Source organism: Peromyscus maniculatus, chromosome 2 (genome assembly GCF_049852395.1).
Source record: "Peromyscus maniculatus bairdii isolate BWxNUB_F1_BW_parent chromosome 2, HU_Pman_BW_mat_3.1, whole genome shotgun sequence".
NCBI classification, from domain to species: domain Eukaryota; kingdom Metazoa; phylum Chordata; class Mammalia; order Rodentia; family Cricetidae; genus Peromyscus; species Peromyscus maniculatus.
The window spans coordinates 37,033,650-37,105,738 of NC_134853.1; the positions used below are offsets into that span (position 1 = coordinate 37,033,650).

At 40.2% G+C, this 72,089-nt stretch overlaps 1 long non-coding RNA gene across 1 annotated transcript; it reads left to right on the forward strand.

Annotated features, from left to right (window-relative positions):
* Positions 1–10,582: 10,582 nt before the first annotated feature.
* Positions 10,583–32,925, forward strand: LOC143271814 (uncharacterized). Its single transcript, XR_013049002.1, has 3 exons — positions 10,583–10,954; positions 26,654–26,800; positions 32,811–32,925. It is a non-coding gene; the product is annotated as an uncharacterized LOC143271814 (long non-coding RNA).
* Positions 32,926–72,089: the final 39,164 nt, after the last annotated feature.

Here is a 72,089-nt window from a genome sequence, read left to right on the forward strand (position 1 = left end):
AAGTTGACAAATTGTCCCCAAATAATTTCATCATGCATGTGTTGTAGGTCTGTCTCTGGACTTTATTTTTTCAATTGATCTGTGCCAATCCTTTTACCATTACCACACCTCCTTGCATACATGTAATTCCACACACTGGAGTCAAAGCTTCAGATGTCATCTTAACTGACACATTGGTGCATCTTTAAAATTTTTTGACATAGGTCTTTCTGTGTTGCCAAGACTGCCCTTAAATTTATGGCTCAAGCAATCCTCCTTCCTCAGCCTCCTGAGTCTGCTACTTTTATTATTGTGATATTAATATGCCTGTAGATATTAATTCCTCCTCTCCTCTATCAGCTGTCATACAGTATTAATAGTAGTTCAATTTTGTGTCTCAGCATTACTGTTGACAATTGTGACTTAGAAGAAAGAGCTTCATCTAAAGAAAGAACATGGATATCTCATCTTTTTGTGTTGGGGGTGCGGAGGGGATTGTTATAGCATGCTCTTTCTTTTTTAACATGAAATAACCATAACATGTTAGATGAAAATTTTTTGTTACTCTTTTGGATATAAGTATGGTTGGAGGGTCTGGGAGACAGCCTAGTTAACATAATATTTACAATAAAAGCATGAGCAGCCATGTTTAATCCCCAGTACCCATTCAAAAATGCTGGGCATGCTGGGCGGTCGTGGCACACACCTTTAAATTCCAGCACTTGGGAGGCAGAGCCAGGTGGATCTCTGTGACTTCAAGGCCAGGATGATCTACAGAGTGAGATCCAGGATAGGCACCAAAACTACACAGAGAAACCCTGTCTCGAAAAACTAAAAAGAAAAAAAAATGCTGGGTATGCAGGGCATGTCTCCAATCCCAGCAACAGAGAAACACTCAACCCATATCAAGGAACTCCAGAATTGATGAGGAGGAAAGCATTAATAACAGATACTCAGTGTTACCCTCTGGAATCTACTTACCATCATACATGTGCACATAAATAAAGAGTATTTATTGGTGTCAAGGTTGAAAAATATGGAGTGTGGTAGCCTTGTAATGTTTCCACTTGTCCAGATGGAGCATGGTGTCTAGAGTTCCCTTTCCAGAATCCTTCTCATGAGGTAGATTGGAAAACCTCTCTCGAAAAGGCAGAAATGAAGCAGCAGCCATGTGTGCACCAGGTGCTTTTCCAAGTCTTGTCCATGTTTATGTTGTACTTCTAGAAGTATTATTTCTCCTGCAGGCCATTCATGCAGTTAGACGTGCTGGAAGCCTAACCCACGGTCCAGGCCATTCTGGAGGGTTCCAGTTGATATGTATGGGTCACATTTGTATTTCCTTTCCCATTATTCTCATCTGGTCCTCCCAGTTACTGTCCCTTGAAAAGCCAAGGCCTTATAGATAATACTTAATTAGGTCTCATATGTTCTGTGATAAATCCCTTGTACTTTACATCATATGGTGAGTACCCCATACATAATTCACATGTCACATGTAATCTACTATGATATTTAACATAATATATATCATAAATATCTTAACGATTCTGCCCCTCTAACTGAACTCTGTCATACTACATTACATAAAACAAAAAATTACAACTACATAAAACATAACTTACAGAAAGGGCTCAGAGAAACACAAACTGATACTCATGTACAAACAAGACAATATAATAGTTTTCCACTTGTTCTTAAAACTGGTCCTAAGTCATTATTTCCACTTTAGTTTATATTCCCATTTGTGGAGTTGTTCTTTTTTTTTTTTTTTTTTTTTTTTCTTTTTTTTTTTTTTTTGGTTTTTCAAGACAGGGTTTCTCTGTGTAGCTTTGCGCCTTTCCTGGAACTCACTTGGTAGCCCAGGCTGGCCTCGAACTCACAAAGATCCGCCTGCCTCTGCCTCCCGAGTGCTGGGATTAAAGGCGTGCGCCACCACCGCCCGGCGTGGAGTTGTTCTTAAAGTGTTTTCTAAACTGGGAGATGCTCATTTCACATTACTGTTAATGCTGCCAACTGGCTTTTATATTTGACTGTTTGCTACCAGGTTCCAGTGGGTAACCAAAAACAATTGCAATTGTTTGTATTGTTTGGGGAGAAGGTTTTACAGGACATCTCTGATCATCAACTCAAAGAGGGCAATCCACACCTCCTGTTGGGCTTTTTATTTGACAACTTGTGGCTTAGGAGAGGAGCATAGAGAGGAGCATAGTCCAGTTAAATGCTTTCATATGAATTTTGTGTTTGTGTGAATAAACACACACACAGTTTAGGGAGCCTTTGTGAGCTGTTGATCCATTTTAACAGATAAAGTCATGTATTTTAGATGTGAAATTGTGGGTTTTTAGGCATGAACCCCTGATGTGCCCTATCTTTTTACCTTCGTGCTTCAACAAGCATACTTTGTCAAAGGCACACCACAATCAGATGCAAACCACCTCATAAGATACCCTTCAAACAAAACATACTAGGATCCCGCTGCTAACCAACTGCTATCCTCCACGTGAATTCAGACCACTGTGCAGAAAACCATACACATTTAAAGGGTTCTGCATGATCAGCACAAAAGCCATTTGAAAACAAACTGCTCCACTATTGACAGGGGGGCTTGGCAGTGCCTGCTGCTATTGGCCCCTTCACCACGCTGCGTGTGCTGTGCCTCACTGATTTTGTTTCCTCATAGTGGGGTACAAAATCACAGCTAGAATGAAGGAGAGAGGTTTGACAAGTCTATTACACACATGCCCACACCCAGAAAGTCATCAGACAACAAGGCTCCTCCACCACAGCATCTACAGACACGCTTCTTCTGTACTAAGGGTGGGTTCAATGGGCTGTGTAGAGTGATTTTATAAACTGCATTAACTGACGCTGCTTTTAGAGAGTGCTTAAATGAGCTATATTAAGATGACTGCTATAAGTGCTTCAGATGAACAGTCAATTACCAAAATGAATCTACATTTTGCCACCCAATTGTGCAAATATACTGTTGTGAAGTAGGTTTTTAATAATGTCAAGTATATTCTCTACATGAAAAAGAAAAATAGGATGTGTAATTGGTAAATGTGAAAGGGGTATGAACATGTGCGATATTTCACCCATGTCAGATTATCTAATATATCTTTCTGCATATTAGTTAATCTTTGGTGTCTCCTATACACCTGCTAAGGTTGTGGATTTCTTCTTCTACAGCCAACATTCCATAGGAACTTCACGGTAGCCTGGGCAGTGGTTAATTTCAATTGTTGACTTAACTGTTTTAATGAATGCCTGGGGTATTATAATGAGGCACAGCTTTGGGTGTACATGTGAAGGTATTTCCAGAGAGACATAACTGGCACCATTCCATCCAATAGGCGTGGATCCTGAACTCATAAGAAGAGGAAAAGGAGAAAAGCAGCTAAACACTAGCATTCTGTTTCTCTGTTTCCTGGTTGGCCTCACAGATTAAACTACTCCTGCAGTCATGCCTTCTTCCCAGCAATGAACTGTAAGCCAGAAGGAGCCCCTTCTCCCCACCAAACACTTCCTTCAAGTGTCTGCCCCAGCAGTGAGAAGTGTGCTAAGAAAAGATGATAAATTTGATACTTTCCTGAACCTTCTCATTCTCAAGCTTTAACATTGTTTCTCAGAATCCCAAGCTCAGACTCTAAGAAGTGCTCCCCCACTGTGCCTCTCCCTCCTGCTCACACTCAAGGCCAAGATGTAGTTCAAGGGCTCCATGTGAGGACAGATGCTCTCATATCCACAGGACCTGCTGGTGTTGCCATTTCCTCTGTGTCCCTAATGCTTTTCTCTGGCCATATTTACAGACAGTTCTGTTGGTCTGGGGATGTAGATCAGTGGTAGAGAGTGTGCCTAACATGCTGATGCCTATAATCTGATCATGATCATTAAAAGTTAGTGATGTTACATAAAATATCACCCCTATCCAAATGGCTTTGGAGATGTTATTATGAACAGATAGTATTCCAGCAGTCTTTTCATTTTAAGTGTTTATAACCTATCAAGAGAGTTACATATGCATTAAAAAAAAAAAACAACTTCACCAAAACCCAGACCTATGTGTTTAAAAACAAGATCTCTGTAAAGTCATTCTATGCTCCTTTATATCAATTTCTCTCCATGGCTTTCCATTTCTCCCACTTTGTCAAAGCCAAATCAACTTACAATTACCTAATAAATTTTGCGTTAAATATTTTTTTGCCCAAATGACTTAAATATTCATTTTGCCTTGTTACTTCATCTACAATTATCCTTCCAAAAGAAACTGGTCTCAAAATAACTTTATGGATTGGGAACTAACTGTATGGGATGGGGTTCAGGGGTGATGACTGAAAGAAGACAAAGAACAGAGCTCCATCCTTGGCATGAGTATTGTTGAATATGTGTGTTCTGATTATGAAAACCAGTTCACATGTTTGAACATAAGTAATTTACATCATTTGCACAAATTTAACATTAAGCTTTTAGAAAGAAAATCAATCCACTTAAATCATCTTTGAATCTCTATTTACTTATTTTTTTCTGTTAGCTTATCTTTCCATTCTTCTTATAAATGTAACAAGTAGAAAATACACTGAGTGCATTATGAAAGACCTGAGGCAGTGATTGTTTTCACCATTGATTTGTTGATTTCTCCAGTAACAACTATACCTACAGGCAGGTAGACAATATGCATATTCTTTGAGCAGAGCTGACTTATGCTGAGGCTCTCATTGATCAGATTTTTGACCGGCTACCAGGTCAAATGGTGTAATTAGATGGTCCTAGAGGAGTATCTGATGAGGCTGCATTTGATTGTGTGTTGTCAGCAGCAAAATTTTCAAGCACTGTGCTGAAGCCTGGTAATGACTCTGTAATTAATACAACTCAAAGGACTCACGTAGGGAGTATGCTGTCCTTCCTACCAAACACGGTTAATAGTCTACAATTACCAAAGCTGATGCTTCTTTATATCAGAAAGAAATGAAAATTAAAAGTAGAACTTTGCTAGGAGGTCATTTGCCAATCTGTGTCTGTTTTCTGTACCATCTGCATGTGCATGAATTATGGTGTATGCTTGCACACTAATTCATGCACGTGCATTTACATCTATACCATGTATACATAGGCACATACTGTCACATTTTGGAAAGAATCATAATCTTATAAGAAATTAAAACTATGTATGTAAAAAACCCAAGAGCAGTGGATACAATGAGAATGAGTCTAGCTAATAGATAATTAACCCCTAGATAATTAACTTTGGTATGTCCTGTTCTACTACTTCAGTTGAGTAAGAAGAAATATCCAAGGAAAGAATAGCAGTTCCCTCAGAATAAGTGTAAACTGAATAAAAGGCTGTCAGGAAAGGAGCCCATCATATATCTGCCATAGTGCAAGTGGATTTAGCAAGGATAAGTGTTTATTCAGCATTTCTGCTGCATCTGGTGCAAAGGAAACAACAGCAAAATGTGGATCATGCCCTTAATGACTAAACAGACTATAAACACAGGGCTATGACATTACACTCAGCAAAGAACGTGTAATATCTATTGGACAGTTACTTTTACCCTAATTTTAGAATAGTGAGCCTTGGTACTTTCCTTAAGAGAGCAAGTTGTACTATTTATTGTGATCTTAGAGAGCAAAGCTAAGAGATAATTTTTGTTTCTTTCCATTTGTTGAAGTATAAATACTCATTTCTCAGTAACACCAAGAGATGACTTCCAGGCTCCCACTCAACCCCTCAGTCACTTGTGGGTACAAAATCCACAGATTCCCCATGACCCTAAAAAAATTACATTTTACTTGTATTTCCTTAAGTATATTTTGGTCATTTCTAGATTATTTATAATACCTAACAGAATATCAATTATATATAATAGTTGTATTTAAAAATAGTACCAAGGATGTATTTATTTGGCATAAACAACACTTTATTTATTTATTTATTTATTTATTTATTTATTTATTTATCAATTTCTTTACTAGCACTCAGCCTGAGTCTTGTTGAACACAGAGAAGCAGACCCCACAGGTAAAGAAGCACATCTGTTGAAAAGAATTCTCAAAGGAAACTTATGGGCTTCACAGATCAAATAGATAACATTATGAGACCCAGTGGATCTCCTAACAGCAGTTTCTGGCTACACTCTAATCCTAATCAACCAGCAGCCACCGTACCACACAGCCAATGAATTGAAGTGGAGATGGAAAATAATCCTATCTTCCCAGCCTGTGGCACAGAACAACTGCTCGGTGTCTGAAGATACCATGCCTCTGATTTGGAATTCTTTCAGTATCTCTGGGGCTGAAAACATCCAAGCTTTACCTCTAAATGAAATGTGGGCACAGTAGTCAAAGCAACTATATACATGCCCCTTCTGTTACCCTACCAGGATCAATTGATGCAGACTGAAAATGTACAGAATGAAACATGATAACCAGGCTATTTGGGGGACTCTCTAAGCATGGAGAGATCTGGGAAAGGAAATAAAGGCAGTGAATGGGGATAAGAAACAGATTAGACTGGGAGACTTGTTGAGGAATGATTGGCAATTGTCATAGACTGAATCCAAAATGATGGTACCTTTAGAAGGCAATTAAGCCACAAAATATCTCACAATCCAATGAAACGATGAGATTAGGACCCTTATGGGAGAAAACACTAAATTTGTATTCTTTCTCTTTCTGCACACCTCATGAGGACACCACAAGAAGGTGCTAATCCACAATTCAAGAGGTAGGCCAACACCCAACACCAGATCCCCAGCACTTTAGCTTTGGACTTCTCACTTTCTCCAGTAACAGGAGTAAAAGTTTATTGCTAAGCCAACGAGGCTGTTTAAATATTGCATGGTGATCTGAGAGCTTGTCTTAGAGCTTGGCTATTTATGAGAGTATGTTAGACAGAGATAGTAACCGATAATGAGGTTCAGGAACAAATCTGCTTGTAGGAAAGATGATCACTTTATATTCAGATATACCAAATGTGATGATGGAACTGTGAGATGCATAGGGAATATAGTTCAGGACCTGGGTCTCAAACATACTTGGAAAATCATTCATGAGGAATTATTAAGGATGAGTGTTATTTCTATGAGTATGGACACAGGACTACTCATTTCAAACTTTGACAAATAAGTAGGCTCAAGATAGAAAGTCAGAAGGCAAGTTAAGGGAATCCCAGAAGACTGTGAGTTTGGGTTAGGAAGAGAAGAAGTGAGCTGCTAATAGCAGCTGGTGATGTTCAGAAGAGTTTTGATCTTCATACCCTCTCCTGACCTTCTTGAACCTGGTTGGTGCTGAAGAAAACAGAAAGGACAGATTAATCTCTGACTTTGTCACCAAAATCCAAATACATGCGATGACACACCTGATATCCCTGTCACAGGAAATAGGACTTTTGAATGTTCTTTTTATACTAAGTTCAGCAACAGAAGTTTCCAGATAATTGGAAATTAAATCAGCATCAGTGTGGAATATAGAACAAACAGCCCCCAGAGCTGTACTGAGAAGACAGGGTATTGGGTGTTCTTGGGCTCCAATATGAATCACTTGATAAAGAGGAGGATGAAGCTAAAAATGAATCAGGAAACGAAAGTTCTCATGGCTCACTTTTCCGTTCTGAAACATGAGTGTTGATTACTGATGTCAGTTCATCAAGGACTGAAACTAACCCTTGAGGATTACATTACTCAGAATTGTCCAGACGAATATAATCAACATGACTTAGAGTATTAGATAAGACTTAGAGAATAGGACCATTTGCTTACATTGCTACTTATTCTAGTACTTCCCATTTTTTCATCCTGAAATCCCTCTTCACCAGCTTCTTCACATATTTAAAGTCATCATTTATCTTTTCTTCTGTTTTTTTGTGAGTTTAGGAAATGTAACCAAGGGTTTTTCAAATGCTAGGCAAGCATTACACCACTGAGCTATATCCATCCCTAATGCCTCTTTCATTTATTTAGTTACTTATTACATACACACATATACATGCATATGTATATATATATACATATATATATGTATATATGTATATATATATGTATACACACACACACACACACACACACATTTTTTTGACACAGTTTCTCTGTGTAGCACTGACAGTCCTGGAATTTACTCTGTGGACCAGGCTGGCTTTGAGCTCAGAATTCCACCTGCCTCTGCCTCATGAGTGCTGAGATTAAAGGCATGTGGCACCACCACCCAGCTAGTTTTTGTATTTTATAATTTTTATAATTCATTTATTTTATATATTTTATAATTTTTATTTTGCCATGTAACCTGAAGTGACCTAAAACTGACAGTCTTGCTGCCTCAGCCTTCAGAGTGCTGGAATTATAGGTTGCATCACCATGACCTGCAAATGTTTACCTTTTAAAAAATATACATTTAATTTATTAGTACTAGTCATAACAAAAGAAGCTTAGTATGATAAAATATAAAAATAATGAGACTACTCTATTTCCTTAATAATATAAGCATCCTTGGAATGCTTACTTACAAAATTGAAGGGTATACATTTACAATTTGTTAGAGTAACAATTTACAGTAAGTCAGAAATAACTAAATAAGCCCAAGAAAAAATAATTCAAAGTATACATATTTTCTCATAAATTGTGTTAACATAGTTGAAATAAATTATATGATGTGGAAAATTAAAAGCTACTGGTGATTTGATTTATGAATGTATTCAATAGTAAATTATTAAACAATTTCATATAGTGATTTTGTTTATAGTCAAATTATTTTTCTGGAACTTGTCCATTACTAGTTGGCCAAGCAAAGAAGGGGTGAGACCACTTAGATTATTTTTCTGTTTTTTAATGTTGATTGCTATACTATTTGAACCATATGGATATTAACATGGTGACTCCTTACTCGGGAGCATTTTTTAAGCATATGGGAACAGATGCAGAGACCCATAGACAGACATTAAGGAGAGAGTGTCTAAATTACAGGTCTTCATCAAAATCCTCCCCTCAGAGTTCAGGGATCCCCACAGAAGAGGAAACATAAAGACTGTAAGAGCCAAAGGGGATGGAGGACTCCAAGAGAACAAGGCCCTCTAAATCAACTAAGCAAGGCTCATATGAACCCACAGAGACTGAAGTAGTAAGCACAGGGCCTACATGGTCTGCACCAGGTCTTCTGTGTGTATATTATAGCTCTTAGCTTAGTATTTTTATGGGACTCCTGACTGGGGAATGAGTGGGTCTCTGACTCTTGTGCCTGCTCTTGGGGGTCTTTTCCTCCTGTTGGGTTGCATTGTCCAATTTCAATATGACAGTTTTTGCTTCATCTTATTTTATTTTGTCGTGCTTGTTTGCTGTCTCTTGGAAGCCTGTTCTTTTCTAATGAGAGAAAGAAAGGGAGTGGATCCAGAGGGGAAAGGAGAGGAGGGAAAAAGGAACTGGGAGGAGTGGAGGGAAGATAAGCTATAATCAGTATATGTTGAGTTAGAAAAGAATCTATTTCTAATAAGTGGGGGAAGAGCAAATGTTTACCTTTAAAGCAGTGGTTCTCAGCTTCCCTAATGCTGCTATGGTGTTTTGCATTACATTTAGACTCACTATGCTTGAGAGACAAAAAAAAAAAAAAAAAAAGCAAACCATGCTTCTAACATGTAGGTCCCCTGAATTGTACAGACTGTACCTTAGCAGCTCACTTCCCCTTTTCCTAGACTTAGTTAAAGACCACTCTTAAATTGACCAATCTTGTAAAAATCTGTTGTTCTAGCAAGATAATAGGTCATAAGACTAACTGTTATTTCTGCTTTTGTAATCAAACTTGCTTACTCTGTTCAATGACTGGGATAACTCTCAGACATGTATGTTAAAATGAGATCCTGTCTACTGGTAGACAGAATACATGCAATCTTGTGGGTTTTGACTTTATAAGCCCTAGACTGACATGACTAGATGCTGCATTTAGGGAGCACCCTTGGTTGCAGTCCTGGTGCCATGGGTATCTAACACCAATATTTAATAAAGCCTCTGATTTGCTAAAACCAAAACTTGAGTTAGACTGGTAAATCTCCAAATGACCCCAGACCCACAAAACTGCAACCCTTTAATATAGTTCCTCATGTTGTGGTGACCCCCAATCATAAAATTATCTCATTTCTATTTCAGAACTGTAATTTTGCTACTATTATGAATCATAATGTAAATATGTTTTCCGATGGTCTTAGGTGACCCTTGTGAAAAGTTTGTTTGACCCAAAGGGGGTCATGACCACAGATTGGGAACCATTGTTTTACAGGGTTAGTTCAGATGCTTCTTCTTTCAGGAAGTAACCCCAATTCCTTGTAACTGCACAACATGTTGCTTGCCACTAAGCTCCACAGCCATTTTGTTACATCTTTGTGGAACCCACTTCTTTACCCATCCAATGTGCCTCCATAAACTCGTCCTAAGTGGATTGTAATATAAGGAATTTTCTTCACAGAATTTACTTGTGTCCTATTCACTGACTATTTTACTATCCCATACCCAGGAATAGCATCTTTAGTTGGGTTTCCTAGCAACAGGATGTTGCCACACTCTGGAGAGAGGTGGAAACATTGATTATAGAATCTAGAATCATAATCGGGCAGAATCCTAGCACTATGGCAGATGTGTTCACCTCACACACCCACATGCTAGACTTCTATGGTTGCTACCACTCAACACCAGAAAGAGGAAGAGTTATTCCTAAGCAGAATGAAAAACAGTGGACACAGACACATGGGAATGGAAACAGCAGCAGAGCATGGGGACATTGGTGGTGGCCTGTCCAGTGGGGCTTCTGCTCAAAAGAACGGTGAAAACTCCAGACTCAGAAGCTTCAAACTCAAGGTTTACAAAACTGCAGTGACTCACTACTGACACAAACACTTCAGAGGCATCTCAGACTGAAGCCCTCTGCCCTCCTGAGTCATAGTGTGAGGATGTCCATTCACTCAGACAGCCCTCTTACACTACAGTCTGTTTGGCTTTCAGGTAAGTAAAATAAAAAGCTTCTCTATGTGGCCCAGAAATCTACACTTGTGACAATCTTCCATAGAATCATAATGAAAAACAACAGCTAAGCATCAATAATCACTTCTTTAGAGTAAGGACAGATGGCAGCCTGAGTTTTATAGCCCTCAAGCTCAGCATGGCTCTACAAATGAACATTCAATTTGAGAGGAATCACTAACTTTGAAAGCCAATTAAGTGAAATTTTATAGCATGAAAAAATGATTCCACTCATCTTACTAATAGATATGTATTGTAAAGTTTTCTATTCAGCTAGTTACATATTCTGAAGTTCTTCTGTAAGGTAACAGTAGACCTTGTCTTACTATGGTGCCTTGATTTTGCCTCTTTCCTGCAAAGCCAAAGACATCTATAATTAGTCACTTAGAATCAAGTTTCTCAGCTCCTTCTTCAGTGCACAATGACACAAAAGTCTGCAACACTCAACACTGGGAAATAAGATAGTTTTTAGTATGATTACCAAATTGTATGAGTCTGTGACCTTGCATGCATGGCTCTCCATCCACCTTAAAGGAAACAAACAAACAAAAAAGCAGTAAAAATGAAAACAAAGCAACTGTCATTGTTCTTTCCCTGTGTCTATGCTTGATGGTTAGGCCTTCTGGCTTAATACACAAAAGGAGAAAAACTAATTCAAACTATGCTCACCCAACATATAAATGAAATTTAGGGCCAAAATACCTAATGGTTCTAATAACTTGGGTGTTTAAAGTCAATATCTATATAAACAATTTGAAGAGAGATTTAAAGGATATATTTGTTACTTATTTTATTATTAATTAAATGTGTTACTTGACAATTTTAGAAATACATGTGATCCTTCAAACTGGTCTTCTAAAAATTTATCACTTCACAGACATTGAATATAATGATGGGTTTCATAAGGACATTTTTATTCGAGTATATAATGTATTTTATCCCCATTTTTTCTCCCACTCAATCTAGTCCCACTTATATGCCCCATAAAATCTCCCATCCACCTTCACCTCACATATATGGGAGACAGAGTCTTCTACAGATGAAATCTCAAAAGTATGGTTGCCTAAACCAAACCTGAAACATTACATCACCAAGTGATATACAAACACAGATGGGGGAAAGCTCGCAAGACTCCATCCCTAGATGAACAGGTGTAGGCAATTAATGGTTGCTGGGGAAGGGAGAACAAGTCTTCTCCAGGGGTGAGACCTGATAGGTTGTCCAATCCCAGGAGAGCAGCCCTAAATACCCATGAGCCACATTGAGTGGAGTTTTATATGTGTCGTGTGTGTGTGTGTGTGTGTGTGTGTGTGTGTGTGTGTGATTAGTTTTGAATTGATTTGTACATAGGATGAGACAGAAGTCTAGTTTTATTCTTTGTGTTTTTCATGGTACTTTTGTTGAAAAGTTGTCTTTTAGCCAATGTGTGTTTTTTTGCGTCTTTGTTAAATATCAGGTGGTTATAGCTGTGCAATTATATTCCTGGATCTCCCAGTCTATTCTATTGATCAACATTTTGCTTCTGTGCTAGTACCATGCTGTTATTGTTACCATGGCTATGTAGTATAACTTGACATCAGATAATATAACACCTCCTGCATTTTACCATTTGTTTGTTGACTCCCATCCAGTGTTGAAAGTGAAAGTCATTATTTTTATTCAATGACATTTATATCTTATTTTTTCTTTGCTAATATTACTTACAATTACAAACTATTTACCACAGCTTTCCCTGTTAATGGCAGAAAAGAGAAATAATAAGTTGTGTTGCTAGGCAATAACACCACAAGAATAGGTCATAGATAAGAAGGAGACACTATTTGAAAGGACATTCAGCAGTATGAAGCCCTGAGATCCATTTAAGGAGGAACCCTTGCCTCAAAAGGCCGTGTGGAGATTCTTACAAAACACTTGATATCCAGGAGGCATCCAGAAGTTTGGCAAGATATTAGAGTATTCTTTTCAAAGAGCAGACGCATGAACTTCAAAACACAGAAAGATTGTTGTAAAAATTTACAAAGATGGTTTTAATATTCCAAGTGGTATGCTTCAGTTCTCTGTAATGAGAAGAGTTTGTCCAACTCAGCAAGATGTTCTCTAGATCAATGAGTAAACAGGAAAGATAGCAACCTCCTCTTCACTGTGCTCCTGATAATCTATTCATGGGTAAGAAAAATGTAAAGGCCCCCACTAATCTTACATTTTATCAGTCTTCTTCATTCTGTATTTCTACATTTTATAATGTAGAAAATTATGTGTGTAAGTGAAAAGCATAGCAATGTACTAACACTTGTGTCTTCCTTTGGGTTTCCATTGCTGTGAAGAGGCATCATGAGCACCACAATTCTTATACAGAAAAACATTTAATTGAGGTGGAGATTTATAATTCAGAGTTTCAGTCCATTATCATCATGGTGGCAGCATGGCAGCCTGAAGACAGACATGGTGCTGGCTACATCTTGATCAAAAGACAACAGGAAGTAGTCTGTGACACACTGTGAGTTGCTTAATCAGAAAAGAACTCAAAGTCCACCTTCACAGTGACACACTTCCTCCAACAAGACCACACCTACTCCAACAAGGCCATACCTCCAAATGGTGCCACTCTTCTTTGTGAGTAAATTGGTTGCAACTCTGTGGATTTGGTCCTGGGTTTCAGCAGCAACAATGTAAGTAAATTTAATGCAACAGCTCTGGGGAAAGGTGTCCTGACTACCTGGGGAGTCAAGCAACACCTTGAGCTGCTTAGGACAGCACTGATGGCTGAACTGCAAGGAGACAGTTTGGCCCTGGAGGGTGAGGTGCCCTGGACACCTTGAGCTGCTCAGAACAGGTCTGCCCTGAAAGTGTCCTGGACACCTGGAACTGTTTAACACAGCTCTGACTGCGGGAACTGCCAAGAAGCCGCCCAAGCCTGGAAGGAAAATTTTTCTGACTTCTTGGGAAAATGAGGCCAGGAACTGCTTCAGCAGGGAAGGGTATCTTGACTGTTCGGGAATGTCACGGGGTATACCTGGTGTGATGGGGGATGGTCTCCCTGCAGGATATAACAATCCTGGTCATCTCCTAGAGAGCCGCTACAGCTGAGCTTTGCTCAGCCCCCACTTAAGGTGGCTTCCTAGCAGAGTTCTGCTTCTCTAGCCTAAGATGTTGCTTCTTTTGCTTCACTCCACAACAGGGAAAACCCCTGCTGAAATGTAGCAATCTCCTCTGGCTCCAGAGAAAAGTGTCACTTTTTCAGCTCTCTCTTGCTCTGTCCACTGAGAGACATCTCAGCAAAGATCTTCTGTTCAGCTCCTCCTTGCTCTGCTCTTTCCACTCTTCCTTGTTTTGTCCACTGAGGGACATCTCAGCAAGGATCTTCTCTACGCCAGTGAATGAAGATCTTCACACCCAAAACTCTTTTGAGAAAGAGATTTATTTGGGAAGGAGGAGTCCAGGAGAGTAACTGCTTTTACCAGAGTGGAGAGAACAGCCTTTTCTTAACTGACTAGGCAGGGCAATTTACACAGGATGTCTTGGGGTTGGACTCAACCAGCGGTTGACTTGGGGCCCAGGGTTCTACTGTCCTGCTCTGTGATTGGTTGGTTTCACAAGTTAGTTGGCCAGGAGCAGAGATGGTTCTGATATGACTGAGCCAAACTGGCCTTATCTGAGCCATCTTTCCCTAGTTCTGGGCTCCAGGGTCAGGGAGGGTTTCTTTAGCTAGTCCCTTTTCCCTACACTTTTGGGGGACATTTTCTTTCAAACCACCACAACTCAAGTACAAATTGCTTTAAAAATTGACTGTGGAACATGATCATCAAAAAAGTATGTAAACCTCTGCCATACACACATAACTTGTGCAAATAATTATTAAGTATTATTTCCCTTGCCATTGTAAAATGTGAAGCTGCAAATGAGGTCATAGCCACTAATTTCCTTCACTCCTGAATAGTGGCACACTATTGACATAAAAATAAGGAAATACATAATAATGTGCAAAAGAAACATGTAAATTATTAACTGGGTTATTTAAGATTTTCCTATCAAATCAACATAAGCAGTAATACCAATGCCAAACCCTTATGTTATATGTGTGAGTCACAGAAAAAGTGATGAATGATTTTTTGTGTATTGATAACTAAAGGGTATAAATTCAAAATTAGCATGCGTGTACCCTTGTTTTATAAATTTTATGACTATACTTAGACAGTTGTTTGGTCCAATGGAAGGTACAATACTACTGAACTAGTATTTATTTTAGTATTAGTATTATTTAGTATTAGTATTTAGCATTTATTTATTTACTTATTATTTACTGTTTGACATTTAAGTCGATAGAGAAACTGGTGACTCAGCAGGTAAAGACAGTGTTCTCTTAAGTCTCATGACCTAAATTTATTTCCTGGGACACACATAATAGAAGGAGAGAACTGACTCCAGAAAGTTGTCTTCTGACATTCTCTCTTGGCTGTGACACATTTGCACAAGTGTGCGCTCACGCGCGCGCACACACACACACACACACACACATGCACACACAAGCACACACACACACATATAAATGCAATATAATTTTTAAAAGTCAGTCAACAAATTATTTCCATTTTACATATAATAAATAGATCTTTCAAATGTGAACTATATGTATGTTCATATAACAAGTAAATAGAGAATAAGTCAAGTGGGATATAGCTTTCATTTACTTTAGTTTGTAGAAGAGGAATTTGGTAAGCAGAAATGTAACATCACTTACTCAGTCTTCAATCCAACATATCAATGCTCTCAATACCACATGTCATCCTAGAACTCTGTTGTGGTCTTACACTATGGCCTCAAGTCTTCTTTGAACATCTTTGAATCTGAAATGCTTCTTCTTGGCATAGTGTATTTCCACCAAGTTAGTGCAACCTCCTCAACACAGTTACTTTCAAAGTTGCCTGATGGTCAGAGTCCCAGTATCCATTGGGATCTCTGGTGTTTCTCTGTTTGGTCTTTACCAGCTCTGAGCCTTCTGTGGAGAAAGCACATCCACCCACAGTGGGGTCAAGGTGGGACCTGCACCTGGCAATGGTATTTGGTATACTACGAATACCACCTGTTTTCTCAGTTTATCCAAATGTGGAGAAAAAGATTCTGCTTTGAATTCCATCAAAGATATGCCTTCTGGATTCCTATTGGGAACAGATGAGGCTAATAAACACACTGACACCAACCGTAAGACCTGTGACAACCTACATCTTCATTTTCACTTTCCTTATAATTAAAATGCAAATTAAGATGCTTCTTTGATTTCCTCTGAATGATTATGACAAAATGTGATGATAATGTATGTAAAAGACATTTAACTATAAAAAGTTGTGCCAACATATTCTTCACCCTACTGCTCATTTTTTTCTCTTAATAGGTATTCCCAGATCCTACTCCATCATCATATTTATCTCTGAGATACCATGTTATTATAGCAAATGCTATATGTTTGCCACCAGTATTTTGCACATTGGTCAATAGATTACTGGTGCCCAATGAATAATGTATCTAACCTAATCCTCACTGTTTTTACTGAAAAATCATGAAAATTAACTATTATTTATTGAATTAGGTTTTCTGGAAATTTTAAACTATTGTTAATATAAATGATGTTTTAATGCAGTGCAAATTCTTACCAAACAGATTTGTTTTGAGATGTATGTAAATCCAGTGTATACATTTTTAAGTAGTAGATGTAATGTGTTTTGTAGGAATTTTTATCTAAATATATTGGGGGAAGGTTCCTTATGAGTAACAAATCAAATCTTTAATCACTTATTCCCCTTAGGACTGAAATTCTAAAAGAATAAACTCTTCCTTACCTTTCCCAAATAATGAAACACTGTTAAGGGAGCAATGTGAGCAAATACCTACTCATCCTAGACAGAGAACCAATGTCAAACCAAACCATGGTAACACTACCACTGAAGTCCATAGCAGTGAACCAAGGAGTTTACTGGTGCTGTTTATAAGAGAAAAGCTTAAGGGTACTTACAGGAAAATGGAGGACCCAAAGGCAGGTGCTTCACTGAAAAGCTCACCTCAGCATAATAATGACTTACAAAGTAATGACTTAGAACCATGGAGTTCTTTGCATGACTTGCAGGCAATTCAACAGGCTGAAGGGACTCTTCCTGTCAGTCCTTACCATTAATCTAACCATGGGGAGAGAAGAAATCTTGTGAATCTGTTAAGTTTCAGGGACTTCTCAAGACTTGTGAGGTGTTTACTTCCTGAGTCTTAATGAACCTATCTTTAGAATTTCCTTAGAGTTGAATGAGCTTCTTAAGTGTTAACATGTTGCCCTGTAGGATGGAATGTTCCAAGTCAACTCAAGAAAATTCCTTACAACTTTATGTCAGAAGGAATCTATAGCTGTTGGTATCTTGGACCTTAGTAGCTTTTCTTCATGAGCATAGCTTTTTGTGAGAGGTTGGCCAAATTGCCTCTTAATGCTGAAGAACTGAATGGGGAAACCAGAGGACTAAAGGTAATTGAGCACATTGCTGCAAACGACATTCTAAGGCTCTTTTTTGTTGTTACAGCTCCTTTGATAGCTGAGTTACAAGTTTACAGTTCAGCTAGGAAGCCTGATTCATAGGCCAGCATTTTCATGGTTATGCAAAGCACACCACTGTTAGTTTTCTTCAGAAAAACATCTGAAATTTGGGGACATTGTTTGTCTTGGCTATTCTCCAGACGTTGAGAAAGGTCCCAGGCATTCCTGTGTTCCTTCTTACTACATCTGCTGGCATTCCAAATTCTCTTCTAGAGAAACACTGACATTAGATGTTCCCATGCCCAGGCCACAAATTTGTTTTATCTCCACATAACCCTAATTCAAACCCCAACAGCTTTTGTCTTATTTGACTTAATGGTAACCAAAAATGTTCACTCTAACCATGTACCATGTAATAAAATATTGTCTGCTTTATTCCCTTTTCTTAATTAAGTACAAAAGTAGGATGACATGTAATTCCAATCAATATGTTTATTTTGCCAGACCAAAAAAAGGTAACCCTAGGTAGCAAAATATTTTCAATATTTTAAAAATAAATTTATCATTATGTAAATATATAACATATATATCTGTTAATAATATTTTGGTGGCATCTGAGAGAGATCCAAAGATTTTTGCATGATAAGTAAGAGCTCAACTACTGACATGTATCTACATCTTACATTTTTCACAAATATTTATTTTTGTATTTCCAAAAATGAGTTGCAATAACTATTACACTTTTAAAGTTCCCTACAAGTAAATAATCCATTTAAAAATAACTTATTATGAAAAACCTGAGTCTAGATGTTGCTCTATCTCTCTATATACCTGGAAAGGTAATTGTTTTAATAACAAATTTAAAATAAAAGCACATTTATAAAGTTTCACCAACATGACTGCCTAAACATGAGCTGAACAGCAGCAGCAATAATAGACATGCTGTGTACTAGGGAAAGCCTACCACAAGCCTCAACCCCACACAAAGAATTACAGGCAGCTAAGAATTTCTAAGTGATACAAATAGTCTTTCCCATGGAGAACACACCAACTACTTATCCAGTGCCAAACGGTCATCCCTGAAAACATACATACAGGTATTATTGTACAGACTGAGCAAGTTGTATTCATATATTTCAGAACATATGTATATACAGGCACACATGCACACACTAATATGTGTGTGTGTGTGTGTGTGTGTGTGTGTGTGTGTGTGTGTGTAACAACAATTAATGAGAAAAGAGGCCATGAATTTGAAAGAGACCAAGGAAGGGCACATGGGAGGGTTAGAAAGGAAGAAAGGAAATGAGAAACCATATAATTATACTATAACTTAAAAAAATAAAAAATAAAATTAATAAAAAATATTGGTAGAAAACTAGAAGTTAGATTTATCTGTAAAATGACAAAGTTTTGCTGAAATATCAGTCTTTGTTAAAAGGATTTTCTTTTTTTTCTTTTTTTTTCTTTTTTTTTTTTTGGTTTTTCGAGACAGGGTTTCTCTGTGTAGCTTTGCGCCTTTCCTGGAGCTCACTTGGTAGCCCAGGCTGGCCTCGAACTCACCTGGCTCTGCCTCCCGAGTGCTGGGATTAAAGGCATGCGCCACCACCGCCCGGCAAAAGGATTTTCTTGTTCTGATGTGGCCTTCCTCAATACAAGCACATTTTCGTCTTCTCAAATCAGTTTCCTTCATGATGTCTTCTGTGTTCTAAGGTCTTTGGTTGCTTAACTTAGTTATCTCAATTTCAAGAGCTAAGTATTTTCCTATAATGATGCCACTTTCCTATTTGCCTTTAAAGTAGTTTAATTATAACTCTTATTAAGGGTATATTGTTTCACAGTGACTTGTTATACTATTTGATTAAACGATTTAAGTGTATTTTGACAAACTCCCGAAATCAAATTTTAAATTAAGTCTTTTTGACCTTTAACTAACTCTGTGTTCTGGAGCATTCCTCACCTAGCGCTATAAATCTGTAACTAACCCTGTGTTCTGGAGCATTCCTCACCTAGTGTTGTAAATCTGCAGCTAATCCTGTGTTCTGGAACATTCCACACCTAGTGCTATAAATCTGGCCAAGAATCCACGGCTGTAAGCTCATTGGCTCCATGAGTGAGGTTATTAGTAATATTTTGTTAAATATGCATCGTGTCAAACTCTCCCTAAATTTGTGTTTCTACCCATAGATAAGTGCAGCTTTTAGAGCTCAGCAGAGATCTTTCTTTCTGAAATAGACAACAGTTAGTGTAGAAACATACAACTGGTCATAGAGTACATAGAGTAAGTATACGTGGCAAACTCAACCACAAATGAGACATCTGCATCTCACTCCTTTCTCCAAGTCTCTGGGACCACTGGGGGAAGATGGGTAGGGAAGATTGTAAGATACAGAGATTGGGGATGAGTGGAGAGGAGCAATGTTTTCTAAACATGACAGGACCTCTGCACTCATGAACTCACAATAGTCATGGTTGCTTGCACAAGACCTACCTATACAAGATCAAGCCAGTAAACATTCAAGCTTGGGGTAGGGAGAACTCATGAGCCCATACCCTTAACTGAAGAGATACTGACTTAATTTGCTTCTGAGTAATGAGAGTCTGTTTCCCTTAAGGGTGTTGTTTCTATCTAATAGGACATGTATGCTCCAGTGAATGACCCTGGGCCTAAGACTTGGACTCAATGGGCTGTAAAAAAAAAAATTAAAAATAAAAATATCCCAGCTGGAGGCAAGAAGGGAAGATCTCTGTGAATTCAGGGCCAGTCTGTCTATGTGCTGAGACTCTGTTTCAAATTTTTTTAAAAAAATACCAGAGAGAAAGAAAGAAAGAAAGAAAGAAAGAAAGAAAGAAAGAAAGAAAGAAAGAAAGAAAGAAAGAAAAAAGAAAAGAAAAGAAAAGAAAAGAAAAGAAAAGAAAAGAAAAGGGAAGGGAAGGGAAGGGAAGGGAAGGAAAGGAAAGGAAAGGAAAGGAAAGGAAAGGAAAGGAAAGGAAAGGAAAGGAAAGGAAAGGAAAGGAAAGGAAAGGAAAGGAAAGGAAAGGAAAGGAAAGGAAAGGAAAGGAAAGGAAAGGAAAGGAAAAAGGAAAGGAAAGGAAAGGAAAGGAAAGGAAAGGAAAGGAAAAAGAAACTCAAAAAAGGTAATAAAGAAGACATGAAGTTGAGAGGGTATGGAAGTGGACGTGGGTCTAGGAGGGGATGGGGGAAAAGGAGGACATGCATATGAAGATTAATATACATTTTATATACGTATGAAATTCTCAGAGAATTAATAAAAAGACTACAGTTTTGTTGTTTGTTTGTGTGGTTTGTTTTTTGTTTTTTGAGACGGTTTCTCTGTGTAGCTTTGCGCCTTTCCTGGAACTCACTTGGTAGCCCAGGCTGGCCTCGAATTCACAGAGATCTGCCTGGCTCTGCCTCCCAAGTGCTGGGATTAAAGGCGTGAGCCACCACTGCCCGGCAAGACTACAGTTTTTTAAGTCCCAAAGAATTAGCTTCCTGCCTTATATGAGAGAGCTATTAAATCAAACTTTTAGGTTTATCTGGCATGTTGAATTATATGTAATGTATTGTTAAATAATAAGTATACTTTATAAATATATACTTAATTACACTTAATAAGTATAATATGTACATCATACTTAATAATATACAACATTATAAAATAATAAACACATTACACACACATATGCATATATACATATTCCCACACAGGTCCATGCTTTGAATGTTTGGTAACCAGCTGTGACACTGTTTTGAGAGATTCTTGAAACTAAGAAATAGGTCAGAATGAGCAGGTCCTTGGGGTCATGTTATTCTTGGCCACTTTCTAATAATTGGGGAGAGAGATTCAATGAATTCTCAGGCAATACTCTTCCCTCTACATTCTTGTTCAGACCATTTAAAAATCCCCTGAAAATGACAAAAGATACTGGTCAATTTATTTCATAGTTAGGTAAAAATGTACATAAAATTCTGAAAACATCATATTCAGTCCCTTGTAGCTCATATGGATTCTCCATTTCATCCTGAATTGAAAGAATGATTGTTTCAGTAAAGGGAATGTTTCAAATGATAAACAAAAATACCTGTGACAACCTTTCACTGCAAGGAAAACACAATTTTCATTTTGTCCTTTTGTAAAAATTTGAGACAATGAATTAAACAGCAGATTAAAAGCCTGCCATTTTTAATTTACTCAAAATTAAGCTGTGAAGTCACTTATATCTGCTACAATAACATCCAACACAAGAAAAAACATGCCAATTTTGATTGATTACAGCTAGTTACTATAAAACCTTAAAAACAGACTTTGCATTTATCTCAGCTTATTTTAGCTACTAAAATTTCATTAGTTCCCTGAGAAGATGAAACTCATGAAATTATATTGGTTGAATGCCATTTATACAAACTGATAATCACTTGTTCTAGAATAAATTAATTTGAAAATGAATGCATGAGCAATGTGTATATTTTTAAAATTTATATGGGTAAATATGCATTAAGGCATTTTGTCAAATTATAATTTTAATCACAAAGAAACAATGTGAGAGACAAATTTACATTTTAAGTTTTAATTACTATGCCTAAGAGATCCATGAAACAAAAATGTCTCTGATCTGCAAGCCCCCTGTCTAAGGACATAGTTTCTGAAATGCTGGAGGCTGTTGTTTATGGGAAATAACATGTTACATGTTTTCACTACCCTAAACAAGTTTGTTTGACCCAACTGCACCTGACATGTTTGATCACATATGGGTGGAGATTCACAGGCAGAAAATATATCAGGATGTATGCTTGCCCCTGATGGACCTGATGGGAAATACTTTAAGCCCCTGCAAATCATAACTCAGGGCCATTTTCTGGAAACCCAGAGGTTGACCTGGCCAGAGCCTTCATCAACCTGGCCAATATTTAATTAAAGCTTGCTCCAAATTTTGCTTTAAACTATGGTAGTGGTCTTATTCTCAACTGGTGGGATTAACACTATATTAGATTATTTTTATAGAATAAAGGCCCTGTCATTTGTCATGAGTATTCAGATGTTTAAAGAACAAATAAAAATGTATTTCAATTGTTTTATAAACAAAGCCACAGAACATTTACTCATTATGATTTTTAGTATATTGTTTAAGAGAGAAAATTGGAAATAAACTTTTATATTCTTCAAGTATTTGAATTATTTGTGAATTTCCAAATCTTTTAAGTGATGTTGGATTTGGAATATAGATAAATTATTCTAACAATGGTAACAGCTAATGGAGCTGAGATCATATATTTCATCAATGCTTATAGTCATTCTATGTTAACCCATCCTGTAAAATTATTTTATCTATATAAATGAATAATTCCTGAATTCCACATAAGCAAATTAAATTTGGTCAATACTAAATGACAATTTCAAATGCATTAGTAACTCAAAATTTAACTAAAGGACAACTACCAGAATACCAGACATAGTTCATAATTGGATAAGAAACACACAAATAAGTAGTCACTACAGTTAAGTCAAAATCGTGCCTTACAGAAATAGAAGGATTGACAGCTCCATCTCTAGTTCAGGTTCACAGGAACTTAAATAATATTAGACAGGATTCCAAAGGCTTTTAGACACAGCTAGCCTTCAATGCATATCAATTATAACTGTGTACTTAGGACTGTAGAACACTGGGGGAAATAAAAAGGTCTGGGCTCTTCTGTGATGAACTCTAATAAAAGTACAATGTGTAAGAAATGGAATATGAAAAGTCAATTCTATTAAAACTGATCTCCTACAAGATGTGCTGGGGTAAAGATGGTACAGAAATTGTGGGAGTGGCCAACTAATGACCAGCCCAGATAAAGACACATACCCTGAGAAGGAGCTCACCTCTGAGGGCCAGGACTCAGAGGCAGGATACCCCAGAGTCCTAGGATAGAGCCAAACATGACTGGCAAAAACAATTTTAAAAGCCAGAGACATTATTCCTAATGATATCCTCATAAATTGATGCCTAGCCCAATCCAGCAACTGATGGAAACACATGCAGCCAAACATTAGGCAGAAATCAAGGAATCCTGTGGAAGTGGGGGATGGAATGATTCTAAGACCCAGAAAGTCAAGGACATCACAAGAAAATCTATAGAAACAACTAACCTGGGCTCACAGGGACTGAAGTGACAACCAGGGAGCCTTCACGGTACTGACTCTCTGCATATATGTTACAGTTGTGTAGCTTTGTCTTTGTGTGAAGTTCCTAACAAAGGGAGCAGGGGCTGCCTCTGACACCTTTGCCTGCTTTTGGAACCCTTTCCTCCTACCAGATTGCCTCATCCAGCCTTAATAGAAGAGGAGGTGCCTAGTCTCACTGTAACTTGATATACCATGGCTGGCTGATATCCAGGGGAGACCTGCCTGTATCTGAAGAGAAACAGTTGGAAGAGGAGTGGATAGGTTTACAGGGAGGGGATGGGAAAGAGACTGGAAATAGGGGAGGGAGAAGAAACTTTGGTTGAGATGTAAAATGAATGGATGGATGGATGGATGGATGGATGGATGGATGGATGGATGGATGGATGGATGGTTGGATGGATGGATGGATGGATACATATATAGATAAGCAAACAAAAATTTTTAATGATTCCAGGTTGGGACTTTGTGGCATTACACTTCTTACCTCATACCTCCCACAAATTAGCAATATTTGTACCCACAAATAATTGGATTCTTCATAGAACTAAGGATAGTAGAATTGGAAGGGAAGTGGGATAAGGATAAAGAGGTAAGGATGATTTCTGAGTGGCCAACCTCTTGTTTACTAAATTGTGAATGCAGTCACATTACACTCGAGCCCCTAATATCTCAAGATGCAACTGCATTTGGGGATGGAGCCCTTACAGAAATGAATCAGCTAGAGCAGGCCTGGCAGGTAGACCCTGATCTAATATGACAGGACCCTTCCAGGTAAAGGAAACTTGGGGGTACAGAGGGACATACCAACGTTATGTGCAGAGAAAAGGCCCTGTGAGGACACAGAAAGACAGAGACCTCTGGAGGAAGTACAGCTGCCAGGCATCTTCATCTTAGACATTCAGGCTCCAGAGCTATGAGGACACATGACTATAATGGAGTATTAACAGACTATTACAATCAGACTACTTTTAGATCTTTATATCTGTAATGGTTTATTTGCATAATATCCCTTACAGATCATCGTCCAAAAAGGTAGCAAGGTCTTTTCTTTCAGAGATGTGGGCTTAATGACTATTTTTCTGGAAATTAGAGACCTTAGCCTCTTTTTTACTTTATTAAGTATTTTAAATATACTGCGTATGCTTTGGAGTAATATATGGCTATAGGTAAAATGAACATTTTCCACAGCACATGAATGATGCTAATAAATATATGATACTACAGGTGTTTAGTGTGCAGTTTCAGCATGTCACAGATCTCAATGGAAATGAGACCCAGAAAATGTGCAGGCTTGGAGAGGAGCACTCATCTACAGCCAGTATCTGATATCTTGTCCTCTCTTCATCCAGCAGCACATCTGTGCATATTTTTGACCCTTTGGCTATAAATGCCTTAGGGATGACATTAAGTGAGCCCTTATCTCCTGATGTAGGAAAGCGTGGAGCTAAAGATAAGCAATTACATGAGAAGAATAAAATATACTTTACCCCCATTATACTTGAAACAATCTGAGGGTATTCATAGCATCAGCAGTTGGGTGTAACTATTAATATAAAGGTTCCAAACTAACAAACCAAATAATGAATACTCAAACGGTCCATATCCTGTAAGGGTCTGAGGAAACACTGAAGAAGACCCCAGACTCAAATAGTATGTAACAGCAAAGAGTATGTATTATACCAACATACGCAGGGTCGTTCACCTGTACAAAAACGGTGATGACCATGAGAGGCGCATGCAGGCTCCTTTTAAGCATAACTAAGAGGAGTTTCAGGGACAGTGAGGTCACCTCAAATACAATTGGTGAAGCAGGCTGAAGCTACATTAGTACATTTTAGTTGGCTGTGGTTATAGTGGCTGTGATTATCATTTTATCCTTTTGGGGCATACTTGGGCAAGGCGTGGTATGCTTTAGGGAGATTACAGGAACTGTCCTTTTTGGTCACTGCCTTGAGGTGCTGTGGGGACTGGCCCAGGCCTGGTACATGTTATCTCCTCATCTCTGTGTACCTGCTATCATTCTGTTTGTCCTTTTAGGAAACTGAAACTCAGGCCCAGGTGTAAAATGGGGAAAGCTCAAACCTTTCAATCCCACCTGCACAAAATCATGTAGGAAGTTCAATAAAAGGTCAACACTGTCAGGAAAACTAAGTATCAACAGAAGAGATACCAACATGAACTATTAAAAGTTTAAATATATTCTTATGCGACCATGTTTAAATATAATACACTAAATCTTTACAAACACTGACATAACTTCAAGGTCATGTCTCTATTCAATTTATTTTTTGCTTTGCTTTGTTTTCATTTCTACAATTATTTCACAGGCAATAAATTATGACATTTGTACAAAATAAAGAGCTCAGGCACCAGAGAAATAAAAATGATGATCCATAAAAGTTTCCAACCAATATGTATTATGTATCATTTGAGATTTTCTGGTGAAGATACTACAGGGAACACTGATGTCACTATCCCACAGGGAACACTGACGTCACTATCCCACAGCCTTTTACTAAAATGTAACAAAAAGAAATAAATTGACTCTAACTATAGTCATTGCCCCAGCTTCATACTGATCTGTCCTTCATTTCCTAAGCATTTACCTGGAACCAATGTTTGCACCATGCTTTGATGATGCTCTGTGGAGTGCTAGAGCGGATTCCACGGCTGCATACTTATGACACTCTGGGGCCTAGGATTCTGCTCACTGGAACAGTGGACCTGACACAGCAGCTGCATATTTGGAAACCACAGCTGGAAATTCTGTGGAGAATGAATTTAAGCTGAGAACTGTCGGCAAACCATTTCATGCTCTTCCAAAAACGAAATTATATTCATTTATTATCTCAAAAACTTTGACTATTTATTGAAATACATAACAAAAGTAGTTTTCTTTAGTGTCTTGGTACTTGATGATAGTTCAGCTATATTTTTAGGAAAAGTAAAGATGAACTTGCTATTTTTGCTAACAAACCAACACCAATTTTTATTGTGCAGTGGGCATCATGTGACACAATGTGAAGAAATGAATATGATTGCATCCAGCCCTAGTCGGTGGCACCGGAAAGAGGGCGGAACCACGGAGAAGGGAACCGGAAGACCCGGTTTAAGTATTCATGGAGGATAAGCATAGGGAAGCGCTAGGTAAGTTTTAAGTAGGAAATGTTTCCACAGGGGTTGCTCTCCAGCTACCGGTGCTCTTTTGGGAAGTGCTGGAAACCTTAGTGGATGGGGTTCAATCGGAGGAGAGCCATAGGGCACAGACCTTTGAAGAGACGTTGCTGTGGCCTTTCCTTTCCTTTCTCTTTGATTCTGGCTTTGAGGTGAACATCTCTTCTCCGGCGTGCCGTCCGCCATGAAGACCTGCTTTTCCACTTGCGCAGGCACAACGGAGCCAGCTTGCTAGGGGCTGAATGCTTCTGAACCTTGAGTTGGAACAGATCTTCCATCCTAGAAACTATTTCTCTTAGGTATCACATCATGCAACACAATTCCACTCACCTCTGGGTCCCCCATATCCTCCCCTCAGCCCTGCAGCACCCCCCCCCGCGAAGAAAACAAAACAAAGTAAGAAACAAACAAATACAAGAACAAAACAAGACCAAAAACGTCTTCGCTTCTCCTTCTTTCCCCCCTCTCCAACACCTCTCGACACGTCCCGGTGTCACTGGGGGCCTCGGTGTGTCACACAGTGCACCCTTTTGTCCAGTCAGGTTTACTAGCAAACATTCACTGCAATGAGTCACTTGTCTGATTCAAGGCCTCTGGTTCCTGGCATACCATCATCCCTGGATCCTCACCGGAACTCCTCTGGGATATCCCGTGGCCACTCTGAATCACAGAGATCTTGAGGGTTTCCTTCCATAGAACCAATCCCTTCACGAGCTCCAGCAGGTCCTACATAGGGTAGATGTTAGGGTGGGCCAACCCAAGGCCCTACTGTGGGTCTGGGTGGTAGCTGAGCTGGTTAGTCCAGGCCACTGGGGCTACCTACCTCAGACAAGGGGACAAGGGGACGGAGTCAGCTCCTTACGCTGGCCTGTGGTGAGGGGTGGCACAGCTCTCCCGAGTGCAGGGGCCAGCTATCCAGTGAGCGTCCAGACCAACTCTTGCTGAGTGTCCTGTGAGAGGCAAGGCCAGCTTTTCCTGGGCTGGTGAAGGGCTGGGCTGGCTCAGCATAGTCTTCTGATTTCATCTCTCATGGTTCCTAAGGCCTTCTGAGGTGACATGGGCCACAGACATCAACACAGTCCCCAGCTGCAGTTGGACCACTGACCTAGACACAGCCCTCGGTAGCAACTTGGGCCCTGACCTGGATAGAAGCACTGGTCACTCAGGTCAAGATGGTTCTGGTGGCGGCAGGGCTGCAGGACACCACCAACCCTGAGCTTCTATTTAACCTTTGGTGGCAATTCGGGACTCGGACTTCAGCACAGGCCCCGACCGTGGTGGGATCACAGACCCGGACATGGTCAGAAGCAGCTGGGTCTGGATTTCACCATGGTCCCAGGTGGCAGTGCAGGCCACTAAGATAGGCACAGGCTCCAGTGGCAGCCACACTGATTTTTTTTTTTTAAATACACCTCCCGTGTTCCCACTAGGATGTGAATTCATAAGTTTCCCTAGGGGATCTGGATGAATAACTTCAGATTCCTATTTCTCAAAGTAAGACTAAGTCCTAGCTCCCTAATTAGATCTGAAAACAGTGAATCTGTGACTTTGGCATACCTAACAGCATTCCCTCTAGATGAAATTTCTTGTCCATCATAATCGTACTAGAGGAAAACTATCCATTTCATCAACATTCAAGTACATTTTCCAAGTGCCCCTTGACCTGCTTGTGACAAGGGACTAGTGTGAAATAGTGTCACAGCACATATGGTTTATGAAAAAACTCACTTATATTCTAAAGAAATCATTGGTAGTTTTCTAATCTAATTTAGAATCCTAATGAGAAATAATTTAAAGAAGAAGCTCCCTTTGATTCTGATTAGGACCTTTGCAACCTGTTAAGAATCATATGCACGATCTTAGTTATTGATGGCTTATTTCTAGATGGGCTTCTCGTTGAAGTCTCATTCTTTCATCAAATCTAGGAAGCTGGCCCATGAAAAAGGACTATTGTTCCTTGATAATTACTCAGCTGCTGTCTGTATGGTATTGCCTCTGTACCATGTGGTTCAGAAATTTAAATTTTTTCTTTAAATAGGAACAGTAAATAAATGCAGGTGGGAAATTTCTAAATATAAAATTGAATTGCTTGTAACTTAGAAGTGTAATTTGTGTAGAACATTAGTACTTCTACCCAGCATTGATGAAAATGCCACTAGTCATTTCAAGCTTTGTTTTAGTAAGAACAGAATAGATTGTTCTTCCCTTTTTATAGCAACACCAGATAATTTAAAAGTTAATATGCTTTTCTATCTTAGGACTAAGCCCTGAGAAAAGAGGTACATGTTAGGGGGAAGGGCAAAGGATGAAGCCAGGCAATCCAAACAGTGAGGCTGAAGCTAGGTCAGGGGAAACACACCTATCCCAATAAATCACAGGAAGAAATTCCTGGCGGAAACAATGGTTTCTGTGCCATTCCAAAATGTGTATACTGAGCCCCAAGCCCCAATTTGATCACCTAAGGAGGTGGAGTATTTGAGACAACAGGTCATGAGTGTGAGATCCTCATGAATGGGATTAGTGCCCTTATAAAAAGAAGAGAGGACATTTGGTCATGTTCTTTGTGCCCTGTGATAATAAACCAAGAGTAGGCTGTCCCTAAGCCAGAAGAAGACCCTCATCAGAGCACAACCATGTACTCAGATTTCAACGTTCTATCATCAAGAACTATGAGGAATAAATTCCTTGAGTTCATAGTCACCCAGTCTCTGGTACTTTGTTACAGTAGTCTAAACTGACTAAGACACCCCCATAAAACATTTTTCTTTTCCTTTATGAAGTTCTTGACGAAAAACCAGGGCTTGACAATTCTTAAGACAGAAAAAAAAAAAGCATGCTTAATTAAAAACTGACAATAGGAGAGGAAAGAGCATAACATAGAACTTAGCTCAATTTCAAATGCAGCATAGTTTATAAAAATTTATACTCAAGGATCACGACTAGGGTGAGTGGGTAGCAATTGTGAAGCAGAGACATTTAGAGTAGGGGAAATTTTGGCAACACTTTCTAGCAAGATTCTTCCTGAAAACAGACCAGGGTGATCCTATATCACTCTTAGAGATGACAGAGGGTGGCAGATCTGCTCTGATATATAGGGATCAGATATTGAGGGGATAAGACTCTGCAAAGAGCAGGGCTCCTTGGTAAATTTGATTTTATGAGCAAGAGCACAAACGGAATAGAAGGTTCAAGAGCCTGAATAAAATTTGGTTCAGACAAAACTTTTAGTCAACCTTCCTTGTTGCCCTAAAAAAGAAGAAATAACGACTCCCCTTTGTGGTGGTATTCTAATTGTACTGAAATGTGATTTTGATTGTATGTTAATAAATAAAGTTCCCCGGGGGTCAGAGCTATTAGAGCCATAGACAGAGTGTGGCGGTGGTGGCACACACCTTTAATCCCATAGATCTCTGTGTGTTCAGGGATACAGCCAGCATTGGAGACATATGCCTTTAAGACCTAGGGGGCTGTACATTCAGACAGTGACGAGGCAGTCATGTGTTTGGGTTTACAACTAATGAGAAGGCAGAACAACATACTATAAAAAAAAAAAAGAACAGACAGGAAGTAGCTCTCTTTCGGGAAGCTGGGACACCGCAGGCGGAAGGGTGAGATTTTAGCTCTGAGCTCTGACCTCTCGGATTTCTCTTTTACATTGTTTCTGTGTTTCTTATTTAATAAGACGGTTGGTTACAAGTTATTGTCAAGGGTTAAGAAAAAGGCTAAGCAAAGGAGATTAGATTTAAGGTTCTTGTTTTAAAAAAAAGGAAGGAAAAGAAAGAAAAGAAAAAGACAATTACTAGTTTTAAATACTTTACATTGGATTGGATTGTTTTATATTATATACAAATTTGAAACTGATATTGTTAGAAAATGCTATATGTATATTTCTAATTGTATTTATACCATTCATTTAACAATGTAATGCAAATTTCTGATCCTTGAATGTTATTATTACCAACTATTAGGATATAAAGAAATGAAAGTTAGTAGTTAGACATTACAATAGAACTTGTAGTCATATTAGATATGTTTTAAAAATTGAGCAGAGATGTTTTAGACAGGTCATCTTCAAACCCTTCAGAGATCTACAGAATATGGCATTTAAAATGTTTTAATAACTTAGAAAATTTTTCTTTTTTGAGACATGTCGGCTCCTGGCAGTACCAATCTACTTCAGAGAAAATATGGGCATTGAAGAAACTGCATATGGAGTCAACTTTCATTGTGGCAAAAGTTAGCCACTGGACAACAAAGTATCCTCGAATCAACAGGAAAAAATGGACAGACAGAACACGAAACAAGGGACTACTGATTCTTGCCAAAACAAGTGTGGTTATGGCTTTATCAAAAGGCATCTTCTGAGGCCAGGACAATATGACCCCATCCCTGAAGTGGCCTTCGCATCCGGAAAAGGTACGGTGCCCTTTTCTTCGAAGGCAGCTTAACAGACAGAGGGCCGATGGCTTCTGTTGTACAATGGAACAGCAGCTGAAAGCTCATGCCTCTCGAAAGTAGACTGGCATTTAATAGAGGGATGTGGAGAAGAAGGGGATGCTGAGATGAAGCCATATATACACAGCCAAGAAGAATGAACAGCTGAATTAAAAAACTGTCAACAATTTCCAGAATTTAAAATCCTGAATCATGACAGGACACTAGTGGAATTCAGGTGTTTCCGGTACATGGACTGCTCTCACCCAATGTGAGGTTGAACTGTTGACCTTGTGTACATCCTACTTCACAAATGAGTCTGTCAGATACACTAAGCCTATAGGCTGAAGATGATGCCCCAACACTGTGGAGAAACCTCAGGTGACTGCCCAGGCAGCTGGCTGTTTCTGTCAACTCACAAATTTTTTGGAAGTTGCTTGCATGCACTTCCTGTTTTTATTTTTGTTAGCTAATATTATTCCCTTCTTGGGTCTCTGAGGGAGTTGAAGATTAATTATTTATGGTTGAAGATTAGTTAGTTATAGTTGAAAATTAATTAGGATAGAAAGTACATTAGATACATCTTGGATTTACCAAAATAGGATAGATAATGGAATTATTTTCTCTGATTTGTCAAATACCTGTTTAGGTATTTATTATTTGTATATATTGTATATAGTTATTGTACTTTTGTATATAGTTTTTCTTTTGTTAGTTATAACCTTTTGCTTTCTTTTTCTTTTTATTAAAATAGAAAAGGGGAAATGTGGTGGTATTCTAATTGTACTGAAATGTGATTTTGATTGTATGTTAATAAATAAAGTTCCCCGGGGGTCAGAGCTATTAGAGCCATAGACAGAGTGTGGCGGTGGTGGCACACACCTTTAATCCCATAGATCTCTGTGTGTTCAGGGATACAGCCAGCATTGGAGACATATGCCTTTAAGACCTAGGGGGCTGTACATTCAGACAGTGACGAGGCAGTCATGTGTTTGGGTTTACAACTAATGAGAAGGCAGAACAACATACTATAAAAAAAAAAAAAAGAACAGACAGGAAGTAGCTCTCTTTCAGGAAGCTGGGACACTGCAGGCGGAAGGGTGAGATTTTAGCTCTGAGCTCTGACCTCTCGGCTTTCTCTTTTACATTGTTTCTGTGTTTCTTATTTAATAAGACGGTTGGTTACATCAACACCCCTTTCTCCCCAATAATGAAAGCTCACTTAACACCCTTATTAATGTCTCATCACTCTGAATATCTGATTGGATCCCCAGTCCTTCATAGTTCTCTAGATACTATCTGTTCACCCTACCTATCTCCATCAAGAATTCTTCATATTCCTAACATTTTCTCCTACTAATTTCTAGCCCCATTTCCTTGACTAGAAATTCCCAGTTGCTTGTGCTAAATTTGAAGTTGACGGCAGATCCTCTCCTTCACTGAAAACCCCATTGCCATGGTCTCTGTACTTACAACAGTGGCCTAAATAAAGTAATTCATTTTTCATTTCTTAAAGATTTACTTTTGTTTATGTTTACCATATATACAGGTACCCACAGAGGCCAGAAGAAAGCACTGAATCTCCTGGAGCTAGGATTACAAGCAATTATCACCCACCCACCATGGGTGCTGAGAATCAAACTTTGGTCTTCTGGAAGAACAGCAAATACTTTTAACCAATAAATTAGGTCTCTGGCCTTGAAGTCATTCTTATTGTGTATTAACAACTATCACCAAATATGTTTTTCTTTCACACTAACTCTGCTGGATTTTTGGTAACTTTGGTTTTTAATTTTGATGACAGATACATGAGACAGTAGCTTTAGAAAGGAAAGGTTGAGTTGGCTCGTGGTTTCAAAGACCTTGGTCTATGATTGCTTGGTTCGATTGCCACTAGGATCACACTTGGCAAGGTGGCTGAAGATTGTAGCAGCAAGTACATGGTGTAACAGTAATTCATCTCGTGGCAGATGAATGATAAAGTGCTTAAAAGGAAAGTTCTAGGGACAAGGTATATCTTTCAAAGACACAACCCACGTAACCTAGCCTCTCTAACAAAGCCCTACTCCTTAATAGTCCATATGACTCTCAACTCACTACTAATGAACTCTATTGAGGACATTTCCCAACTTCAAGATTCAATTACATCTCAAAAGTCTGTCAGCTACCGACCAACTCTTTAACACATGAGCCTTTCATGGATTTTTTAGATTCAAAACATAACAATGACATATATGATAATTTTTCCAGGGACTTAATTTCAGGTGAGAAGTTTCAATTTAATTCTAAATTGATGAGTAAATAAGACAAGACAATTTCTCACATAGAGATTGGCGATAGGGTGGGGGCTACCAACAGTTTCAAGTTTTGTTCCAATTAAAAGTTAAATAAATATGAGTATAACTTATAAAGAAGCAATTATAGCCTGCATATAAAACTAACCAAGTAAGAAATGAATGTTCACATGCTAATTTACAATTTTTAATATGTCCTGTCCTTTGTAGTTTTAAAATCATCCAAGATGGTCAGTTCTGGTTCATGGAGCCCAAATCTTTTGTGTGAAGGGACTGGATGCTAGCAAGTTCCTCAGGCAAAGCACATGGAAATTTGTATGCAATGGAACCAAGAAAGAAAAGTTATCAGTCAAATAAAACCTGTGTGCAAGGAATCTCACTGAGGCATCAAGACTAACATTGGTAGACTGCATCAGATTCCATAAAGGAGAGGAAAACTATATTCAGTTTCAAAATTGTACTCTACCAGAATAAGTGATAGACTGTTACCATTCCATTCACCAGCAGGTGCTAGATGGTCCACATGGTCCTTAGCCACAGGGAGTAGAGTTGACCTACACATACTAAACCAAAGCTTACTCCTCTGAATTATTGTGGCTGAATACAGGTTACACCTGAATGCCTGCTAAGCCAAGATGTACTGAGAGAATGAATGGAGGTGACCATCTCACAACAACTATTGCATACTTACCCCAAAATGTGCAGAAATAGAGAGATCTTCCTAAGATTCTACCTCATGTAGGAAAAAAATTCAGGAAATCCCTCAAGGAATACAAATTCCATATGAAGAGTCAGCAAGCTTCAAACAAATTTCTAAATGATCTTATTAAATAAAAAAACATGAAGCCAGAAATTTGGGTTAAAGCCTTAGAGAAATCAGGGAAATATGGAAAGCCACCAGCTAACCTCACCTCACCAACTCCGTAGCTTCCTAGGAGCACAACGTCCTGTCAGGCTTATATGCCTTACTTTTCTGCCCTCTCATTGGCTCTTAGCCCAGCTACCTCACTTCCTCTTCCTACACAGTTCTGTCACTGTCTGTCTGTCTGTACAGACCTCCAGGTCTCTATGGTTGGTACTGGGATTAAAGGCGTGTGTCACCACTCTCGGCTCTGTTCCCTATCATGGCCTTGAACACACAGAGATCCTGCCTGCTAAGGGATTAAGGGCGTGTACTGCCTGACTTCATTGTTTACTTAAAATGGGCTGGCCTTTCCCCCCTGATCTCCAGGTAAGCTTTATTTATTAATGTACAAATAAAATATCACCACATTTCAGCACAAATGAAATATCACCAGCAGACTCTAGCTTTTGATTTCATTTCTATTGGTGAGCAGGTCTTCAATCTCATGGATCTCTACACCCTTATATCAGCTCTACCCTTAACCACTGAGGCAAGTTCCGCTCACTCATTCTATATCCACCCATGCTTGGCATCCTGTTCGTTGCCAGATGGGCCATAGTTAAAATCCCAGATACAGTATCTATTAGCCATGAAATCCAAGAAAAGTCACTTCTGGAGCCTTTCTCTCATTTATAGCACTGGGGTCATCTCAGACGACAATGGACAGTATATGTGAAGCAGCTAGCCCCACATGAAGCACCTAGCACCACATGAAGCACCTAGCAGGTGAATCACCTAGTACTATGTGAAGCAACCAAGCACCTAGCACCATGTACATTTCACAGAGATAGGAGCTCCAGAGCTCAGCTTCTTCCTGCAGCTGCCTTAATCTCATTAATTAGATACCCTTTGGATATTGTTCCTCTATATTAAAGCAGTGTTCTTGGGTGAATTCTGGTTATGTATATCTGTTCTGTGCATTAATTTTAGTTTTCCCCAACAAGCTTCAGTTCCAAAGAATTGTGTGTTTGGTAGTGACTTCTGAGGTATTCCTAGGAACCAAAATGAGTACCCTAGTTACATAGCTAGGATGATGTGTCGTTGATAGAAATAATGAAACATCTGAGATTCACCTGAGATTTCAAATGTCTGAGTGTGCCTGACAGGATTTCTCTCAGCTCCTGGGAAACTGTGGGGCTCCAAAACCAAAGCAAGCTTTCCCCGTGTGCATGATTCCTCTGACTGGCTCTATTGCAGTTGTTCCCCCTGGTCTCATTTTCACTCTATGGGATTGACTTTCCGCTTCACAGCACCCATCGATCGGCTTGTTTCCTACTGAATGTCTCACCAAATGTTCAGGTATCTTGCTAGCAGAGAAAGAGCCATGTTTTAGCTTGGCTTTCTGTGATAGTTATCTGAGATTCAAATACAAATTAAGATATATTTGCATTTACTGAAATAACTGAGGCCAGAGAGGTGACTCTGCTAGGACAGATGCCACACATCAAGCCTGGTGACCTGTGCTCCACTCCTAGCCCCACCTGGACCCACATGGTGGAAGGAAGATGAATTCCTACAAGTTGAATTCTGACTTCTACATGTACACACTATGGTATGTACACATGCACCCCCCCACATACACACAAACAGATAAATGTAAAATAAGAGTACTGTACCAAAAATCATACTCTTGAACATAATTTTGAAAGATAAAAGATAATATCTAGCTATAATGGGGTACCGTTATCATTCATACTCAGTTATTTTGAGTTTTCATTTCTATACTATGTATTATAATTACATATATTATTATATATAATTCTCCCATAGAAGAATGAGAAAAGTAAAAGCATAAATACATGAAAACAAGCATGCTGTCTATGGTAAAGCTAATCAGGGTCTCCTGGTAAGCCAGCCTAGCAGGGAAGAGCCAAATTCAATGAGAAAGTCCTCCAGAAGTTTTCTTTAATTTCTGGGAGGACTCCTTCTAGGAGATGGTGTTCTGGTGCACTCCACCACTGTCCACCCACAGCTGCATGTATGTACCACTTTTATCCAAGCTGTAGTTTGGAGGGAAAAACCTGGTGCTCAGGCTTCATGCGGAAGCCACCGGTGTGCCCCTTCCCACCCACAACCCGCCCCAGTCTCAACAGCTTCAATCACTGGTCCTTTGATGGACATCTCTTCTTTGTCAACCTCCAGTGTCTCTGATGAATGTTTGCAGTAGAAGAAAGGTTAAAAGAAGAAAGTTTTGTTTGGGCTCAGTGTTTCATGGGTTTAGCCCACACTCTGCTACCCATACAGGAGCATGTGGCAGAGGAGGCCTATTCGTTCATAAAAACAAAGAAACAAAGAGAGGAATGGGGCCAGAGTACTATGTAACCTCAATGACTCCACCTCCTAAAGTCCCCACCACCTTCACAGGCTGGCCAACAAAGCAGTGAATGTTTGAGGAGACAGTCCAGATGTAGTATGAGACTCCAGCTCCTCCTGGAGAGGCACAGTTGATATATACTAGGCACTAAACAGGCAATGTGAAGCTTTCTTCAGGCCTCTCCTGCTTTTCATCATCATCCCAGCCAAGACACACCCTCTCTTCCTGGCATTAATTGGCTGTTCCCATAAAAGACTTCCTTTTTGTAACTATGCTTGGCAACCACTGTAAATCCCCTCCCCATGAGGAATAAAATGGATGAGTGAAGCCAGAATGCACACAGATCCCTAATATGCATGTTCTGAGCTCTTGACATTGAACTTTCAAAGTATCTAAAGCTAGCTGTCGTTGTAAATGTCCCCAGAAGCCAAGAATTCAACAGGAAAATAAAAAAGTTATCTGCTCTTAGCTGCAAGGGTAAGTGAGCCCAGCGGGGCCAAAAAGGAATAGGCTTTGTCCTTCTTTATCTTCACTCAGTTCATCTGGAAGCCAAGCAGTGGAAGTTCAGACATAACTACAAAAGCACTAAAGCCACCATGTTTATGATAAATCCTCATGAGTCTTCAAGCTAATGCACATACGCCAACCACTAACACAAAAGATTCAAATCTCATGGCTGCTCAGAGTCTTCTGACGCATTCAAGAAGCAGTGTCCAGAGTTTGTGGAGTTCAGACGACCTCTTGCCCCTGCTTGACTTTGATCCTGAGGTGGGAGGTTCTCCTTTCCTCCCCAGTACCTCCCATAACCACCTTAACTTCTGTTCTAAGTTTGTCTCTCTGCTTCCCCCTCGGGTGTTGTTGCTCTGCCAGCCCCTCCTCTGTGCTGCAGATGTCGCTTCTGCTCTGGCTAGGTCTGTTTCTGGCACTCCAACTAGGATGTAAGGCACGGGCTTCCTAAAGAATGGGCATATCCCTCAGTCAGCATAGTGAATTCAGGGCTACAATGAGACTAGATCTCAAAAACAAAACAAAAGAAGGAAAAGGAGAAGGGGAGTGGGGGCGGGGATAGGTGAAAGAACACAGAAGGGGAGGGGACAGGATGAGAGAGAAGATGAAAACGGGGAAGAAGAGGCAGAAAGTTGAACTCAGGATGCTACCCCCACCTTTCTTCCTCGCCCTCTTCATTTCTGTTGTAAAATGCCATGTTCCTAAGCAACCTACAAAAAAAAAAATCCACTTTCACCAAGGAAAGGAAACTTTAACCAACTGCACATAACACAAAGCATTAGACTATTCTGTGGAGGTCTCTGAAGCCTTAGTGCAACAGGTCTTGGTTGAACGGCAGTGCAAGCAGGGCACTCTGTGAAGGATGGTAGCTTGTTTTCATCTTCCGGGAGGGTCACACGCTGCTGAAATCTTCATCCACGCTCCGATTTCTATCCATCTAGAAATGTTCTTGATCATTAGCACTCCTGGAGAGGAGGAAGGCCTTCACCTAATGGGAAGGAAGTCCTCAATCAACATGCCTGAAACATTTGATTATCTCAGTAAGACTTGTTCCCTTCACAGGCCTGCTGAGCATCAACCGGCTTCTACAGACGGCTGTAAATTGATATTTTGATTACACACTGCTGTACTTTTCCAGCCCTGTGCAATTTGGGCTGAAGCTTTGCTTTATAATGCTGTCATTCTTTCCATACACTCGGAATTTGCTCTTTTCTGCCCTATAAAACAGGCGCTACCTTCTGCACTTAGAACTCAATAAATATTAATTATTGCTACAAGGGCTCATAAACGAACAGGCTGTCTGGGTTTCCTTTTAGAAAATGAATTTTACTGGTATATTTAACTATTATGGAAAGGTGGGTGTAATGTTGTTAAATATTCAGAAAAACCATTATCCTGTTTTTCAGTCCCAGACAGTATCCTCAGTTCCTAGTAATGTAATACATATCCTTTTGTTTAATTGTAAAAGCAGAAAAAGAAGCAAAAAGGGGTATATAAAAGCATTACTGTTAGATAATAGAGATAGCAAACATACATAAGATAGGATTCTAAAAAGTTTTGCATAATTAGATCAAAATAACTTAGGACTCATACATGTATATTTGAAGCTAAGTTCCATTAAAAGAGGAAAAAAAACAGTAAAAAGAAATAAGGTAACTGGAATTGAAATTTCCAGTTTTCTCACCATCTAACATGCCTAACCCTGATGCCATTGATGCCTGCAGGGATGTCTCCAAACATCTATGACCCAAGCCCAGGATCCCCCAGGGCACTGCAGGACACTGACCGCTGCAGCCAGACCTAAGCCCTCACTCCAAAGCCCTGTGAAGATGCTGGAAGAGCACACCTACTCTCGAAGGCTGCCCCACTGAACACTTACAAAGTGTGCTCTTCCCAAGTAGCATGTCTTACCTCCAATACATGACCTTACTCCTCTGCCTCCCAAATGCTAATACTACAACATACCCAGATGAATGAATTTTGATGACTTTTAAGACCTTATAACAGTACTATGAAGTTGCTATTGATCCTTTTTACAGAAGAAGAAACTAAGGTACCGAAAGGTGGTGAGGTATCCAGTGTGCGCACTTTCCATACCGTCTCAATACTAGAAGATTCCTGCATATAGGTCATGAGTCAGGTGATAGGCTACCTTAAAGAACAACGTCATTAGGAAGTTTATACCATTAGTGATTAAAGATGATCCCACTAAAATACTTTAGCACAGCACTGAATACAGAGTAAGCACACATTGATTCTAGTTGATGTTAATGTCATGACTATTACAAAATTGTCTGTTATTCCTGGAGTTCTTTGCTTTCACTGTGGTTCCTAATACTGTCCTGTCACCAGACAATCTGCATTCAGGCACACTAAATGAGGTACACAGTCTGTATAATCAATAAATCACACTGACTGATCAGCAATACAGAGTTTAGAGCTGCACAAGTGTGGGTCACTGAACACTTTCCCTCACCTCCAAATACAACTAAAATCCAGACCTAAAAATTTAATCCATATACAACATTGAAAGAAACATTTAGGAAGATCAATAATCTGGTGAGTTTCCTAAGTTTTCTTTGGCTGTCTCATGGATCCAGAGATGAATCCCAGGCACTCGGCAACCCAGTCCTACCTCTATAACCATAGAGAAAAGGACAGAAGGAAAGAGAATAGTGGGGACCAAGAAAAACTGTCTGGCCAAATGCAACCAAGAAAGCCTCATGCAAGGCCCCAGTCTCCTGTGCCCAGTCAGACACTTGATTTGTCACATTCAAGAGCCCTGGACCAGCAGTGCCGGGGCCATCCCAGCTACCATCCACAAACAACTGGAACACGGCAAGTATCCCTATCCACCCATAGCAGTAGCAAGGACATCAAGGCCCCTGCCTGTACCCAGTGACATAGGAACCAGATACAGAAGCCCCAACCACAAAAACCATTTAATGATGCAGCAACTAAGGTAGCACCTTCCGCTCCTACAGATGACACGCCACGGATGGAGAACAGGTGGCTGAAGGAGACCGGAAGACATGGCAAAGACTGACATTAGGATGCAAACACTGGTCAAGTTCATGAGCTAAACCCCCAAAGGGTAGCCCACTGTGAAAAGGAAGATACACTTGTAATACTCTTCTAATTTAACAACTAAAACATCCAGGATAACCCCATAAAGTCAGTTCCATATGGAGAACCAGTAATATCAGCTTGATTGAGAAATGGCAACCATCAGAGGCAATACCAACATGAAGCAGATGTTGGCATTATCTGACAAGAATTTCAAAGTGACCATTATAAGTCTCATCAATAGTTAATTACAGATTCTCTTAACCAATAGACTAATAAAAATTAATAAGCGAAAAGATGTTTTGGGTGTTAGGTACAAAGCAGATCCCCAGTGGCAGTGCTGTTGTCAGTGTCCTGAATGACAGCTTGGACTCATCTCAGACCAGGTAAACATAAAGGACTATAGAAGATAAACAGAAACCTAAGCTCAGCATTCCTCAGTCTCATGAAGAGAGTTGTTTGTCAGGAGAATTCATTCCTTCTCCTATCCACCCCAAAGATCAGCTACCTCTGGCAAATGCATCTAGTTCCTGATTAACCCAAACAGCCTACAACAGATCCACTTCCCCATGCTGACTCCCAGGCCGTTCTGGATTGTACTGGTCCTCCTGCCACTACTTGTCCCCAAAAAACTGACAAGGTTTTCCCTGCTGGTTGCTGTTCTCTACCCACCCACCAAGAGACAGTCTGGCAGTTTGTATTCCCTCAATAAACTGTCTCTACCAGAGTGGTCTAGTTCAATGGTTTCACCGTGCTATAACTTAGAATGGGAAAGAGCCAAATGGAAATTATAGACTTAATGACACAGTGACTAAAATAAATAAGCATACTGGAAGTAATTGCAGAGTGAGGTTGAAAAGGGGTGAACTGAGAGACAAAGTAATAGAATTCACTCAATCTGCAAAAGAGATAGATAAGGGACTGAAATAAAGTCAGTGGAGACGAGCAGCCCTCCACACTCCATAGCCTGTTGTCCTTTGCAGTGTATTCAATGATCACATTTCTTTGAAAAGAAAAATACATGGAGTCTTAAGGCTCTGTGGTCAAACACAAAGTATTTCAAGAAACAGTGGCTGAAAGCTGCCCACATTTGGTGACAGATATAAACCTACAGATTCAAGGAGTGAATCAAATTCCATGTGAGAAATACAAAGAAATTCACCCAATATACATAATTAAACTCCACACTATGCAAAGCAGCATAATCTAAAGCATTATAAATACAGTTAGGGTAGAGCTCAGTGGTACAGTACTTGCCTACTCAAGGCCCTGGGTTCATAGATGTGAAAATAGAGTGGTATACACATCTAATCCTATAGTAATTAATAAAAAAGAAACAAAGAAATGAGAAACACCCCACACTAAATAACTCTGTAGTGCCTATGGAAAAAGCACAAAGCATAAACAAGTTGCTAACAACAACAACAACAAAAAAAAACAATAATCTTTTCATGACTATTAAAATGCCTGCTCTACAGAGTGAGTTCCAGGACAGCAAGAGCTATACAGAGAAATCCTATCTTGAGAAAACAAACCAAAAAAAGAAGAAGAAGAAGAAGAAGAAGAAGAAGAAGAAGAAGAAGAAGAAGAAGAAGAAGAAGAAGAAGAAGAAGAAGAAGAGGAAGGAAGGAAGGAAGGAAGGAAGGAAGGAAGGAAGGAAGGAAGGAAGGAAGGAAGGAAGGAAGGAAGGAAGGAAGAAAGAAAGAAAGAAAGAAAGAAAGAAAGAAAGAAAGAAAGAAAGAAAGAAAGAAAGAAAGAAAGAAAAAGAAATTTACATGTACACATGATATTTGTAAGTTCCAGGGGTTATTTACACTTCAAGTTTGTGTTAGGACATACAACAATGCAGAGCTGGCCTTTAGGGAGTTGCTGTCTCTGCCAGTCAGTGGGGGAGCCAAATGCTGTGGTTCTGGAGTAGGTTCTGAAGCTGTTCACATTCAGGCTATAAAACAATACTACACGACCAGAATGAGAAAAATCAGATGCCTATACAAGCTTCTAGTCACCCATAAAACCAGTAAATGATCATCAAAAGGCCTGCTAATATAAAGAAAAACACAAAACTTTCCAGAGCCTATTTGCCAGCTACAGAGAAGACACAGCAAGGATTTAAACTGCCTTCCTTGGCCCCTGAATTCCGGTGAAAGTGTGGCTGTCAAACACCTGGATTCTGTCTCCCAGGAAGGTTGCAGGAGCAATGCAGGATGATACATAGTGAGGAAGGTATTCCACACTGAAGGCCAGTCCCGGAATTCTCCACACTGCCCAGCACATCTCCAGAGAAACTAGTCAGTAGTGATGGTTTACACATTGTCCTAATAAGCATTGATAAACAGAAACAGGACAACTGAATGAGATTTTCCCCTGTGTTATTCCCCATGGTGTCAGGCATGAATTTAATTTTATGGGGCACAGTATTGTTTGGAAAACTTTCATAATCCATTATGTCTGTTCCAAAGATTAAGAACTAGGCTTTGTTTACTCATTATAACCAACTCATATATGCTTATTGGTCTATTTATAAGCCCACTAAGACAGAAAGATGAATGGACATTCCTCCCAGGGCAGGAAATGGCAGCCTTCTGATCAGTGTGATTATTTCCTATGTGTGTCTGCTTTGAATGTGTACATCCAGGAGTAACTTTCTGTGGCACTTCCCCAGGGGGCAGATTATAGAGCAGCCACATGAGTCAGAGCTTCCACTGATAAAGAACTCATTGCCCTTCTGTCAAAAAGCCCAGTGCTGAAGGACTAAATCAGTCATGCCAGACACATGCTGTCCCCTCTTGCTCACAAAGTTCTTCTGGCAAAGCAATTTCACAACCTCTGTTGATGGTCTCTACCCTTCTTAACCTCCTACCACCTGGGACATGCTTGGGTTCTGGCTGCCTAATGGGTTCATTATCGGATTGAAAAACGAAAGCTTTCTTGTTAATCCCAAATACAATAAACTCACTGACTTCAAAAATCTAGAATGTAAAAAGAAAGTCTAGCAAAATAATTTCAACTAATAAAAGGGGGGGCATATCAGATATGAGCAAAAATGAAAGACAGCCAGGCCTGCTCCATTTATCACAATTCATAACAATTCTTTCATCAGAACTTGTATGAACAGGTCTGAATTTATTTTGAGTCCTAACTGTCATGATTGTCCCCAGTCATTTTTCCTGTCTGGATGAAATTAAAATAAACAGAACAGTAAAGGGGTAAGTGGAACGCTACAGCCAGAACGTGGTTCAAAGAGTGTAGTGTGTTTGACTGTTTTAGATAGATAGATAGATAGATAGATAGATAGATAGATAGATAGATAGATAGATAGATAGATAGATAGATAGATGATAGATAGATAGATAGATAGATAGATAGATAGATAGATAGATAGATAGATAGATAGATATCATATAATACACACTAACCACAGCCTCCCCTCCCTCTACCTCCCAGACTCCCTTACCTCTCCTCTGTCCCAGATCCACTGCTTCTCCAATTTCCCTTCAGAAGAGAGCAGGCTTTCCAGTTATATCAACAAAACGCAGTATAACAAGATGCAATAAGACTAGGCACAACCCTCATATCAAGGTTGGACGAAGCAACCCAGTAGGAAAAAAAATGTCCTAAGAGCAGGCAAAAGAGTCAGAGACAACCCACTCCCACTGTCAGGAGGCCCACAAACACGCCAAGCTAAACAACCACAGTGTGTGTTCAGAGGACCTGCAGAATCATGTAGGCTCTGTGACTGCCATTTCATTGACTGATATTTTTAAGATTAAGGTACGACAGGTACATTCCAGCTTGGATTATGTCATTTTGTCCTAATCAATACATATACTCCTCCTTCTGCTCCAAACTACAGAACCCACCTGGTTTTGCTCTTACATGGAATCATGTGTCATCAAGTTGACCCTAATAAATTGCACTTTGTGTAGTCCTGGTTATGCACATCTCTTTTTCTTGGTCTCATGGCACATTGATGCTAGTCCTCATACACTAGGATCCAGTTGCTCCAGAAGAGAACCAAAGGAAGCTATAGGTCATAGAGTAATTCAAATAATAATAATAATTCACATTAATGGCTGAACAATCCACTACAGTATCACTGCGTGCTCTTTGATTTGTTCTTTGCTTGTAAAATGGTATATTTTTCTTCAGGAAGTTATATGAAGCCATTTCAAATCCAGGCAGTAAATTTTCCTAGGCATGAAAGTAGGTGCAGTGAAGGTGCAGTGACTAGCCTTAGAGTTCTGTACATACCCTGTCTAGGCTCCTTTCATTGGTGGCAGTATTGCATTCTGGAACTCTTTTTTCTTTTTTAAATCAGTGGACACAACTAAATAATACTGGTCTAAACTAAATGTTTAAAATAAGTAACTGTGAGTCCATACCTAAAATATATAGATAACAGAGAATAAGCAACTTTCCTGGATAAAAGAATTCAAAGCAATTAATGTAGGTACTTTATCCACAAGGAATTGGAGCAAAACAGCTTGTCTGTACTTAAGGCGTAGGCTGGAGCCTGGCAAGATGGCTGAGGGGTAAAGGTGTTTGTCACCAAACTTGACAACCTCCTTTGATCCCCCAGACCCATGTGGTGAAAGAAGAGCACCAACTCTCCAAAGTTGCCCTCTAACCTCTGTGCACGTGCTATAGGAGGGGTAGAGTGGAAGCAAGCTGAGCTAACAAGACAGGCTGCATGAGCTGAAGCTGGCAGAGCTGGAGAGATGGACTACTCAAGCCCTTTGGACACCAGATGACCATGATGAATGGCAGATGCAGAACACTGTGCTATAGACTTGGCACATCCACTACTGAGTTTTGATTTTTGCTCTGGTCTAACCATTTTTATGCTCCAGTCCTTCACTTTGGGATTAAGAAAGCATGTAACTTTTTTTAACAGGTGCCCACTGTTAAGAGACTTTCAATTTTTAAAAAGACCTTGTACTTTTCCTTTCTTTTTTTTTCCTTTTCAATTTATTGAGACAGGATTTCTCTGTGTAGTTCTGGCTGTCCTGGAACTTGATCTTTAGCCAGGCTGGCCTCAAACTCACAGAGATCTGCCTTCCTCTGCCTCCCAAGTGCTGGGATTAAAGGGATGCACACTACCATGCAGCTAAGACCTTGTACTTCTAAAGCACTGAAAATTTTAAGGCTGGAACTTTTATAATTGCATTATGCTTTACATTTTAATATTAACCTAAGATCTTGAGGATAAAGAAATGAGGTTATGACTTAAGGTTATGTATTTGTATGTCAGGTTGACAAGGGGTAATGTCTTAACATTACCTGTCAATTTGATGTAGCCCAGAATGACATAAAAAAAAGTCTCCATTGAATAATTGTATTTATCAGGTTGGCCTATGAACCTATCTGTGAGGGGTTGTCTCTACTGTCTTAATTAATGTAGGAGGGCCTAGCTTACTCCGCACGGTGCCATTTCTTGGGCAGGTGGTCCTGTGCTTTATAAGAAATCAAGCAAAGTATGAGCCAGATAATGAGAGATGCAAGCCATCAAGCAGCATCCTTCCATGTCTCTCCTTTAAGTTCCTACACTGCTTGAGTTTCCACCCTGACTTCCCTCAATAATGGACTGGGACCTGGAAGTATAAGGCAAACAAACCTCCTTTCCCCCAAAATTGCTATTGGTCAGAGTGTTTTATCACAACAACATACAGGAAACTAAAGCAATTACTAAGTCTTTCAAGGGCATACCCCCACCCCTGTACTTTAGGAGGTACACTAACCAGCAGTGGGGTGACTCTGAGGTATTTGTTGGATGAAAAAAAAAATCCTCCAGTGTTTAGAATGGTCAATTTCTTCTCAAGTGAAAGAATAACAAGCATCTAATTGCAATAGATTGGCATTTTATTTAATTTGGGAAGAGCAGATTGAATTGTCATTATAATAAAGTAAACATTTTATATTTATTGACTCCAATTTGAAGATTTTTTTATCATGGAAAGTCTCAACTATATATAAAAGTAAACAGAATAGTATTTATAAATCTCATGTCACCAAGCTGAAAATAATAATCAACATACAGCAAAATTTGTTTCACCCAAAGCCACTTTGTCCTCTCCATATTGAACCAAATTCCATGTACATTACAGTTTATCTGTAATTTGCATTATGGATTTTACCTAAGTTTTCAGCTCAGTTATGAAAGATAACTCACTTTTTAACATACCATTAACATGCCAAAAACTAAATAATTATTATTGTGACTATTTAGTCTGTGCTTGCTGGTCTTATGACAACTTGACACATAAACTAGAGTTATCTGAAAGGAGGGATCCTCAATTAAGAAGGTGCCTCCATAAAATTCAGCTGTAAGGCATTTTCTTAATTAGTGATTGATGGAGGAGGGCCCTGCCCATTGTGGGTGGTGCCATCCATGGGCTGATGGTCTATAAGAAAGCAGGCTGAACAAGGTGGTGGTGGCGCACACCTTTAATCCCAGCACTAGGGAGACAGAGGCAGGTGGATCTCTGTGAATTCAAGACCAGCATGGCCTACAGAGTGAGGTCCAGTACATCTAGGGACACAGAGAGAAACCCTGTCTCAAAAAACCAAAAAAAGAAAAAAAAAAAAGGAGACTGAACAAGTCATGAGGAGCACACCAGTAAACAGAATCCCACCATGCTCTCTGCATGAGCTCCTGCCTCCAGGTTCCTGCCCTGTTTGAGTTCCTGTCCTGAATTCCTTCAGTGATGAACAGCAATATGGATGTATAAGCCAAATAAACCCTTTCCTCTCCAACTTGCTTCTTTGGTCATGGTGTTCCATTGCATTAGTAGAAATCCTAACTAAAGCATAATTGTTGTTCAAATTTCTAATTTCCTCATAAACAGCATTGTCATAGCTTGCTTAAATTAGAATCCAAACATCAGCTGAACATTTAATTGGTTAATCTTCTTAAATCTATTCCCCCTAAAATCACTGTACCTCTCTTCTTATCTTTGCTACTTCTTGTTATTGATGCAAATAAAGCTTTGGGTCTTAGATTTCCCAACACTCCAGGTTTTGCCAAGCACATATCCAAGGTATAGCCTGCTATGTTTCTTGTTCTCATTTCCATAAGTAGGATGCTAGAGCTAGAGGCTTCATCAGATTCAGCAGCTTCTGTTTTCCCCCAGAGCCCAACATTGGTGTTGTGAAGTTCTTCCCTCGAGATGGTCAGAAGTGGAATGTCTGACTGCCTCAGTTGTCTGGCGTTACCAGTGCAAATGTCACGACCAGCAGATCTGCTAACACAAGAGTCACTGTCAAATCTTGTTATGCTAATCCTATCACTCCTGATTTCTTAGCTGGAAGAAAGTCTAGGGCTCTTCATTGTAAAATCAGCTTTGAAAATTCTAAAGCAAACTCTTTCATTTAGCTAAATGCATGCGATCCTCAAAAGCATGCTGGAATTTTTAAAGTCTAATTTGAAATTCAAGAGATATTGAAATGCAAAAGTGATTGTCAATCCTCCCATCCCTGTAGTAATAAATTTTAACCTCAAAGTCTGGGCTAAACAGTACAGAAAAGCTACAGGGAGAAAGTAAACTACAAATGATTGAGTACAGGAATGCACTGAGTAAAATTCCAAGACATTTTCCTCCTTGTCAATATAAACAAAAGTCCTTGGAACCTGCAGCAATCCCTAAGGAACAAAGCAGCATGGAGCAACTTTTCAGAGAACACTGTCACCAGCTTTCTAATCAGCATGGTCTTCATGTGCTAGGACAGCTCTGCTGGGTATTTACAGACCCACACAGTGAATAAACAAACCAGCAGGCAGCTGCCCACAGCCTTAGATGGAGCTATCCAGTAATTCTTCCTGCCACACGAGCTCCTAAATGACAGTCACTTTGGTTCTCCAACAGCCTTCATGGTTTCTGCTGATCCTAGTGCATCAGTTGGAGAGCTATGACAATAGCATGGCCAAGTGTCATAACACCCAATGCTGAGAGACTCAGTGTTATCCATGTTAGCTCAAGACACTTCCTAAAAATTATTCTCCTTAACAAAGTATTAGATTTGAAGAATGGAATTCTTACTGTTATGGACATGGCTGTTATTTTAGCTGAGGAAAAGTGCTCGCCCTGCCAGCCCACCCCTGTTCTGAAACTTGGTGGTAATAATTTGTTTCAACATGGGCAATGAAGCTGTAGAGTCTCAAGACTGGACACTGTGAATCATTATTTTTACACAGTTGAGGATACTCCATTTTGGCACTAAACGCCACGGTTTTCCTCTTAAATTTTCAATCTGAGCTAAGGCTATGAGGTGCATTTTTTTCCTCCTGTGTAAGCTCTGCAGTTAGATTCTCCAGCTTTTGATACCAGATTCATCACTTTATAATTCCAAGATATTTGAACTAGCATTTTTAAACATTTCTGGAATTGTCTGACTATTGGAAACAATAATATTTCTTATCTCAAGGGTTCATGGATGAGAAAAATTCAAAATAATGATATATTTACCCATAAGAAGACTTAGCCCTTAAGAAAGCACTATTATGACATACAAATCTCCATTATGAAAATCCTCTGCACTCTAAACAGAAGAAAGGCACCCAAGAGTACAAGGTTGTCTTCACTACTCTGGAGACTTCCATGTGTGGAACAGCTCCAGAGATTTGTAGATGATATTTCTATGCAGATTATGTGTCCCCACAAAGCTTTGCTATTGTCTTCATCCATTCCAAATTCACAGGAGAACTGGAATGCTTCCAAGGTGCCCATCTGGGGACTGTCTGCTGGATGCTAAAATTTTATGTCTGTTCTGTGTACATTCTGGCAGCCTTCAGCCTTCAAAAACAGGTAGATCATCCCAAAAGGTTCTCTGAACAAGACTGGAAATCACCTAACTACCTTAAGCTGAGCTTGGAAAGTAGACTGTCCTTGCAAGCAGCAGCAGTGCTGGGGCCGACTTGGAAAGGTGAACAGTTTGGATGGGTGCATGCTTATCACTCCAGCCAACAAAGGTCCTCCAAGTGCAGCAGGACATGGAATGTCTGAATGTTTGGATTCAAACTATGCTTTCTTTCACAACACTAATAACTAAATAGTGACTTCGTTTCCTTAGCTATTGGGTCACCATTCCCATCGTGTTCCTATCCTTTTCCAAGTCGTGTTAGGTAGGCCAGACAATCTGACCCTGTCTAATATTTAACCACATGGATTTCTAGGGGGTGACACTGTTGCATCACATGCAGTGCAGCGTGACGTGCTGAGCTGCACTTTCCTGTTTCTGTGGCCCCCATCGTAACTTATGGAATTTAGTTTGCTTTCTATTGATGTGATAAAGACCATGGCCAAAAACAACTTGAGAAGGAAATGGTGTATTTGGCATAAATATTCTGGACCACAGTCCATTGAGAGAAGCCAAAGCAGGAACCTGGAAACAGAAAACGAAGGTGACACCATAGAGCAGTGGTTCTCAGCCTCCTAATTCTGCTACCCTTTAATACAGAGGTTCTCAGCCTCCCTAATGCTGCCACTCTTTAATACAGTGCTTCTCAGCCTCCCTAATGCTGCCACTTTTTAACACAGTGCTTCTCAACCTTCCTAGTGCTGAGAGGCTTTAACACAGTGCTTCTCAACCTTCCTAAAGCTGCCGCTCTAACACAGTACTTCTCAACCTTTCTAACACTACTGTGACCATTTAAAACAGTAGTTCTTAGCATCCCTAAAGCTGTGATCCTATAATACAGTGATTCTCAACGTTCCTAATGACGTGATCCCATAATACAGTGGTTCTCAACCACCCTAACATTGAGACCCTTAAACACAAGGGTTCTCAGTGTCCCTAATGTTGCAACACTTTAACACAGTGGTTCTCAACCTTCCTAATGCTGGGACCCTTTAACCCAGTGGTTCTTAGCCTCCCTAGGGCTGTGATCCTTTAATACAGAGGTTCTCAACCTTCCTAAAGCTGCTGGGACCCTTTAACACAGTGATTCTCAATATTTCTAAAGCTGAGACCCTTTAGCACAGTGGTTCTCAACCTTCCTAATGCTGCAATCCTTTAATATAGTGGTTCTCAGCCTCCCTAGGACTGTGATCCTTTAATACAGAGGTTCTCAACCTTCCTAAAGCTTCTACCCTTTAATACAGTGAGAAACTCTGTCCTCTGTCTCAGAAAATAGTGGAGAGGGATAAAGGAAGATGCTCCGTGCTGACCTCTGAACAACGTTTGGGAGCTGTCACACTTACAATCAAATACACACACACACACACACACACACACACACACACACAATTTACAAAAAATTCCCAAAGTCTCATTTGGTACTGACAACCCTCTCAACAGATCCTTTTCCTCCAGACACCCTTGTTCAAATTTTGTCACTGTACATAACACTGATCTCAGAGAGACTGATTCTGTCCCACATTCTGCTTTATTAGTGTTTTTCCCTAAGCCTGGGCAGTGCAGAAGGAAATATTATCTTTCTCTAATTCTTGGCTTCAGTCTGTGAGATAAATGCATGAATACTCTGTGATGAATTCCTCCTCTTTCTCATAAGAGTTCAGTAAAACAGAGTGAGTGACATCACCAGAGCAACAGCCCCTTAGCAACAGGAGATGGTTGCCCCTACTCACAAAGCTTCTAGACACTCCTGATACAAAATCCACCACTGCTAGTCTCAACCTGATTCCCCAACAGTCATTGCTGTTCCTGGCATGCCTGGAGCAAACAAAAGTAAGAAAGGCCCAACTTATTTATTTTCAGGTTTCCTTGTTTTCTAACTATTCTACCGTTTCATTACATCAAGAAGGGAGGAAAGGGGGATGGGGAGAGAGGTAAGGGAGTGAGAAAAAGAGGAAGGACAGGCTGGGGGTATTGCAAAGTGTCAAAGCGTTTGCCAATCATGCACAAGGTTCTAGGTTTGAGAACCAGTACAGAGAAATAAGGAAAGAAGGGAGATGGGGAGAGAGAAGAGAGTTATCCTGGAGTTTAGTGAACGCTATGGAAAGTGTTCCCAGTGGGTGTGAATTAGAGTAACTGTGGCCGCCTTCCTGCTGTGCTCTCTAAAAGCAAGGGGAAGATTTTTGTCTTAATGTTCTAACACGGTTGGATATACCACTACACAAAATATCATATTAAAGTTGAGATTTATATTGCTTTATCTGATTTTCTTAACAATAATTTTTACTTTGATGAAAACCCCTACTCATATTTCAATGATATATTGCAAAGGGTCTGTGTTAGCTTGGTTTCTGTAGCTTTTAGAAAACACTGTGACCAAAAGCAACCTAGGGAAGAAAAGGTTTATTTGGCTTACAGGTTACAGTCCATCATGAAGGAAGCCAAGGCAGGAGCTCAAGCAGGAACCTGGACACAAGAACTGAAGTAGAGAACCATGGAACAAACGCTGCTTACTGGCTTGCTCTTTGTGGCCCATACAACCTGCTCTCTTTAACACCCCAAGACCACCCAACTATGATTGTCACTGACCATATTGGGCTGGCCCTCTCACACCAATCGTTAACCAAAAAAATGCTCCCCAGACTTGCCTACAGGCCAGTCTCTGAAGGCATTGTCTCAGTTGAACTTCCCTCTTCCCAGACAATTTCAGCTGGTATCAAATTAGTGAAAATCTACCAGCACACAATCAGTAGACAGTCGCTTGTGTTTTTACTAAAACAGTACCCCATTTCCATGCCCAGATTAAACAAAACAAAACAAAAAAACCTTCATAAATCATTATATTCTGCCCCACAGGGCTGATACACAGAACCAAGCTCCTGACCATGTAGAAGACAGGCTTCGGAGCAGAAGCAAGGCTGAGTGAGTGTCTGTCAGAGAGGGAGCAAGGCTGAGTCTGTCAGAGGGAGAAAGGCTGAGTCTGTCAGAGGGAGCAAGGCTGAGTCTGTCAGAGAGAGATCAAGGCTGAGTCTGTCAGAGGGAGAAAGGCTGAGTCTGTCAGAGGGAGAAAGGCTGAGTGTCTGTCAGAGGGAGCAAGGCTCAATGTGAGTGGCTTTCTGTCGCTGAGATACATCCATCTCTAGACAGGAAAGTTTTGCCCAGAACTTCCGATCATGGTTGCCTGGCCCTGGGAGCAAATGGCAGAGGAGGCCTATTCATGTTCACTTCGTGTTGGTGGGGAAACAAAGAAGGAAGAAGCAAGCGGCCAGTGTGCACGATCCCCATCAGGGGCACACCAGCGGCCCGACCTTGTCTCACTGAACCCTACCTCTTCCAACAGCTCCACAGACTGGTAAATGAGCCTTTAATATACAGGCCTTTGGGAACATTCCAGATCCAAACAACACTCCACTCGTTAAGAAGAAGCATTTGCTCTGCTTCCTAGAGGTCTGAACAGAAGGTGGATGCACCCAAGTGTGACTGCACTTCACATCACAACGCAAGGCAGTCAGAAGAGCCGCAGAGGCACACCGAAGGAGCCGAGCACTGGGGCCACGTGCTTCCCTCAGAGGAAAGCCCAGGAATGAAAACATGTTTTCTTCTTCAGCATATGATGCTAAAACCAAGTTAAAGAATTCCAACCTGATGGAGTGGCACCTAAATACAGTGATCTCCCTCAAGTAAATGAAATAAATTCTAAGTCCTTTGGTGGTTACTACAAACTACTAATAGTACTAAGCCTACATGCATTTATGGTGTATTTTCCCTCCATATATTTACCTACTAATTAAGTTCAATTTCTAAATTTAGATTAACAATAACTGCCTATAAATCATAATCATGATAATATAATCCAACAAACTTATTTAAAGTAAGTTGTGTATTTCTGGAATTTTCTATTTAATGTTTTCAGACTTTAATTGGCCACAAACATACAACAAAGATGGAAATAAGGAGGTTGCTATATTTCAATAAGACAAAATCATAATAAGTTTCAAGATTTGTTTTTGTTCAAAGATCTAGAATCAGTAAGCCCTCTAAACCAGACAGAACAACAAAGAACTACGGGGCTACAAGGCAGTTGCACAGAAAGAAGGACAGAAGTGAAAGAGTCCTACTTGTAAGAGTTTAACAGCAGATGGAACCTTGGCGGGCTGGAGCCAGGGGGCACCCCAAAGTCACAAGCGCTCACGTGGGAGGTTTATTGGGGGAGGAGTGCAGAGACGGCCTCTGAGCAAGAGTGGAAAGAAGAGAGTGGAGCAAGAAGGGCTTGCTTTTTATAAGGGGATATAGCGCATGTGCACAGGGCAGTGATCTACTGGATGCGGCAATTGTCACGGTGTCTCATCTTGGCCGCAGCTGATGACCTGTCCTGCTAGGTCTCCGAGGGCTGGCCAGTGTAAATGCCCGAATGATGATACTATTTCAAACAGTTAGCTGTCCACAATTAACCAAAGTCTAGCCGCTGTAACGACTGCAAAACAGCACTAGTACTTGCCTCAGTTTCTCTTAGAATGATGACTCCAGAGTGATTTGGCCCCCTGGATCCAATACAGAAATCTAAACACAATCAGTAGCCTCATCCAAATTTTACTCAACAGTATGAAGGAGAAATCCAACTGCTTCTACCATCTCCCATCCATTCAGAAACTTATAAAAATGATACAAATAAGTATTAGTCAGAAAATCATAACTATCTACTTATTTTTCTCATATCTTTCTTTTGACTTTTTTTTCAAGTGGAAAGAATGAAAAGAAGCAATGTTTATTAGAATTAGAAAAAAATTCTCAGAAGAATTCAGAGTTCTCTTGAAAATCAGGCCAGATAAGAGTCTGCTCTATTTTTCAGTGACCTTTTCTGCTTCCCAATGTTAAATTTTATTTTTCAAGTGTCCTTAAAATTGTGACTAACCATGACTTCCATCATAGTCCTTAATATTGTAATGGCTGATAGCATATTGCTGCTGATATTTAGGAAATGTGAAAAAAGATTAAAATTGCTCTCAACTTTTATAAAAGTTTAGGCTATAAAACTATGTGATCCTATTTCTTTTATATATTTTTATTTATTCATTGAGATTTTGCGCATATATACAATGTACTGTAGAGTCTTTCTCTGTACTGCCAGCTCACAAAAAATTACACAGAGGCTTATTATTAATTATGAAAGCTTGGCCTACAGCTTAGGCTTGTCCCACTAGCTCTTAAAGCTTCAATTAATCCGTTTATATTAACCTATGTTTTGCCTTGTGGCTTTTTAACTCTCTTCAATCCTACACCTCCTGTTTCTTCTCCATGTCCTCTGGCATCTCTCCCACACCTAGATTCATCTCTTCTCCCCCTCTCTCTCTCTTCCTGAAGTCCTGACTAACCACTTCCTGCCTGGATATTGGCCATTCAGCTCTTTATTAAACCAACCAGAAGATACCTTGGCAAAGACACATCTTCACAGTGTACAGAAAGATTATTCTACAACAATGTACTTTGATCATATCTACTCTGACTCCATCTCTCCACCTCCTTCAGGACTGTTTACCTCTCTAAACATGTCTGCTGTCCAAATTCATATTCTCTTTCCATTTATTTTATAATTCACTGAGTCCAATTAGTGTTTCCTGTGTGTTCTTGAGTGTGGGGTCATATACTGGAGCATGGGTGGTGATTTTATTTTGAAACATCTCCATTTTAAAGCTATGTTCCCAGTCCCTTCAGACACCAAGTGTGTAGAGTGACACTTTAGGCAAGTTTAAAGCAGCCTAAATGCTGGGCAGTAGGCTGAGAAGCTACACCAGTTGTCTAGCTTTCTCTATGTGTGGATAACTATGAGGGCTTGGATTGTTTCTAACTGAACCTTCCTTGATTCCATTCAATCATTTTTCAGTGCCAAGGTTCTTGACATCTGTACCTCCCTATGTATTATCTAGCTATCTATCATATATTTTATATGTATCTATTATCTATCATCTCTTATCAATTATCTGTAACATATCATTTATGAATTCATCATTTATTATTCATTATCTGTCAGTAATCTATCATCTACTTATCTATCCATCCATTTCTAATACACTAAGAATTTACCTGGTTCCAAATAAAACACTTGTTATCTCAGATAGGATGGGAACGGGGGTGTGGAATCACAAGAATATGAGTTCTAGCTCTAGCTTCTTTGCTGATTGCTTGAGTCCTTGAATAGTCCCCCACAAAGTCTTTCCACACCCTAGACTCCTCCTCTGGAGAAAGCTGGAAGTAGCAAAGGAACAAAACACACAGTATATAGCACTGAGAAACTATGAGGATCAAGCAAGTTGACTCCTTTCTCTCTCCCTTTCCCTTTCTTCGTCTTCCTTTCCCCTCCCTATCTTTATGCTAGAGCCCAATGAATCCAAGAAGCCAACCAACTTAGAAAAAATCCAGTTCATGAAATAGAGCACTGTCATGTTGAGACCACACTGTAGCCAGGGTCCATTACATCAAGATTAGGGCACTTGCCTCTCATGACTTCATGGAGCACTGGTTAAGCCCTGCTGCTCCAGAGGCCACTTTACCATGGGAGATAATACTTGAAAGAAGGCTCTACCAGAACTACCAATGGCATAGAGCCTCATGCACAAACCTGGCTTCATTTGTTCATTTTTCCCTTTCTTTGTGAACTGTAGGAAGACTGGTCTTTCTTCTGCTTGCTTGCGTTTTGATGTTTTCTCTTCCTTCCTCTTTCTCCACCTTCCTCTTCTTCTTCATCAGACAAGGATATTCAGGGACTGTATGAAAGGAAGACCTATCATTGAGAATGCTGCTGAAAATAAAAGTTATAAAAATGACTAAAGGTAGGTAAACCATTGACTGAAATATGGGGTTAAATTACCTAAGAATATCTTAAAGCACAGATGAGAGAGGCCAAAGCCCTCTGACCCTCCTAAGAGCTGAAAGGACTTGGGAGGGGAAAGGGGTGCAGAAGATTCTACATGTGCAGTTGGACACAACTGAGAGCAGAGATGTTGCTTCTGGCTGGAATCTGTGAAGTACAAAGACAGGGCATGAATGAAGACAGATTTCTCCATAACACAGTTCCTGCCTGTCAGTCTGAACTTTGGGGAATAGCTTCTCTAATACATGCTAATTCAGTTTGTCTTTAAATAAAATCAGCATAAGAACAGTGTCCCTTTTGAAGGGACTCTAGCCAGCTCAAGTACAGCAAATCTGACTCTTTTTCCCCATTCTTTCTGCCTTGCTAAAAAAAAAAAAAAAAAAAAAAAAAAACCATTAGATTACGTTCCTAAGGGGGCCATCAAGGTCTATTCCCTTCCCTTCTTTGGCCACTTTCTCCTCCTGAGTCTGACTGCCAAAGGTTAGCTATCAAAGTACTGAAGTCCAGCAATCAAAAGCCCCTTTTGACTCACTTAATTTACATGCCTAATTAAAAGTAGAAACCTGTGCTATGGGGTAATCTTTTTGTACACTGTGAAGATATGTCTCTGCCAAGGTACATTCTGATTGGTTTAATAAAGAGCTAAATATCCAATAGCAAGGCAGGAGAGGGTAGGTGAGACTTCTGAGAAGAGATAGGGACTCTGGAAAGAAGAGAGATGGGATTTGCCAGCCAGACACAGAGGAAGTGGGATGTATACTATGAAGGAGATACAATAACAAGCCACATGGCAGAATGTAGATTAATATAAACAGGCTAATTTGTTAGAAGAGCTAGTTGGGAACAAGCCTAAGCTAAGACCAAGCTTTCATAATTAATAAGAAGTCTCTGTGTCATTATTTGGGGTGTGGGGATCCAAAGAAAGACCAGCTACACACTTCATCCTAACACAGGGTTTCCCCCTCCCTTTATAAACCACCATTTTCCTATGGACCACGTCTGTCTCCTCTCTATCCAGAGGCAGACCTTTGTCCCTCCAAGACAAATATCTCTTCCCCTCTCTTGCTTGTCCCCATCCCTTCTATTCCTCTATCTTCTGTCTTTGTCTCTTATCCCTGCTTTTGTCCTTCTGGGGCAAATAAATCTCCTTTGTGCTGAGAACTTGGTCTTGGGGGTTCTGAGCTGGTGCTGACCCTTTCGCCTCTCTCCTTCTCTTCCAAAGTCTTACTTGTAGTTACCAGGCTAAGGCAAAGTTGCTGAGTCATGCCAGCTTACTACCCATCAACCAAGGAGGAAAGGGAGCATGACTCGCTCTAGTGTAGACTTTCAATTTCCTCCAAAGCCCCATGGTTAAAGGATTGGTCCCCAGTTAAGGGGTTCTTTGGTCTTGCAGGTGTACCACTGAGGAGGATAATGGAACCCAGATGCCTGCTCACTTTTGATTCCTGTTTGTTCCATCCCTTGCCTATCATTGACATCCAGTACACAACAGGGAAGCTCAGAGCAATGGACTTAACCCCTCATCCAAAACATTAAGTCATGGTAAGTCTTTGTTCACATTAATGCCTCAGGTATTTCACTGAGTAACAGTGAAAGGGAAGGAGAAAGGAGAAGAGGAAGGGAAAGAGGGAGAGAAGAAAGGAAGGAGGACAGAGGGAGAAAACTGTCTTAGTTCTTCCCAAAAAGAACTAATGAGGAACTGAACTTTGCGAAGAGCTGCCGAAAAATACTCCCATGGTAGAAAATGTAATGAAACAGTCACATGCCTGGAAAAGTGGAGTATGTGGATTTGTATAGACCATCAAACATTTAACTGGCATTAAGTGAAGAAAACATTTCAAATATCATGGAATTTTATGTGGCGCAATGAGTATACTGTGTCATCACAGCGTTATGGGGATACCAATATTTCTTGTTGTACTGTATATGATGAATATGCAAAAGAGGATCTTAACATCCACTTACAGGCAAGATTTCAAATAAAAGAAAGAGGTGCTAACCAATAACCATAATAAAAATCACTGGAGATATGTTTTTCTAAACACTATACCCAACGTTGCTTCTGCTTTTATAGTATCCACAGGTAGTAAGACCACTCACCTTTCAGAGATGGGCCCTGTTGACTGGCCAGTTCTCAGCACTGAGACAGAGCCCTAGGGGATATGGAAAGGCCTCCTGTTTTTCTATCTCTGTTAATGTCAACATTCTAAAGGTAATAGATGGTGACAAAGATGCATGGTGTTACTAGCCTAAGAATTATTGCATATGATGGAGAAAGCAAGCATCCAAATATTAAGGACAATGAGAATCATAAATCAGGAAAGCTAGCCAACCACTTGGTGTAATAGAGAGTTGGTCCTAATGTCTCACTACACACCAGACAGGTCCCTGCTTTCTCTGCCTACTTATGAAGCTAGCTCTGTAAGCCAAATTGCTTCATTTACTGCTGCTATTTCCCTCTAGCTCAAAGCGTAACTAATTATCCCAGAGTGACATTCCAGGTCCCTTCCTTACCAGCGCCCCTTCCATGTTGTTCTCCCTCTTGCTTCAACAAAAGGATCAGATTTAAGAGAACTCTCTCTTCTATGGGGAACACCCGGAAATCACTCATTAAATAGTTATGTGTTGAATCAGCTATTTGTAATATGGAGAAATTCATAGTTTCGTATTTAATCTAAGTAAGTTTAACCCCTTACACCATTCAGAAGTATACCATTTCTTCTATTCCTAAACTAAGAAATTAGTTTGGTGGTTTTACTGCCTCCTGGATGTGTTCCAAATTAAAACTGAATTGTTTCTACAAAGTGGCCCAAATGATGTCATAGCATTCTTTCGTTTCTTTGGCTGTGCCATATCCATGTCTGGACAACAGACTAAATGGCCTTGCTGTTTGTTGAGAGAGAAGGGAAAAAATGTAGAGATGTGGAGGGAGGGTGAGAGAAGGGGGAGGAAAAGGAGGGAGAGGGAGGAAAAGCCAGAAAGGAAAAAGATAAAGGAAATCTGAGTTCCATTACTGGTTCCTTTTTAGTGGAGCTAAGTGTTTGGTATTTCCATTCATCTTTATTCTTGGCACCCTGAGGAAATGCTTTGATTTGAGTTCTAGAATGAAGCCAAGTCTAGGAACAGTGAAAATGCCAGCCTGGGGAGTTCAATGCGCACTAATCTGAGAAGGAAAGTAATGGATCTTGGAAGACATTCAAGAGGCGCTTCTGAGTATCCAACACAGAGTTTGCCATGTTAGAAATATAGCCAGGAACATGGAAACGGCAGGCCTGCCTTTGCTGCTATCCCCTACTAGCTGTCACACCTTTAAGGATCCCAGCATGTAGAACACACTGGAAGTCAGAGGTTTGAAGTGGGGAGACACTAAAAGCCATTTCAATAAAGCAGTAGTTCTCAACCTGTGGGTTGTGGCACCTCTGGGATAGAACAATCCTTTCACAGGATCACCTAAGACCATTGGAAAACACCATATTTACATTATAAGCCACAACAGTAGCAAACAAAGTTATGAAGTAACAATGAAAATAATTTTATGTTTGGGGTCACCACAACATGAGGGACTATATTAAGGGGTCACAGCATTAAGGAGGCTGAGAACTGTTGTATTAAAGGGATACAGCCATTAAGGAGGCTGAGAACCTCTGTATTGAAGAGTTACAGCATTAAGGAAGCTGAGAACCTCTATTTTAAAGGGTCACAGCATTAGAAAGGCTGAGAACCACTGTGTTAAATGGTCATAGCATTAGGGAGGCTGAGGACTGCTGGCAAGATGCAGGGAAACATAATGGAATTCAGCTACTATCACAAAGGCTACTACTTGGAAAGGTCAGGGACTTCTCCAGGCCATGGCTTAAGAAGTCTTGGTGATATTTCAGCTTTTGTATGTATATTAGCTGGTTCCTACAGTGATTTTCTTGTGATGCTATGTGTGCTTCCTAAAACTCCCAACAGTGTATTTATCTAAAATATCTATCAAGCATCCAAGGCCAAATGAAACAACACCTGTCTCCTAGGTCAGGCAGATAGCTTTGTTTCTTGTGCTATATAGGGTGAGACCCTCTTTCCTTACAGCCTTACTAATAGACTCCTAATTTCTTACCTAACCACCTCTTGGAATGTAGATTGAACACAGAGTTCCCCTTTTTGGTATACTAACCAGTCATTAGTTCATCTCCTCTTTTACCACTCCCACTCTGAGTTGTAAAAGAAAGCTTGACAGTCATGGCCTGAGGAAAATTCTTGCCTACCTTTATGACCCCATAAGAATTCAAGCCTGGTGACCTTGCTCTGGCAGAGGATTGTTATTGCTTGAGTTTATAACTGAACACCTCAGAGACTTTAGAGGATTTAGAGGTATGAGGAGATGGAGAGGAAGAAAGGAGTGGAGAACTTGAGGGTGGAGAACTGAGAGGGATAAGGAGGATTTGACCAGAGAAAACATATGGACGAGATGGAAGATGAGGAAGAGCCAGATGGGGAAGTACTAGCTGGGTAAGAATGAGATGAGTAGGACCTAAATGAGGCAGAATTAAGAGGAGAGAATTAAGATAGAACTTGGAGCAGTAGATAAAGGTAGAGAGAAACCAGGCAAGAAAGGAGCTGGGCTTGAGTACAGAACTGAAGCTGTGTAGATAGAATCTTATCTCAGAGGAATAAAGTAGGTGGACAAAGAGCTTGGTGTACTTAGATTCATTTCCAGAAAATAATTCTCACCATTTGTAGTTTCTCTTCTGAGCTCCTGGAAGGATAATATTAAGGCTGGTCCTCTTAATATTATACAAGAGAGGACCACCGTATTAAAGGGTCATAGCTTTAGGAAGATTGAGAAGCACCGTGTTAAAGAGTCTCAGCATTAGGGAGGCTAAGAACCTCTGTATTAAAGGGTCACAGGGTTAGGGAGGCTAAGAACCTCTGTATTAAAGGGTCACAGGGTTAGGGAGGCTGAGAACCTCTGTATTAAAGGGTCTCAGCGTTAGGGAGGCTGAGAACCTCTGTATTAAAGGGTCTCAGCGTTAGGGAGGCTGAGAACTTCTGTATTAAAGGGTCACAGGGTTAGGGAGGCTGAGAACCTCTGTGTTAAGTATTGCTGTGTTAGGAAGTCTGAGAACCACTATAATAGAGCAAGGTAGAGGTTTTATGAACATGAGTAAAAATTTAGCAGAGATGATTCTGAGGCACCGAGTTGGAAAAACTAAATGCCTATTGTTAGTATTAAGAGAAAGAATAACATTGGAAAGTTAATAACTTTAATTTTTGGATATGTACAGTTTGAGAAAGCATAATATCCAGTTTGGGATGTTCAAATGGTAATGAAAATCTAAGGTCTAAAGTTTTTTGGGGGTGGGGAGGGTGATAATCCAGGGAACAAGGATGGAGCAGATGCAAAAATATCCAGGATCAACCACAAAGAAGGGGGGAAAAAAAGATTAGTGGCACTACATGAGTGTTTACACCTTAAAGTTGAACAAAACACAATCCTGAGTTTCTGGCATGCCATCATTCATGTTAACGCTGTAACTGTGGTGTCCGTGAAATAGTATGTAAGGGCAGAAAGGAATCTATAATTCAGGTCATTCTGTCCTCTTAAATGAATGCAAATAACCTACAAGTGAAGAAGTGAGCCAATCCCTCTGCTGAGGTCAGCTGTTCACCAGAGACCTCAAGGGTCTGGAATCTCTCAGAGCAGCAGATCCCAAGCTCCATGTGCCTTTAATTAATAAGGCAGATCACAGTGTTCCAGGTTGATGTTGTTTGGAAGAAAGATGTTAGGAAGTTGCTGAATATATTCAAAAGAAGAAATTCATGAGTAAAGAGTCCTGGTTCAGTCCTATGGAAAGTTACCTCACCAGGGTGGAGAAGGCAGTCACCAGGAGCATGGCATTCCAGTTTGCTTCCTGGTATGTGACCAAAAGCAGCTTAGGGAGCCTACACTTCAGATCACAATCCATCGCTGAGGGAAGTCAGGGCAGGAGTCAAAGCACAAGCCTGGAGCAGAAACCATGGAGGAATGCAACTTACTGACTTCCTCCCTCTGCAGGTTCCTTATACGACCTAGGACCGTCAGCTTAGTGCAGGTACCACCCACGATGAGCTGGGCCCTCCTCATCATTCAAAAATTCAGACAATTCCCCACAGACATGGCCACAGGTGATCTGAACTGGGCTGTCCCTCAATTGGGACTTTCTCTCCACGTGATTCTTGCTTGATCAAGTTGACAACAAGAAATAACCAAGATATGGAAAACAAGATGCTGCCCCTGCCCCTCAGAACATAGACTACACATTGGCATTTAGAAACTAAGTGTATTAAAAATAAGGTCCTAAAAAGATATTCTGCACATTGACAGCATGGGTGTAGAATACTGAAATCACTTGGGAGGGCTGCTCACCCACATGCATAACACAACTCTCAGTTTTTAAAGTGTTTGATGAGGAATGAAATCTTATTTACATCAGTTGTGCTGAGAATCACAGACAAGAACTATCAATGTAAAATAAACATAGGCAAGGCATTTAAAAAGCAGTATAATATAGAGTGGGGAGCAAATGCTAAAAATACAGGGGACTTGAATTAACTAAACTTCTTCACATCACTAATGTGTAATCGAAACAGTATTCACTCAGAAACACACAAGTAGGACAATGCACTTTAATGCATTGTATGAATATTGAAAAGCTAATGGTAGTTTCTATCTGTGAAAGGACATAGAGTCCTATTATGGTACGAGGTTGGGGTGCATCCTTACTCCTGTTCAAAAGAAATTAGGCATGATAACAAGTATCAAAGCTATGCAATGAGGATTTTGAAGAGGTTCAGATATTATGTTAAGAAAAACAAGATCAAGAGATGCATGGTCCTGCAGCATGTATGTTAAAGCATAGCACTTACTCCTTAGTCATCACAAAGGAAAAAGAGCCCATTCTTTCATTTAACAAGGTCTTCTTGAGACCTTGACACATATTATATCTTTGATATGCAATTAGAATAAAAGCAGATATAGTCCCTGTTCTCTTGAACCATCCAGTTCAACACAGGAAACAATAACAAATCAAGCACCCATGCAGAAGTGAATTCTACAAAGAGCAGGTGGGGAGAAAAGACTCCTAGAGGGAACTTGCCAAGCCAGGAGGCTGAGAATGACTTTCTCATAGAAGTCACTCCTAAAGGCATACATGTGATCTTCATACAAAGAGAATCATTTCAAGAATCACAGAATGGACTAACATCAAAAGGGTCCGATGGCTGGGTGCTGATTGCTTTCTAGAGGAAGTCGCTCACTAGGAGAGCATCCTCTAGGTAAGCTGAGAACTCAGCAAGCTTTGCCAGAGTTGAGACCTCCTGGCAGCTGAGAGTCAAAAAAATCCCAGCACAGTCAATACAGTTCTCTGTGAAATTTCCCACATAGAGACAACATTGCTTTTGTGGAGACTTATTTCAAATACAAATGTTAAAACAGTGATTTTCTAGGGATCTCATAAGCAAGTTAACTACAAATAAATATTAATTCCATTTATAAAAGAAGACATATATTAACACCATGCAACCTTTGTGGTCAGAGGTTTTGTTTTATCAGATGTTAATCTTATCCGAGGCACTTCAGGCTCTACTGTATGACCTCATGTATGAGAGGCAGAAAGAGGGAAAGGGGAGAGAGAACAGGCACGGGGTGGAGGGAGACTTTTAGCAACCTTCAAGGCTGCTTCCAAAGCCATAAAAATCATATAAGTGGGTATTGCTAAGAGACTTAACCTTAATTCTCTCTTGAGAAGCCCACAAACCTCTTAAGCCAATGCTTAAAACTATGTTGAAATCTCTTTTTAATAAATCCCAATTCTGCTTCTGGTTTGTTCTGAAATTCTTTTCTGTGGTGAAGTTAAGGATCCCAGCTATGCCTAAGTGGAGGTTTCTCAGAACTCCTGCTGCCACAGCACAGATACTAGAGTTTTGTCTCTAACACCTGCCTGGCTGCTGCTCGCTGTCTTAGTAGTTTCTCCTAAAACAATTGAGCAGGGAGTAAATGGGCTCCAAAGCACAAAAGGGACAGCAAATTATCAGAGAAGCTTGGCATCCAGCACCAACTCAGAGCACCGTTTTCTTTGCCTGGTTTCTGGCAACACTGTTGCTTCCTTCTCTACCAGCACTTCAAGAGACTAGCTACCTTGAGATACTACCAGACATGTTTGGATGTAACACTTATTCTCCAACTTTATCTGAGCAATTTCAAAGAAATTTGATCTGCATAATTCTGATTATAAAATTGAGAATTTAGCCAGGCATAGTGACACACACCTTTAATCCCAGTATTCAGAGGCAGAGGCAGGTAGAGATCTCTGTGAGTTCGAGGCCAGCCTGGGCTACAGAGTGAGCTGCAAGACAACCAGAGCTACATAGTGAGATTGTGTCTCGAAAAAATAAAATAAAATAAAATTGAGAACTTAATGAAATGCATCTGATAGGACATATATGAAACTTCAAAACCCTCTGGAGTCCTGAGAAAATTGATTTGCTTTGTCCAATTTCAAATCTGTTAAGGACCAAAACACAGTTTAGGTGTTGAGAGTACCTTGAACCCAATTCCACCAAAGCACTGTATTTCCTCTCAAAGGAAGCTTAGGAGGGAATTCAACCACAGTCAAACTGTTGAGAAAAATGTGCTTAACTTGTGTGCTTTGGTGGGAAGCCTGAGCCTTGACTTAAGAGCCTGTGGTAACCAACAGTAACTTTAAAACCTCTGCTTGGCATTTGTAACCCCAGCTGATGTGTCTGGAAAAAGCTAAATAATGGTAAGATTTTCTCTAAGTTCGTGAAATAAAAATGCAGGGAGACTCCAAAGCATTCAACCTGCTTGGGAAATCCCTCTGTCAGGGACTGGCTTTCATTTCCATTTAACTTCATTTACTGATCAAAACAAGAGCTGTTGGTATCATAATGAAAAGAGTGGAAGCTGCTGCATGGCTCTGTTCTTTCTGGGCTCAGAAGGGACTGTTTTCTATAAATATGTAAACTTATCACAGGAAATAAATGAATTTTATGTGCAGCCAATGTGAATTAGCTCATTGGGGACAGGAATTTAACCAGTAACAGCCAGAGAGGGAAATAAACAAACTGGGTCCCTGGGGTGTTGGGTGTCATCAGGGGCCTGCAAAGCCTCCACCAGGGGGCTGTCTGCACCACAGAGGAGGTGGAAGCTGGGGGGGTGGGGGGAGGAATTTCTTCACTGCCTAGTACTTTGCTCACCAGTAAGATGAGAAGCAGGTAAGAGGGAACCTGTCTCTACAGATCCCAGGACTTCTGAGGAGAACCTGCCTTTGGAACAGTGAGTGTAACTCACCTGAAGAAAATGTGAGCACAAGGCGACCCCTCAACATCACACCGACTGTGTTACAGGACGTTTGAAATCCCTCAGCGGCCTTTCTGTGCACCACTTTGCACAGATTCTCACCAGCTCTACCCAGTCTTCCCTCCCACCCCAGGGCCCCAAGCAAACAAGCACGGGTCCCTTACGTGCCCAGGAAATGTGCCCTCCATCTCCTAGAACCGTGAAGTGCCTCTGCCATCTCTTATCACTATGCTGGTGTCCCTGCAGCCTTACCCTGAGCTAACAGTGGACCACTCAGTTTACTGCAGAGAATGCTGTGCTAGAGCAAAGTGTCCGGAGTGGAAACAGGAGTGAGGTCCCAGCTCGGTGGCTAATGACTATGTTCAAGCCTAGGAGGAGGAATTTGCGAGCCCGGGTGTAGGGCTCCTCAGCTGTTCTGGAAGGCTGTGGAATAAGCTTTGTTTTCAATTCAATGCGATCCTAATTTCATTCTAAGGTCTTGGGATCTGCTTAGGGCTGCTCATGCCCCTGCTCTCAACTCCAAAGAATTCCTAACGCCAGCCTTATGTCTTGCTGTCTTTCCCTACAATTGTAGAACTTATCCATAAAAACCGAAAGGAACATAAGGGAGGCTCACAGAACCCTATTAAAGGCCACTCCGCAGTAACAATCTAAGCATGTTACCTCCGTGTATTCCAGGATCTGGCGGGAATCTTTGGGCTGACAGTTGGGTCCATTCTGAAATTCATGTTCTTTAAAAAATATTCTACATTTATTCTACGTGTGTGTGCATTCATACCATGGTGTACATGTAGAAATCATAAAACAACTCCTGGGAGTTGATTCTCCTACTTCATTGGTCACAGGAATTAAACTCGGGGCATCAGGCTTGGTGGCACGGTGTTTTTACCTGCTGGGCCACATGGCCGGCCCCTAAAGTTCCTATTTGAATGAATGGCAACTAATGGTGTATTTTATTTCAATGGCAGTGTTCATTCAGTTTTCTTTTCTTTTAAATTTTATTTATTTCGTTCTTTCTTTAATCTAGACCTGTGGCCTAGACTAGCCTTTGGACTCACCGCTGGTTTTGAATTACTGATCCCTCTGCCTTGACCTTCTGATTGACAGAATTATGGTGTATACTATCACATTTACCTTTGATGGTAAATATTTTTAAATTGTGTAAATTTTAAGGAAAAATATTAGAGCTAAAATCATCAAATAAGAAGTGAAGGGACACTAGCCCCCTGGAACATGTTGTCTCTGGCAGGCCGTGCCCTGCTCGGCCATTCCCTCTGTCTTGCTGAAAATCATCAGATTGCATTCCTAAAGCTGGCCACCAAGGTCTATTCCCTTATTTGGCCACTTCCTCTTCCTGAGGCTGACTACAAAGGTCCAACTACCAAAGTATTGAAGTCCAGCAATCAGAAGTCCCCTTTGGCTCACCAAATTACCATGCCCAATTAAAATTAAACACCTCATCCTGATGCAGGGTTTCCCCTTGTACCTTTATAAACCGCCATTTTTCTATGGGCTATGGCTGTCTCCTCTCTATCCAGAAGCAGTCCTTTGCCCTTTCCAGACAAATACTCCTTCCTCTTCTCCCTCATCCCCTATCTCCTTTACCACCACATTCTAGCCCATTCTAACACAGTCCTCCACTTCTTCTCCTCTTAAAAACACACCTGCATGGTCATATGCTGCTATTTTCTGCCTGGGTCAGAAAACAGCCACTTTAAATTTTCTCCCCCACTTAATAAAGATCTCTGTGAAAAATGGGTGTTTGGGTGTGTTTTGTGCCTAATCTGGGGCCTGGAAGGAAGCCCCTGCTGTGTGGAGGTCTCCTTCAAGAAGGACTTGGAAAATTTTGTACAGAAACTTTGCCAATATGCAACACTGTATTGTTTTTGAAAGTACAATATTCAAGTAGGAAGCTAATGCATTCGAGAATTCTCTAGAATACTTTACTACACTGGCAATGCAGAGTGGTGAAAATTTAGCAGGCCATTGTCACATGGCAAAGAACGGCTTCAAAAGTCTACTTACTTGGGCATTTGTTTGCAGAAATGAGTCATTATTCTGGAAAACCACTTTCGATAGTCTACAAACTGATTAAAATCCATCCAGAACTTTTGCATGAGTCATTTTCCAGCTAGATACAGAAACAGCCATTGAAATGGATACACACCCAATGTAATTTAATAATGGGGGGAAATGAGTGTTCAAATAAGCAAGGAACCTCTTATAATTTTTGATGGGCATAATTTTCAACCTTTACTGTCAACTTGACCAGATTACAATCACCTAGGAGCTTGATATGCACTACTGGGGGTATCTGAGAGGGTTTTGGGGGTACTGAGGGGATCCCAGAACGTAGGTAGCAACACTCCATAGTGTATGGAATTGGATGGAATAAACAAAGAAAAAGGAGAGAGCATGACTGTACCTGTGTTTCTCATCTATCTCTGCTTTGGTCTTACTGATATGTGAGCATATCGCCATGGAGCTACCCACCACATGCCTTCCCAGCATGATAGACCATATCTCCTCAGTCATTAGCCCAAATAAATCTTTCTTTCTCAAAGCTGCTTCTTGATGGGTATTTGGTTGCAGCAACCATGAAAGTAATTAGTCCAATGCATTCCTACAACTTAATGTGTGAATTACCCCATTTCCATTTTGGGTTGGTTATGAGGGACAGAACATGAGTTCTATTTCATTATTCCCTCTACTACAGAAAAAGCAAAAGGAACACAATAGACAGTCATCCCCAGGGAGGTGATTAGGAACTGCAGATAACCTCAAATAACCTGGGCTGAGGATTCCTGTTTGGGGATACTGAGAAGGTTTCTAATTAAAGACCACAGAAGTCACAATAGAGGACTAAAGGACCACATGTGCCAAGATACCACCCTCTGCTCACAAATATCATATGGGTAATCATGCAAAGATCTTCAGATATATCAGAGACTAGAAAGGAAAAAAAAAAAAACTCCCTGAATAAAGTACATTACATGGGGAGCCCTGAAAAGGTTCTGGAATCTCCTCTTGGCTTTCCTTGAGCAGACAGAGAGGGAATAATTCACATGACTGATTTTTAGACTCTCCTCAACATGGAGCCAATGGTCTATAGATAACCAGGAAGAATCAAGCCTTAATTCAATATTGAATACTCATCTGTCCCTTCTAGAGTGTTCTCTGGAGTTCCCTCTCTATTTATTACTTAGGAGCCACTCACAGACAAACATACATGGGAGTAGATGTCAGCAGCATATTTACCCCATCATCACATCCTCTACCCTCAGCTGTATTTTTTATTTAAATTCATCCATTAAACAGCTGTTCTGACTTCCTCTCCTACTTCCTGTTTCTAATGAAAACCTGCGCTCAGTGCTGGCAGCAGATGACACAGCTTTTCTTGTTCAGTGCAAATGAGAAATCTTGGGAAAGCTTTCTGCTCTTTAAATATATTAAAATTGGATTGTGTTGTCTCCATGTCTACTCCAGACCCTGGCAGCACAGCTGCAGACAGATGCCAGTCCCCTGAACACTGCTGTGGGTCATGATGGGAGTGTCTTCAGTAAGGCCACAACCACCTGACTGTCTGTTCTTTCTAGCAGCTATGAAGATAGTACCTCAAAGGCCTCCTGGGGTTCTTAGTATGGCTGTTGATGAACTGTTCTCTCTGCAATGTAGAGGAGAGGACCCAGCCTCACACTCTGTGCTCTCAACAGTATCTTAATAGAAAGAAGGGATGGTTGTAGGGGTCCCACTGTGCAGCTGACATGTTTGTATACCCTTAATAGTATCTAGCATTTCTTCAAATGCTTCTAGTATTTCTTCAAATAAATTTCTTCATCATATGCTAAGTTTCTGAGTACATAAAGACTCAGCACAATGCTCTAGGATTTTCAAGGCTACAGCGATGGTGTATCAAGGACTCTGTCCTGTGTGAGAGAGTGCTTTCATCCAAACCCAGTATTTATTTTCACCACCATATTTAGGCCAGCTTGCACATATCTTCCATGCAAGTCATCTCAGATCTTATGACAGGAGAAAAGGGTAGAGAATGAGATCGAAATCAGCATATAAAAGAAAGTATTGTGCAGAGAAGAAAACTGGAAAACCCTCACCACTAAGGGTGACACAGAATAGAGTGTGTACAAAAAAGTGTGCAGTATGCACATTACCTACAAAGGTCCCAAGCCACAGGACACAGGCATCTCTGTATTTGTCACCTTTCTCCAGGACTGACCTACTTCCTCCCTTAGAAGTCTTCCTTCCTAATAAACTCTCTTTCTGCATTTGCCTCTGTTCAGTGTTTTTTTCAACAATAGAAAAACCTAGAAACCCTAGAGCGTGACCACTGGACTCTGAAATCCACAGAAACAGTTCAGGGTCAGGGGGAGTTTGAGGTTTATTTGTGATGCTTCTAGAAAAGAAAAATGCTCCATCACTCTTTTAAAGTACATTGGCCTTCCATTTTAGGCAACTTGAGGGTTTATGTCTGAAGAAGGGATTGTATAAAAGAAGAATTGAACTATTTTCCTCTTCAAATGACGTTGTATCTTTCAGAAAAGAGGAAGAATTAGCAAGAAGGGATTTCTTTTCCATTTCTCCCATTGCACTGTTTTCATGGGGCTGTCATCTTTTTTTTTAATTGCAAGCTTTCTCTAATCTATAATAAAAACATTCACATAACACTATACCCAAGTGCACAACTCTTAGGAATACTGCTACCATTTAAAAAAAAAAAGAGGGACAGAGAGGTTAAGTAACACACTTAAGACCACAAAACTGAGGACCACTGAGCTGGAACTGGAATTCAATGTCCAGCCCCTGCACCTAAGACCTTAACCATTCCCAAGGCACTCATGAGACCTGACCGCTCATCACTCCACTTGTGTGACAAAGGCCCAAAGCTTTGCTAGAGACGGGAGAAAAGGGGCAGTAAATAAATACATAAAAAATAAGCCAAGAGAACCAGGCACCTCTGCATCTACAAAATCCATATTCAGCTACACAGTCTTGTAACCCTGATTATACAACATCAGCTAGTTCTCTCTGTCTCATCAGAACATCAGGCTCTTGTCTTTCTGGAACCCCACGTTCTTCAGAAAAGTGCTACCCGAGGCACTTGCCAAGACTGTCAGAATTTCTAGGTACTTATAACACCATACAGTATTTGCTACTTTTCCTCTGTTTCTGCAGTGGCACAGAATGAAATCTATTTTCAGAATATGGTTGTGGGCAAATAAAGCTATAATGCAAGGGGACTTGTTCCTGAAATGTCATCAGATGACCCAGTTTTATTACTTCACCAACTGTCCCTAATCCTCTTACCCTTCTTCTCCTCTCCCTAGTCCTCCTCTTCCTCCTCTTCATTCTCCTCATTCTCCTACTTGAAGCATCCATCATCACCACATTCAAAATACAACAAATTTTCTTTTGGATTTTATTCTGACCAATATACTTCTGTTGGTTGGATCTAATTGTCAAAGTCTCGCCCTCTACACAAAGAGTATATTAAACACAGAGATGATGAGGCCAGCTCTTTAGATAATACTGTTTGTTCTACCTCATTACAACTTGATAATGGTGTGAGAAAATGTAACGGAAGACAGAGGATGTGGATGTACAAAAGAGACAGAGAAGAACAGAGCAGAGAAGGCCCTGGGTAGATATGTAGGTGTGGTCTGATACATGGTCTGTCACCCTAGACTAGAGCTGGTAAAAGGTGGAAGATGAAATCTGTGGTGAGCCAGCCACTAGATGAGACATAGAGGTCAGGCAGCGGTGGCACATACCCTTAATCCTATCACTTGAGATCTCATGCCTTTGCTTGGGAAGCACACACACCTTTAATCCCAGGAAGTACTATGGCAGGGCAGAGAAAGGTATATAAGGTATGAGGAAATAGGACTCACTCTCTTTAGGCTGAGGATTTTGTAGAGATAAGAACTAGTGGCTGGATGTTCTGCTGCTCTGATCTTTCAGCTTTTACCCTGATATCTGTTTGTGGGTTTTGTTTTGTTTTTTTTATAAGACCATTTAAGATTTGAACAAGAGAAATCCTTGAAAGTCAGAAACCCATGGTGGTGAATGAGTGATACCAAAGTGGATTCTCCCAAAGTTTGAATTCTAGAAACAGAGGTGAACAGTGAACACACAAATGAGCTGTGATACATCAGGAAGATTATGCCATGAAGGAACGAGAACAGGTCAAAGGACAGAATGTGAAAGCAGGGTGTTTGGAGCAAGGTAGTCCAAGGCCATCTTTTCAGGGCTATTTGAGTAGAGGTATAGGTTACATGTGTGAGACAGAATGATCATTCAAGTCTGAGAGAGCACAGACTACAAGACTGACCTGCTGTGGATATTGCTCTATATAAATAAAACACTGACTGGCCAGTAGCCAGACAGGAAGTATAGGCGGGACTAACAAAGAGGAGAATTGAGGGAACAGGAAGGCAGAGGGAGACTGCCTGCAGCCGCTGCCAAGACAAGGAAGATGTAAGGTACCAGTAAGCCATGAGCCACGTGGCAAAGTATAGATTAATAGAAATGGACTGAATATAAGAGTAAGAGGTAGACAATGACAGGCCTGAGCTAATGGCCAAGCAGTTTAAATAATGTAAGAGCCTGTGTGTTTATTTTATAAGTGGGCTAAGGGACTGCCAGGACTTGGCGGGACCCGGAGAGA